The sequence below is a fragment of the Panthera uncia genome (genome assembly GCF_023721935.1).
Source record: "Panthera uncia isolate 11264 chromosome B3 unlocalized genomic scaffold, Puncia_PCG_1.0 HiC_scaffold_1, whole genome shotgun sequence".
Classification (NCBI taxonomy): domain Eukaryota; kingdom Metazoa; phylum Chordata; class Mammalia; order Carnivora; family Felidae; genus Panthera; species Panthera uncia.
Window position 1 is genome coordinate 51,877,391 of NW_026057582.1, and position 72,089 is coordinate 51,949,479.

Consider the following 72,089-nt stretch of genomic DNA (forward strand, 5'->3'; position numbering starts at 1 on the left):
ATATATTTGCAAATCACATATCAGATAAAGGGTTATTATCCAAAATCTATAAAGAACTTATCAAACTCAACACCCAAAAAACAAATAATCCAGTGAAGAAATGGGCAAAAGACATGAATAGACACTTCTCCAAAGAAGACATCCAGATGGCCAATTGACACATGAAAAAATGCTCAACATCAGTCATCATCAGGGAAATACAAATCAAAACCACAATGAGATAACACCTCATACCTGTCAGAATGGCTAACATGAACAACTCAGGCAACAACAGATGTTGGCGAGGATGCAGAAAAAGAGGCTCTCTTTTGCATTGTTGGTGGGAATGCAAGCTGGTGCAGACCCTCTGGAAAACAGTATGGAGGTTCGTCAAAAAACTAAAAATAGAACTACCCTATGACCCAGCAATTTCACTTCTAGGCATTTTGTGCTGTTTCAAAGGGACACATGCACCCCCATGTTTATAGCAGCACTACCAACAATAGCCAAAGTATGGAAAGAGCCCAAATGTCCATCAATGGATGAATGTATAAAGAAAATATGGTATATTTATACAATGGAGTATTACTCAGCAATCAAAAACAATGAAATCTTGTCATTTGCAACTACATGGATGGAACTGGAGGGTATTATGCTAAGTGAGATTAGTCAGAGAAAGACAAAAATCATATGACTTCACTCATATGAGGACTTTAAGAGACAAAACAGATGAACATAAGGGAAGGGAAACAAAAATAATATAAAAACAGGGAGGGGGACAAAACAGAAGAGACTCATAAATATGGAGAACAAACTGAGGGTTACTGGAGGGATTGTGGGAGGGGGGACGGGCTAAATGGGTAAGAGGCACTAAGGAATCTACTCCTGAAATTGTTGCACTATATGCTAACTAATTTGGATGTAAATTTAAAAAAATAAAAATAAAACATGTTAATAAAAATATCTTTATATTTCTATTTCTTAATTGTCTCCATTTGCATAAAATTGTCTACAAACAATTAAAGTTAATTAAGATAATTTATCACTTGGAAATAAAGCCATTTTATCAGCAGGTATCAGCTTGTTAAGCAAACAAAAAATAAGTTTTAGGGAAAACAGTCAATCCTTCTTACTAAGAAGGCACAAGAGGCAAAAAAAAAAAAAAAAAAAAAAAAAAAAGAAAGAGAGAGAAAGAAAGAAAGAAAGAAAGAAAGAAAGAAAAAAGATCCCTTCCTAATACTTCCTGTTTGGAGGAGGTGTTTTGTTTTCAGACTCATTAGACGTAATTAGCTAATCATGCTTCTTTAGCAGCTTATTTTGCAACACAACCCTATAGATTTGATAATTCACACTTTGGCAATCTTCTTGTATATGAAATATGATAAAATTCTCATAAAAACAGCAGGTACTTTAACTGCCAAAAGAATTCTGTAGCCAGAGTCCTTTGGAAATTAAATCTTTTTAGGTGTATGCAACAAAGCAATATTCATTATCAGCAGTTACACTGATTTTAGACAGATATTTATGCAGCTTTCTTATATAAATAGCAATTAAAAAGGATTTAAAATGCTGAGACTTTCTCTGAGTATAAAACAGGGTAGCAAAATGATACATGGAAGTTTTATGAGACTGAACTCACGACCTTCAGATTATAGATACATGGAAGTTTTAAAATCCATGAGAGAGGCAAGTGAAACCCTCTGAAGAGGATAGGAGTGAAACTTACTTGCATACTAAGTACACTCTAAAAATGTAATAAGTGTAAATATCATTATTATGAGTATTGATGTTAGAAGAAGAAAGAACATTTTAATTTTGGGGAAAAATATTTCCTGGTTGATGAAACAAATGATTCCAAAACTACATAAATTTAAAATTTCATGTAAAATCTACTTTATATAGGGGAGGAAAAATAATTTTCCCTGTACCCTTCTGAGTTTTTAGTTGAAATCCTTGTGATAAAAGATTAGTAAAAGAAAACAGTCTATTAATGATGGGCAGCATGAGACAAGCTGAGGGGTAAAGCACAAGCTAGCAGCCCCCACCCCCGCCCCAGGTGGAATATGTGTGATATTCCTTGAACACTCCTGGCTACCCAAGAACAAAGGAAAGCGTTTTAAGTACTTGCCATGGTAATGTGGGAAACTAAGGCAAATGAAAAATTAAATTCCCTTACTGCTACAGTCCATTGACAAGTCCTTGAAACAAGCAGAGTGACCTCCCTCTAGTAGCTTAACTGCCTCAATGATGACACTTTGCTAGAGGCAAAAGAGAACCTTAGCTTAACATTATCCCAACCTTGAGGATTCTGTAAGTCAACTTCCTTTATCTAAGCTGCCCTGAGATATATGCTGGCAATCATACTCTAAGCTTACGTACCCCTGATATACATCTGAAGGGTCTCATGACTGAGGTTTTATTAAACGGTACAAAATGGCATTTTCCTAGCAACAGCTAGCCCCACAAGGTCCTGGAAACTTGCTTCCAAAATTCCTTAGAGACTTACTCCATCCCTGACCCCCTCCCAACCTGAGGGTATATGATGAGCTACCCATCACAACCCCAGTGCAGTTCTTGTCCATGAGTCCTGACCCCATGCTTCAATAAAATCACCTTTTTGCACCAAAGACGTCTTCAAGAATTCTTTCTTGGTCGTCAGCTCCAGACTACCCCACCATCACCCCAAAACATCATCAATGAACATGTAAACTTCACGTATACATAGGAAATACCTAGGAGAAAGAAGTAACCTCCACTCCAAACATAGCTTAGAATTCAAGCTTAAATGTCTTAATAAGGAAAGGGGAGGGTGGTGTGTATAGGCCTCTTAGGGGAGAGTAAATAATTTGGGGGAAAGATGAAGGGGCCCTTAGCAGAAAAGATAGCAGATAGAATGGTTTGTAATCCACTTTGTCTGGGGGTGATGCCACCTTCTAATCTCCTTTCTATGAGAAGAGTGAATCTTCCCTGGTTAATGAAATTCCCAGGGAGAGGATTTCTGACAATGGAGTTACTTTCAGAGGATCAGTCTTTAGGCAGATAAGAAGAATTCAGAGAAAGCCCCACCCTGCATTTGCTGTTTTACAAGTGGCTGTAGCTCAAAAAAAATCAATATATCAAAGTAGCATGTTTTGGAGTGGCATGTCCTGAACTCACAGAGTCATATTTTGGAGTGGCATATTCCCTACCCTTCAAAAGCTTCTTACATTTTAAGGGGAGTAATAAAAGGACTATAAGAATGTGATAAGGCAAGACTGTATATTGTAATTTTTAGGGAATTCACTAAAAGCATGATAAAAGTATGTACTAACAAAACATTAGAGGGCAAAATGGAATGACAAATAAACAATATCTGATTAATTCCAAGGAAAGTTGATGGGGTTTTGGAGTGCTGGGGGTGTAGAGCCAAAGGCCAAGAAAATTCTTGAGACGTCTTTGGTGCAAAAAGGTGATTTTATTAAAGCACTGGGACAGGACCCATGGGCAGAAAGAGCTACACTGTGGTTGTGAAGAGTGACTGGGTATATACCAAGGGGGTAAAGTCAAAAGGGAGGCCTCCAGAAAAAATTCGATATTGCCAAAGAGGACTCATAATATGCCAGGGGTTTTGCTATTGTCAAATTAAGGTTTTTTTCCCTCTAGTAAGGCATTAACATTATGACAGTAGGGGTTTCCTGGAGAAATGGTATACTCTGTATTTGCCTCAAGTATTGGTCAGTGGGCTGCAGGTTATAGGGAAGTTTAATTTTACCTGCTATTTCTTCTTGCCTTTGTTTCCCACATCACTATGGAGGGAAAGGTGATATTAGGACTCCAGGAAACTGAGTCTACAGGTTTCTGGAGATTAGGCTATTGATATAAGATTGCCTTTTTCTTGTGATTTACTAAGATATTTGTAAACTGGTGGAGGCTCATGTCCTGCATGTCTGTGATCTCCATCAGTTAACTCTTTGTTTTCTTTCCTTTCCTTTGTTCTTGGGCAGCCAATAGTACATGAGGATATCCCACCTAAGGGGAGGGGTGTGTGCTAGCTTGTGTTTTGCCCTCAGTTTACCTTATGGTCCCTCATCAGTTACCATTTCTCTCATGAACATGGATCAAAACAAGTGAATCAAATCTAATGTATCTGCTTATCTATCATCTATCCATCTATCGATGATAATATGTCACAAACAAATAGAATTCATCTCAGAAATGCAAGACCAATTTAACTTTCAAAATATATCTGTAAATGTGGTTAATGAATACTATAAAACATTGGAAGAATAAAGGAGTGTAAGAAAAGCTATTTGACAAAAATTAACACCCATGCATGATAAAAATTCTCAGCAAACTAGGTACAGAAGGGAACTGATAAAGAGCATGAAACTTATAATAGCAAACAGTGCTCTCAATAGTGAAATATGGAATATTTTGTAGCTGAGGTGAGGAATGCGATAAGGATTTCCACTCTTAGCTTTTGTATTTAAATATGAAAAAGTAATTTTAAGTAACTTTAAGTCATGAAAAGTAAAATAATAGCTAAAAAAATCTATGAAAGAAAAGCAATGTGATTAAATATTAAAATATACTCGAGAGGGGTGCCTGGGTGGCTCAGTTGGTTAAGAGTCCTATCTTGATCTCCACTCAAGACATGATCTCAGGATGAGATAGAGCCCAGTATCAGGCTCCCACTGACAGAGCAGAGTCTGTTTGAGATTCTCTCTCTGCTCTCTCTATGCCCCTCTTGTGTTCTCTTTCTGTCTCTCAAAATAAATAAATAAACATTAAGAAAAAAAAAATATATATATATAGAGAGAGAGACACAGAGAGAGAGAGGGAGAGTGCATGCCTCAGAAATTAAGAGTGATACTGACATTATGTCAATGGACATAGTATGTATGCAGAAATTAAGATGAACAAGAGACTTTAATATTTGATAAAGTTCTCATCTTAAATCATCGGGAAAATGATGTACTACAAAGAAAATTTGTTTCAGAAAAACCTGATAAGCATTTGGAAAAAACCAAACAAACAAACAGAAAAACCAAACAAACAAGGTTTTATGGGTTTTATCGGGATCTAACAATATATACCAGGGAAAATTCCTGATGGTCCTATTATTTAAATCTGAACCATAAAATTACTAGGACATGAAATTACTAGGATAAAACAAAGTAAATTATTTTATGACCAGGTATGACAAAGATTTTCTAACTATGACACAAAATCCTGAAGCTATGTATGAAGAAAGACAACTGATAACTTTGATATAAAAATAAACTTCTGTTTAGCAAAAAGCACCATCATAAAATGAGCAGATTTAAGTTCGTGCAATACTACATCTTCCATATTGAAGCCTGCAGCTATTAGAAAGGCAAATAGCATGTAAGCTAACTTTAGGAGACCAATCTTGTCTCAAATATCAAAAAACTTTGCTACTCACTGTCTACATTGTCTTCATCAAGATAATTAATTTCCCTTTGCCAAGAACTGTGAAGAGTCTAAGATTTTACCACACTTGAAAGCCAACAAATTTGCCTATCACAAGTTTTACAGATTCTGGTAAACAGATGAAACGACTAGATCATAGACAAAGAACTTCATTATTAATGACACGGAAATCAGCATGGTTTCATGCTCACTTCAATTCCCCCTTGTCCCTCAAATCCCATGGAAGTGATATGGAGGCAGGCCCATGTAGATGCTAGGCACACAGTGAGTTTGCCATCTGAGAAACTTCAAGCTTAGGAGATTTTAAAGGAGTCTGTTAGCTAAAATGTTAAACACAGGAAGATACTATATTATACTGGTCGGGGGAAAATAATTCAGCCCTTTACCTTGGTTCAAGACACTAATAATATCTTCCTATGCAGTTTGCTATACAAACATCCTTTAAAAAATAATATGGAATATGAGCTGATACTATGTATACTATGAAGAAACTGTCTCCCAATATTCTTAGCCTTGGCTGTTTCAGTTGTATAAGGTGGATTGTCAAGCAAGTATCATTGGTTGCCAATTACCAGGAGTAGAAGTCAGAACATTTTTGCCCACCTCATCTTGGTATCTGAGTTGCCAAGGAAAACACAACAGGTCAAGCACTGGGTAGGGAACTATGTTTTACTCACACAGAGAAGAGACAGAAGGTCAGCTTCATTAGTGAGCGTTGGTCCCCCACAGCCAGCAAGTCCCATTTATCTATCTTAGTGTTGCTGCAGAACCAAGGATCCTGTCTCCTACCTGCAGGGGACAGATATAGCAGTGAGACTGGACAGATGCCACATGATACATTTCCTTAAACATAACAAAGGAACACACTGAGTCCGAAATAGGGAAAGATATTCCCACACAAGGTGACAAGCCTAGTACAAACTGTAAGGATTCTTCATCCCTTGGTAAGAAAGTATTTTGGGTCCAAGGCCCATTCATATATGGCCTTGGAGATTAAAAGACTGCCTTTCTCAACATGACTAATACACACATGTAATATGTGATAATACACATATGTGACATATGTGATATATGCAGTGACAATAATTATATAGGAAAATGTCTGAAAGGTATCTAGGGCAATGCTAGCACCTAAGTACTCATAACAGACACTATTATATTTTTGGTCATAATTATATAAACTATCTTCAAGAATCAGTCTATATTTTAAAACACACATGTTAATCTATGTTCTATGTTAATCTATGTTCACATACTTCCTACAACTAAAGATAGGTTTCTTTTTTATACTGAAATACAGAGATTAGTTTTTAGTTTCTATCAATATGTGTTTTGATCCACTATTGAAGGACTTTGAAACCTAACTCTGTATCTTCAATGGTCAAAATAAATATTTCCCACAATATCTCTAACTCCAAAATAAATAATCAGTGCTCTACATATATTATATAAATGGTAATAAAATTTATCTTTTTAAAGACCACTAGTCATATTTTGAGGGAATCCTTTTTTATTGTGTACAAAGCCAGCTTAAATTATCCAAATGTCATGTACTGGGGTTCAAAATCCTAAGAGCATGCTGAAAACAAATGGTATACGTGGGAAATTAGATCTATCAAACCTGAAACAGATCAGTGTGAAAAATACTGATTGGCTCAGAATAGAAGTCACGTTTCCCAGGAGCTTTTCCATTTTCAGTTTGGCATGATCTAGGATTATAAAATGCTAAAAGCACCAATGTTTAATTCATCTTGAAGATACCAGACACTATACAGATCGGCACAGTACACAGCCTTATAAAGGTAAATAACTTAATATTTACAGTCAAAATTTGCCATCCCTGATTGCAATTTTAAAAGTAAATGAACTCCCCATTATTTAATCCCTGAAACACAGCTTTAATTGTTAAAACGTAACCCCAAGAAAAGGTACACTGTTTAATTAGGTGTTCCTGTGAATGGTTGTATACTTGCATTTATAAAGGCATTAGCTCATCAGGGTAAACTGAATTAATGCTGTGCTCAAACTGCTAAAAGGCATGAGGAACAGTCATTTAAAAATTAATTTAAAACAATTTTTGAGCATGCCATGGGAAAACAAAAGTCATTAAGCAGTATTATTAATATTCACAGCAGCTGTTACACAATCATGCATCGTCTCCATGTTCAAACTTGCTTTCTAATATAGTATCTTAAAATACTCTATTAGTCTGTAGTTCATCATACACCAATGTGCTGCAAAAAGCTTTAATGTCAATTTCTTGTCAGTTTACCAGATTGTTCAGTATATGTTTGTTCAGTATATGTTTGGGATTAACTGTTTTTGAGTTACATTAGAGAAACCTATTAAAAAGCCTATTGTTACTCCTAAACATAATCCTGTAAACAAATTGAAATTACTTTTTCCCATGCATCTGACTCTTCCTTAGGCATGTCCAGATGGCCTTCAGACAGTGAATCATGTCTTCTGCTCTGTCTTCAGCTCGTCTATGCCTTTATTTATGCTGTCTACTATCCAAAGTACTTACATTTCTCTACATAAATTGAAGCATTTGTATTGAATCCCACAGTTGAAAACATATATCTAAGCAAATGAGTAGCCAAACTGTGCTAGCCCAGTCTGGTCAAGATCATTCTAGAATTTAAGAATCATATGCTCTTGGGTAACCCTAATGTAGGGTCTTTGAAAAGTCTTAAAAAGTGATAAGCTCTTGTAAGAATGACTAAGAACACACAACAAAAAGCATAAAGAACCAACAGCTGGATAAAAAAGGGAGGTTAAAAGCTAAGAGAATATTATGAATATTATGAAGAATTTAGGCTTACAAATTTCAAAAGTTAGGTGAAGTGGAAAGTAGCAAAAAGTGCTAACCAAATTGATATAAGAAATAGGAAATATTAAAAGACTATAACAATTTGAGATACTGAATCCAGAAATAGAATTCTTCCCACATGTAAAATTCATGACTAGATGGCCTTAACCGTGAAATTTTCTAAACATTATAGGAAGCGGTAATGTCCATCTTACACAAAGATTTCCAGAAAAGAAAATATGGGAGCACTTCCTAACTCATTTAAGAAGCCAACAGAATTCTGTTATGAAACCCTGGCAAGCATATTACAAGATTAGAAATTTTTTTATAAAGATGAGAATTATCAAGTTTGCTGAAGGTAATCTATGAATTAACATCATTCAAAGATAACTTTAAGGATACTTCAGACATTAACTGTACAGCCCTCAATACAGAATTGCAAAGTGAGTGAGCTTGCAAAGCAGACGACGACAATAAAGACTTGGCACTTATCAGTGCTTCCAACATACCAAGCATCTTCTATGTGCTTTACTCACTTAATTTCCTCAACAATTCTATATGGTAGGCACTATTTTAACCCGACTAAATTATTCTGCTTCCCTTTTGCTCCCTTTCCTCTCTCTTAACCCCCAGCTAAGTCAGCACTTGGACAAGGGTTTATAGATGCCTGATCCATAGCACTTTCTCTGAATCCTGCTGCCTTCCCAAAGCAGAATAAAAGGTAGTTTGTAAGTGGGGCAGGAAGTGAGATTTGCAAACAAAGGACAAAGATGGGAGTCTGTCAGAGAGAAAAAAAAAGGAGGCAACAGGAATAAATAATTCCTGAATTCTCCAACTCCAATGATGTTCTGGTATATCCAGTCGTTAGAAACGATGAAACCTTGACATTGGTCTAAGTTTGTTCCAATTAGAATGAGAAAGGTGAGGCAGGTATAAGCAGAGCCCTGAAGTGGCATTAGAAGATAATGCTGAATTGCTCTTTCTTCCAAAAAGTTCCATGACTCTGGTATGAAATTATCACTCTGCAGAAAGTGCTTTGTCCTGATTCTTGATGTGCAAATCTAGTTATACATTAAATAAATATGACACATGGAATGGGTTAGAATATAGCTTCTGCTATCTATGAAAATAAAGATACTTATGAAGTTTTGCAAAGTGCTTCAAGAGATCCCCAGAGAAAGACACTGTGGTAAATACAAATTATTAATAATGTTACTTTGGATTTTTATAGAGACTTTGCTCTAAACTGCTGGAAGACCTTTCACAATATTATTTACTTGTTGAAATGTCTCTAGTGTGTTTCCTCTGAAGGGCCTATTTCCTAATGTCTTGGGCATGAACTTAAATTACAATGCTCCAGATATTTCAAAAATGACACTCCCTTCCAAGTCATTTATTTGTTATAGCATTTCTACAAGATTAAGAAGGTACAAAAGTGGCCACAGTCAGACACAAAATTTGGTTAGCATCCCAAAGCTACATACTCCTAATCCAAAACATTTTTCATCTGTTTTTATTTGTTTGTTTCTTGTTGGATTTTGGTTTTGTTCTATAACATTTCCTCTATTTTGTTAAGAGAAACTGATTGGTATAAACCTAATATTACATATTTTAAATTATTATCATTATTAAACTGATAAACTATGCCAATTTAATTTTAATTTAACTCCAAGTATTAAACTGTATAAGAAAAACTCAAAATATAACTTAAGACTGATAAAGTATTGATTTCCTGCAAGCAGCTGAACTGCCTATGCTATAAATAGAAATTTTGAAAGTAATCTTTTTATCGTTATGCTGTGACTTTTCCCTGCTAAAAATACATATTATCCAGTCTTTTTACTAAAAATAAGCATTTTATTTTTTTTTTAATTTTTTTTAACGTTTATTTTTGAGACAGAGAGAGACAGAGCATGAACAGGGAGGGTCAGAGAGAGAGGGAGACACAGAATCTGAAACAAGATCCAGGCTCTGAGCTGTCAGCACAGAGCCCGATGCGGGGCTTGAACTTACTGACTGCGAGATCGTGACCTGAGCCGAAGTCGGCTGCTTAACCAACTGAGCCACCCAGGCGCCCCAAAATAAGCATTTTAAAAGTGATTTCAAATTAATTTTTAAATAAAAGTACCATTTATTTGAAAAATTTAAAAACAAATACATGGTATTTTGGAATATATTTCATATAAAAATTGGGGGATTACCTAAAAAATTATTTTCCCACAGATACTCTATGACTGGTTGAATACCATAGAAAAGTTACAAGAGGAATGAATATCATAGAAGAGTTATCAAAGAAATTCTCTTATAAGAAAATAAGAGTTATAAGAAAAAGGGTGGGAAGATACTGAATACATCAGATAGGGTTTTGGGGCAATTTTGCTGCTTAACAACCCCAAAAGTCTAAATTCCAGTGGCTTAAAATAGTAAACAATTATTTCTCACTTAAAGCACCATATGTAGCCTTTAGATCTACTGACCCCAACTGAGATGTTCTGATCTTGGCTCCAGGCTATGGCTTGTGTTCACGCTATTCCGTATGTCTTCTCATACTCCTTGGACCATAGCTGCTGCAGGCATCTTATGGCAGATGGTAAAAGTGTGAGAGGGCAAGCCTAAGCGTGGACACACAGTAAAGCCTCTAGACCTATCACACCCACTGAATAATCCATTGGCCAAAGCAAGCTGCATGGAGAAGCCCAGAGTCAATGGTGCAGGGAAAATATACCTGACCGTGTCTAGTGAAACTTTTATAGAACTGCAAAGTAGCATAGCAAAGAGTGTATGTGAAAAATTCTTTCACAGAGAGGGAGTGAAGAATTGGTAACAATAACCCAATATGCCATTTTTGGGAAATCACCATTGCCATATTACTTGAAGAATAATTTCTGTCTGCCTAATCATGTGCTCAGAAATGCAAATATTTTTAGTCTTATAATATAACCTGAAACAGATTTATTTCTGTGGGAGCCTAGGAAACAAAATTCTTGGATTAATTTCTCCTCATTTTCATAGTTCAAAAACAGAACAATTATCCAAGGAAAAACAAAAAAAATTATTTGTGTTAAAAGTGAAAGTGGACAGCAAGCATTTGGTCCTACATATTCAAAGAAGTGGTTTCTGGAGGCTCCTTCCCTGAAATATTTACTAATCTCTATATTTGTATCTCTCAATCTAACACAAAGTTTTTCATTAAAATACAGTAAAATAAAACTGAAAATGTAAGTGTCCTACTTATGTTTTTAATGAGGTCATAAGTATTGCACGAAAGGTTTTGTATCAGAATAATAAAATGAATTATTCTACCAAAGTAAACTCTAGATAGCTTTTTATTATATCAGTTACTATGTCAATAACCCTGAATGTATTTAATTTGTACAACTAAAGCGCTGAGATAAATGATGATATTTTCTTTGGTACATCACAAATGTTGATTTCTCTCCAATAGGGGATTGACTCCAAATACAAAGAATATATACTCTCTTCTATAACCCTGTAAGTTTCTTAACTTGATGGGAAATACTTAGGTAACAGGATCAGCTAATACCATTTCTGTTAACATTTTCTAACCGGGATATTACAGATGTAACAGCTTTACGTACAAAGGAGTTCATATATATAGATATCCCTTACATAATGCTCCAAACTCTTATTTTGATTACTTGTAATCCAGTATTTTTGCTTCATTCACCTCCCTGATATTTTAGAGGATTTCCAGGCATATTTGTATACACCCTGAAACGGCACTGATATACTTCAAGGACATGAGTGATCTCTAACACACATCTAAAGGATAGAAGCAACAATGATCAGCCTTGGTCATCACCGTATCTTGATATGCACTGGTGTCACACTGTCATTGCCTCTCACTACTCACAGTTCAGGAAATATTTCACAGAGGAAGGATTACCCCCTCTCTCTGTGAGACAGTCCATAAAGGTGGCCACAAAGGCTATCTTTGTGGCAGGCTTGTGCCTGATTTGTTAAATTTCCCAAAGCACTCATGTATCCAGAATGGTTGAGTTGAATTGGGTAAAAAGTAGCCATCACTGCACTGGTAACTAACAACTCCTTCCAAATCTTGAACCTATTTTTTTTCTATTGAGACCATATTTCCTTAGTGAGTTTCCTCTCCAGGTCTTTCCCCCCCCCCCCTACTATCTTACAAAAGTTGAAGACTACTCCATTGCATTATAGATATTTGCACACACCCAGATTGCATGAGGTTAGAGTAAAAAGTTCCTAAATTAATAGATGCAAATAGAAATGTGGAAAAGAGGCACCACCCAATTCCACCAATCAGAATGATTTAAATCCCAATTTAACTGGATATGTTTCAGTAAAGATGGGGTTTAACTAGAATATTCAACTATCTTTGCTACAGACAACCCAACTAAATGCCTTGTTGCACCCATATTGCACACATGTATGCAAATAAATGCTTCTTTTTTTAATTTTTATTTTTTCAAATAAATGCTTTTCAAAATTCATGAGTCCATGTTTACTCGTGTAAAAATATTTTAGTAGCTATAATCACAGTTTCACCCTAGACATTTTCTTATACCTCCTAACTTTCTCCCTAAAAATGTGACCCAAGAATGACAAGTTATTTCACATATGTTCAGAACAATCACAAGAACATTTTGACTTTTATTAAAGTGAATCTCACACCAGATAAATACTTTTGGCAACATGTGGTATACTTACTGAAAGAGTTTCATGTGGTCTAATAAATAAGTTGGATTTATTGAAGCCATGGATCCAAGTCACCATATATTCAATTGAGTTTATATACACCAAACTCTGTTTTGCTTAACACTCAATCATTTCTTGATTTCATTTAAATTTTCTTTACAGAAATAATAATAGACTTTATACTATTGAACTTCTTTTCCCCAACAGAACAAAGTTTTTATTTTATGTGCAGTATATTATTTTTTCTCTACATATTTAGTAGGTGCCTACTGTGTACCAGATGAAGGACAGGTGGGTGTGGGAAGCAGCCAAGCAAAGAAAATAGCATATGAATAAAGCCAAATAAGCATATAAGCGTGAGAACTTTGGGTTGTTTAATATAGCAGGAATTTAGAATGACAGGGAAGGATGAGCCACTTGAAAGGGTCAGAATATAGAATTTGTAAGAAGTTTGGGCTTTGTCCTGAGTACAATGGAAAATCACTGAAGCAGTATAAGCAGGTAAATACCATGACAAAATCTACATTTTAGAAAGATTACTGAAGTGCAGAGGCTAGATTGGAGGGAATGGATTTCAGGACACCAGCTAAGAGGTTATATAATCTAAACAAGTGATGTGATGTAGGACTGAAATTAGTGGTATTGGGAGGGAGAGAAGCAAAAAGAAAATGCAGGTGGAATCTATAGAATTAGGTGATTACTTGGATTATAGAATAAGAGGCAGAGAGAAGTCAGAGAAAACACCCAAGTTTGGGTCTGACGTGGTAAATTGTAGGGTGTGCAATCATTGGGATAATTACCACAAGGGGATTCGCATGTTATGTAAGGAGGAAGATGACTGTGGTGGGTATATGTGAGTTTAAGATGACTATGTATTTCCAAGCAGAAATACCCAATAGGTATATAGAGTATAATCTATAATAAGAGAACTGGGCTAGAAATATCAATGTTGGAGTCATTAGCATCTAGAATACTGGAAGCCTTATGAGTAAGAAAAATAATCCAGAAAGGGTGTTCAAGAGAAGAGAACTGAGTTCTAGGATAGAATCCCAAAAGGTGCCAATAATTAAGAAACAAAGGAGTACAGGATGCAACAGTGGGCACTGATAAGTTGAGGCCAGAGAGGCAGGCAGAACACCAGACACAACACCAATATGTTGGCCCCCCAAAAGCAAGAGCCCATTTCTAGGTTATTGCTGGCAAATGTTAGGAGGTCAAGTATAATGAAGAATTTTCTATGTTTAATAACACGGAATTGGTAGCTTAACCTTCTAAAAGAAATAATAATAAAGTTGTGAGATAGCAACTAGGTTGTAATGCTTTAGGAGTGAGTGGGAAGGGGGAGCTGAGCCAGGAGACAAGTTCCACAGTCATATTAAAGGAAAGGAGGACAGCATGGAGAGTCTAGGTCAGAGGATAGAGAACAAGTAGTAAGTATACAATACAAAAACTATATGGCTTTGTTCTAATAGTAGGGTGATTTTTATCTCAGTCATCTGCCTTACTGATACATGCTTTAGAAGATTTACAAATAGCTGCATGCAAAGAAATTAAACATCTCTCTCAGGAATAATGGAAAGTCCTGAAATTCTTTGACATTGTTACTAACTCCAATAGTTCTGTGTCTGTGACATCTGAAAATATGGTAAAACCCCAAATAGTAATTTCCAAGGCCTTAGACTTTAGTAGTTAGTAGAGTTAGTGCTTGAGTAAAGTCGACTGTTCATAAAACCTTATTTATAGTATTATAAACCTCATTTACCTAAACTCCAGTATCAGATTATGGAATATGACTTATTTTCAAGGAGATGTTTTACCTGATGTTAGTAACAATCAGAAGCATTTTCTAATTTTTTAAGAAGTTCCTTCAGAAGAAACCCCTCCTATTACATATATCTGTAATGTAAGTTTTAAAAATTCACTTTCTAAAATAGGGCTTCATTTATTAATTCAACTGTTAAACATATTTATCCATTTATTCACTGTATCTTTTTAAAAAGCCACCATGTACTATATGACAGAGTTGAGTTCACACTACAGCTGGTATTATAATGGGGAGAGTTGATGAGTAAATTAGAATAGTTCTTCTCCTTTTAAAGCTCAGAATCTAGGGATGATGACTAATATGGAACAAGTACATTCAAGAAAGAGAAATATTCAAAGGTTTTATTAAAGTGTATAACAGTATCTGGCCTACTGTGAAGATTTATGGAAGAGTATGGTTGGCTAGAGGATATAACCTTATAAGCTTGTTTGAAAATTTAAAACTAATTGTAAAAAAACACCTTACCTTCACATGAATAATTATTAGTATGAATCAGTGTAATCAAACCCTTAGAATATTATTTTTCAAATGAAAGAAGCCTACTATAGTTATCTGCAATTACTAGAAAGAAGATAATGTAATTTATATAATATTAAAAGATTTTAAAAAATGGGATGCTTTAGAAATAAGATGTTGCAGTTAATTAGATTTTCTGGTTAATTGAGCACTAAGAGCTTTTACTGCAATGTCACATTTGAATTGAAAATTTTAGTGTAATCATGTATTTTAATTGGCTACAAAACTATAATCTGAAAGATCCCTACTCATACTTGCTGTGGGAGGCATACATTAGAACCCTTTTCCATACAACTGAAAGAAAAGTCAACACAAATGTTGTAAATACAGGTGTACTTTATATTTCATTTTAGACTCACTCATCAACTATTTTTTAAGTAGAATCACCTGCTGTACTGTTAAGTAGAATGCCCCTGCTCTACTGTTCAATGTTGGCAGTGATTTAAACATGGGGGAAATTTTACAACAGACCTAACCCTTCTTGTAAATCATCCCAGAGGACACATATTTCAGTCTGTCGTTTCACAAGAAGGTAATACTAAAAGTGAGCTTGGTACAACATACAATTCAAAACAAACTTGTTCCAGATGATTTCAACATGCATTACATATTCATTAGTTGATGACTGAGGTGGGGGGAGGGTGGAAAATAACACCAGCTGATTCATCTGACTAAATGATGATTGTTTTCCTTTCAGTCAAGAGCAAGTCAGCTGTTTTTCTCCACTAATGCAGGATGCGTGTGTTTCTACAGGAGCCCTTCTCTGTTAATGGACACAGGAACGACAGATTCATTGGTTAGACACATTGGTGGAAATAACATGGTTAATGTTTTACATGTTGTTCTTAAGTGGTCCTTACTAAGTTTTAGTGATGTTAACATTTTTATTTTATTTTTTTTAATGTTTATTTATTTTTGAGACAGAGAGAGACAGAACATGAATGGGGGAGGAGCAGAGAGAGAGGGAGACACAGAATCCGAAGCAGGCTCCAGGCTCTGAGCTGTCAGCACAGAGCCCGACGCGGGGTTCCAACTCATGGACCATGAGATCGTGACCTGAGCCGAAGTCGGACGCTTAACCGACTGAGCCACCCAGGCGCCCCGATGTTAACATTTTTAAAAGTGGCATTAACACTCTTTCCTTCCCTCCTTCCTTCCTTTACTTTTTTTTCTTAAAAAATCTCGGCCCCATATAAACAGATATTATTGAATTAATATATTTGTATACTTTTCCAAAACTTTTTGAGGTGACAATAAAATGCATATGAAATAACTTAGTGAAATAAAGATAGAATATCATAGTGAGGGAAGATATACTTAAGCAGGGTCACTTTGAATAAATTTGTATTTTTGCCTACTACTTCCTGGAAGACTAGGGAAAAAAGGAGAAAATAAATTACATAGCCCTATTATGAAAAAGTAAGACTTATACCTCATCTCAGGAGAGAGAAAATTCTCCCTGGCAAGAATTACAAAACAAAATTCTCACATGGAAACTGAAGGGATATGATGCATATAAGAAGAGATACTGTGCATGAAATAATTAACAGCTATATAGGTAAAACAAAACTACAATTTTATTATTATAGTCCTTTAAGAATGAAATAAATTTATCATTTACTTAAATTCTTATCTTTGGTCTGGTTTCTAGGCTACTTTGCAAAGAGTTAACGTACTTGCTTGGGTGTAAACACTCTAATATTGGTTCCTTGTTTATATAGTAGTTTTATATTCATTCACACACCAAAAAATCTGTTTCTTTTCTCTACATGACAAAAATTCAAATGAGCTTCATTTCCCAACAGAGGTCTAGAAATTACATTTAAAAAGCAATCTTAAAAAAAATTTAAAATAAAAATAAAAAGGATGCTTATTAGATTTCCCTAACAAAAAACAAACTGCCGTTATATTTCAAGTGCAATTATATATCGAGTCTGCCCCAGGACATTTGAATCATGCTATACTTTAAAGACAGTTAAGTGCCTGGGAATGCTACTGCGGTACAATATAAAATAATGAAAGCAAGATAAAACACATACATGAGAAAATGACTAGTAATTTTCTGGCAATTTAAAAAGTACTATTTTTTTCCTTGCTTATATGGGAAGGAATATATTTATAATATTACTTATAACCCACCACCTTCCCCTCAAATATGTGAGATTTAATATAAGATTTAGAGTGAAGGATGGGAAAAATAAAACAAAAATTAAATTCTAACTTCTAGGAATGATGTATTTCTGCTTATCAATAATGTATTTGGCACTCTGGTATATATAACTAAAATCTAACCTGACATATGGACCCCATATTAAAGAGTATATATGAGTGAAAATTCTAATAGGATTTGAACAACAGAGAGGGAGAACAGTGCTCAGGTTTTTTCTTAATACAGGTTAGGTTTAAGACTATCTAAGTAAAGCAGTGTATTTGAGAGACTGGGCTCTGGATCCAGACTTCCTGACTTATCTGGGGCCCTGTCACTGACTAGGTGATTACATTGGAAAAGTTATTTGACCACTCTTGCCTCTAGTTTTCTTATCTATAAAATAAAGGCAACAACAGTATATAACTTATGCATTGTTGTAAGGAATAAATTACTGCAGGTAAAGCATTTAGAATAGTGCCTGGAATATAGTAAGTGTGAAAAGGTTATTTTATGATTATTCATAATATTTTATATGGGAAGTTACAGATTTACCTTTTATATAAAGGCTATGAGGAAATAATAACAAAATTTCAGATCAGTAGTTATTTATTAGAATGAAAATGCCCAGGTGATAACGTGGATGGAACTGGAGAGTGTGATGCTAAGTGAAATAAGCCATACAGAGAAAGACAGATACCATATGGTTTCACTCTTATGTGGATCCTGAGAAACGTAACAGAAACCCATGGGGGAGGGGAAGGAAAAAAAAAAAAAAGAGGTTAGAGTGGGAGAGAGCCAAAGCATAAGAGACTGTTAAAAACTGAGAACAAACAGGGTTGATGGGGGTGGGAGGGAGGGCAGGGTGGGTGATGGGTATTGAGGAGGGCACCTTTTGGGATGAGCACTGGGTGTTGTATGGAAACCAATTTGACAGTAAATTTCATATATTAAAAAATAAAAATAAATAAATAAATAAATAAATAAATAAAAAGAAATATGGGTTTTTTTTTTTTTTGGCTTTTTAAGTTTTAGTTCTAATTCCAATTAAATGTACAGTGTTATATTGTTTCAGGTGTACAAGTTAGTGATTCATCACTTCCATACATCGCCCAGTGCCCATCACAGGTGCACCCCTAATCCCCATCATCTGTTTAACCCATTCCCTCACCCCCGTTTCCTATGAGAATCATCATTTGGTTCTCTATAATTGTCTCTTTCTTAATTTTTCTGTCTCTCTCTTTTCTTTACCCTTTGCTCATTTGTTCTTAAATTCCTCATGTGAGTAAAATCAGATGGTATTTGTCTTTATCTGACTGATTTTGTTTAGCATTATAGTCTCTAGCTTCACCATGTCTCTGCAAATGCCAAGATAGTCTTTTCCTGGCTGAATAATATTCCATTATATATTTATATCACACTATATATATATATATCACATCTTCATTATCCATTCACCAATTGATGGACACTTGACCTGCTTCCATATCTTGGCTATTGTAAAGAATGCTGCTATAAACAAAGGGGTTTATGGAGCCCTTTGAGTTAGTGTTTTTGTATTCTTTGGTAAATGCCCAGCAGTGCATTTGCTGGATTATAGGGCGGTTCTATTTCTTAACTTCTTGAAGGACCTCCATACTGTTTTCCACAGTGGCTGCACCCATTTGCATTCCCACCAACAGTGCACCAGTGTTCCTTTTTCTCCACATACTCACCAATACCTTTTGTTTCTTGTATTGTTGATTTTAGCCACTCTGACAAGTTTGAGGTGATATCTCATTGTAGTTTTGATTTGTATTTCTCTGATGGTGAGTGATGGTGAGTATCTTTTCATATGTCTGTTAGCCATCTGTATGTCTTCTTTGGAGAAATATCTGTTCATTCTTCTGTCCATTTTTAAATTGGATTATTTGTTGTTGGGGTGTTGACTTTTATAAATTCTTTTTATATTTTGGATACTGATGTTTTAATCAGGTATGTCATTAGCAAATAACTTCTCCCATTCAGTATGTTGCCTTTTAGTTTTGTAGATTGTTTCCTTCAGTGTGCAAAAGCTTTTTATTTTGATGGAGTCACAATAGTTTATTTTTGCTATTGTTCTCTTGCCTCTGGAGACAAATCTAGAAAGAAGTTGCTAAAGCTGATGTCATTGAGGTTACTACCTGTGTTCTCCTCTAGGATTTTTATAGTTTCAGTCTCAAATTTAGGCCTTTCATCTATTTTGAATTTATTTCTGTGTATGGTGTAAGAAAGTAGTCCAGTTTTATTCTTTTGTGTGTTGCCATCCAATTTTCCCAACACCATTTGTTGAAGAGATCGTCTTTTTCACACTGTTTATTCTTTCCTGCTTTTTTGAAGGTTAATTGACAGTATGTTGTGGGTTCATTTCTGGGTTTTCCATTCAGTTCCATCTATCTATGTGTCCATTTTTGTGCTAGTACCATATTGCTTTGATCACTACAGGTTTGTAATAAAACCTGAAGTCCAGAATTGTGATGCTTCCAGCTTTACTTTTCTTTTTCAAAGTTGCTTTGGCTATTTGGGTTGTGGTTGCACACAAATTTAGGATTGTTTGTTCTAGCTCTGTGAAAAATGCTGTTGGTATTTTGATAGGGATTGCATTAAATGTGTAGATTGCTTTGGGTAGCATAGACATTTTAACGATATTTGTTCTTCCAATCCGTGAGCATGGAATGTCCTTCCATTTCTTTGTGTCATCTTTCATTTCTTCCATCAGTGTTTTATAGTTTTCAGAGTACAGGTCTTTAGTCTTTATTAGTTAGGTTTATTCCTAGGTATCTTATCGTTTTTGTGCAATTGTAAATGGGGTTGATTACTTAATTTTTATTTGTGCTTTTTCATTATTGGTGTATAGAAATGCAACAGAATTTTGTACGTCGATTTTGTATCTTGTGACTTTACTGAATTTGTGTATCAGTAATAGCAATTTTTTGGTGGAGTCTTTCAGGTTGTCTATAGAGTATCATGTCATCTGAAAATAGTGAAATTTTAACTTCTTCCTTGATGATTTGGATGCTTTTTATTTCTTTTTGTTGTCTGATTTCTGTGGCTAGGACTTCCAATACTATTTTAAGTAACAGTGGTTACAGCGGCCATCCCTGTCTTGTTCCTGACCATAGAGGAAAGCTCTCAGTTTTTCCCCATTGAGGTTGATATTGGCTGTGGGTTTTTTATATAATGCCTTATGTTGAGGGCTTTAAACCTACTTTGTTTAGGGTTTTTGTCAAAAAAAATGCTTTCTGTGTGCATCTATTGAAATGATCATATGGTTCTTATCCTTTCTCTTATTAATGTGGTGTCCCATTGATTAATTTGTGAACATTGAATCACTCTTGTAGACCAGTGGCATTTATTTCACTTCATCATGGAGAATGATTTTTTTAAATGTACTGTTAGACTGAACTTTTTAGCATTTTGTTGAGAATTTTTGTGTCTATGTTCATCAGAGATATTGGCCTATTGTTCTCGTTTTTAGTGATGTTCTTATTTGGTTTTTATATAAGAGTAATTCTGTCCTCATAGAATGAATTTGGAATTTGTCCTTCCATTTATATTATTTTGGAATAGTTTGAGAATAGGTATTTTTTAAATGTTTGGTAGAATTTGCCTGTGAAGGCATCTGTCCTGGACTTTGGTTTGTTGGGAATTTTTTTATTACTGATTCAATTTCTTTGCTGGTTATCAGTCTTTCAAATTTTCTATTTTTTCTTGTTTCAGTTTTAGTAGTTTATATGTTGCTAGGAATTATTCATTTATTCCAGGTTGTCCAATTTGTTGGCATACGGTTTTTCATAATATTCTCTTATGTATTCCTGTGGTGTTGGTTCTCTTTTCTCATTTGTGACTTTGAGTCCTCTCTCTCTCTCTCTCTCTCTCTCTCAATAAGTCTGGCTACAGGTATATCAATTTTATTTATTTTTTTCAAAGAACCAGGTTCATTGATCTGTTCTGTTTTTTAGGCTTCTATATCATTTATTTCTGCTCTAATATTTATTATTTCCTTCATTCTGCTGGTTTTAGGTTTTGTTTGTTGTATTTTTCTAGCTTCTTTGGGCATAAGAATAGGTTGTTTGATATTTTTCTTGCTTCTTGAGGAAGACCTGTATTACTATGTTACTATATTACTGTATTACTCTTAGGACCACTTTTGCTGCATCCCAAAGGTTTTTGACCATTGTATTTTCATTTTCGTGTGTTTGCATGTTTTTTTTTTTAAATTTCTTCTTTGATTTTCTGGTAGAACCATTCATTGTTTAGTAGTATGTTGTTTAACCTCCATGTACTGTGGTGTTTCCAAATTTTTTCTTGTGGTTGATTTCAAGTTTCACAGTGCTGTGGTCAGAAAACATGCATGGTATTCTCTCAATCTTTTTGCACTTGTTAAGGCCTGATTTATGACCTAGTATGCGATCTGTTCTGGAGAATGTCCGATGTGCACTTGAAAGAATGTGTATTCTCTGTTTTAGGATGGAATGTTCTGAATGTATCTGTTAAGTCCATCTGGTCCAGTGTGTCATTCAAATCCATTATTTTCTTGTTGATTTTCCGTTTACATTATCTGTCCATTGATGTAAGTGGGGTGTTAAAATCCCCTACTATTATTGTGTTATCAATGAGTTCCTTTGTTATTAATTGTTTTATATGTTTGGGTGCTTTCAAGTTGGGGGCATAAATATTTACATTTGTTACATCTTCTTGTTGGGTAGATCCTTTTATTATGATATAGTGCCCTTCTTTATCTCTAGTAACAGTATTTGATTTTAAGTCTAGTTTGTTCAGGGCATCTGGGTGACTCAGTCTGCTGAGGATTCACCTCTTGACTTCAGCCCAGGTTATGATACCAGGGTTGTGGGATCAAGCCTGGAATCAGGCTCCATATGGAGCCTGCTTAAGATTCTGTCTCTGCCTCTGCCCCTTCTCCCCTCATGCTCACTCTCTCTATTAAATACATACATACATACATACATACATACATACATACAGTCTAGTTTGTCTGATATAGGTACTGCTACTCCAGCTTTCTTTTGACATCCACTTGAATAATAAATGTTTCTGCATCCCCTCACTGTCTATCTGCAGGTTTCTTTAGGTCTAAAATGAGTCTCTTATAGGCAGCATATGCATGGATCTTGTATTTTTCTTTTAATACATTCTGACATGCTGTGTCTTATGATTGCAGCATTTAGTCTATTTAAATTCAGAGTAATTACTTATAGATACATATTTAGTGTCATTTTATTACTTGTTTTATCATTGTTTCTGGACATTTTCTCTGTTTCTTTCTTTGTCACTTCTGGTCTTTTTTACCTCTCAAAGAGTACCCTTTAAAATTTATTGCAAGGCTGGTTTAGTGGTCACAAACTTCTTTAGTTTTTGTTTGCCTGGGGAACTCTTTACCTCTCCTTCTATTCTAAATGATAACCTTGCTGGATAGATTATTCTTGGCTGCATATTTTTCCCATTCGGCACTCTGAATATATCATGACTTCTGGCTTGCCAAGTTTCTGTTGAGAAATCTGTAACTAGCCTTATGGGTTTTCCCTTATACGTTAAGGACTTCTTTTGTCTTGTTGCCTTTAAGATGTTTTTCATTATTACCATATTTTGCAAATTTAATTATAATATGTGTTGTTGGTCTACTGTTGTTGATTTTGATGGGAATTCTCTGTGCCTCCTGGTTTTGGATGTCTGTTTTTTTCTCCCTGTTAGAGAAGTTTTCAGCTATGATTTCCTCAAATAAGTTTTCTTCCCCCTTTTGTCTCTCTTCTTCTGGGAATACTATAATACAAATATTATGTGTGATCAAGTTACCGAGTTCCCTGTCTATTCTCATGTTCCATAATTCTTTTCCTCTTTTGTTGAGCTTTCTTATTTTCCATTATTTTTCTTCTATATCACTTATTTCTTCCTCTGCTTTTTCCAGCCTTATGTTCAATGCATCAAGCCTGTTTCCAATCTCAGTTATTGCATTTTTCATTTCTGATTGATTTTTAATTCTTTTATATCTGTAGTAAGGATATTCCTCAAGTCTTACATTCTTTACTCAAGACTACAGAGTGTCCTTATAATTGTTGCTTTAAATTCTCCATCAGCCATGGTACTTATATCTGATTCACTTAGATCTCTGGCGTGACCTTATCTTGTGCTTTCACTTGGGATGAATTTCTCCATCTTGGCATTTTTGTCTAAGTCTCTGCCTTCTTTTGTGTGTTAGAAAAGTCCATTATGTTTCCTGCTCCTGAGACTAATGGCTTTATGAAAAAGAGGTCATATAGTGTCCAGAGCCTGGTTCTTCAGAAAGTGTCTCTGGTGTGTGCTACATGCACTTTGCTGTTGTGTTTTGGCTGCTCTATCCTTTGGGCAAGACATCTGTAGAGGCTGTCTCTCTCTCTCTTTTTTTTTTCAATGTTTTTTTATTTATTGAGAGAGAGAGGAAGAGAGTGGGAGGGGAGGGGCAGGGAGAGAGGGAGACACAGAGTCCAAATCAGGCTCCACACTCTGAGCTGTCAGCACAGAGCCTGATGTGGGGCTCAAACGCATGAACCATGAGGTCACGACCTGAGCCCAAGTCTGATGCTTAACCATCTGAGCCACCCAGGTGCCTATATAGAGGCTCTTCTTGCTGGCAGTGGGCAGTGTTTGGTCCTTGGCCAGAATTTGGTGAGTTTTAACTAAATGTGCTCTGGTCTGCTTATTAAATGAGACCCAAAATTACTTCCACTAGAAGTGAAGCCCTGCAGATATCTTTAGTTGGGAGATGTGGTGTGGGTAGGGGTTTCTGCTGGTCTTCTGGGAAAGAGGCCTGCCATGCTGGGACTGAGGCAAGCCTGACCAAGAAGGGCAGTAATGAGGCAGGGGCTGGAACTTTCTGTAAGCAGGTTAGGTATCTAGTGCTGTGCTTCTTCCAGCAGATGGGTCTCTGTTTATGCTGAGGGGTACGAGGAGAATGGTGCCAGCTGGCTCTTTGTCCCCAGAGAGCTGTCTTATGTGAACACTGCCTCTTAAGTGATGCACTCCAAGTGGAGTGAATAATCTCCCCCTATATGACCCAGGCATTCTTCAGATCACTGTTTCCACACCATCTGCCCCTGGGTTGTTTGCCTGACTTCTCTCCAGGAGTAGTACAGTGCTCTCAGGACTCTGTCCCAGTCAAGATTGCGAACATTTAAAACTCATCTTTAAGCCTGCAAGAACTCACAAAAATCATCCCGTCTTATTCTCACTGTCAGTGACTTTGATGAAATGTTCTTGTGCATTCCCATGTATGCTCTTCTCTCTCTCACTTTTTTCTGTGACCATGGCTTCTCCCCTCCACAGCACCTATGATCAGTTTCTCCCCTAAACAATGTCTCCACACTTCCTTTCTTCTTCAATGTGGCTTCTTCTCTCCCTTTAGTTGTGGAATTTGTTCTATAAGTTTTCATGTTGATTTCTGGGATATTTAGATTGATTTCACAGATATCCATCTGTGTTCCAGGGACAAAAGCAGCCTATGGTCCTCCTACTCTGCCACCATCTTAGCTCCCCACTGACCCAATTAATTCTTATTTTCCCTGTTACTGAGGCTTATTTTCCCTGTTAATAAGGCCAGTTTGTGGCCGTCCCACACTTAAAATCTGAGTAATAAATAATTATTTTCCTATAGACAATAAGTCTAACAGTAAATTAAGATGGAGAAAATATTGCTTTTGTAAGGTACAAGTTTCCTATACATGTCAGCTATTCTTCAAAGTAGAAGAGTTTATATATATATATATATATATATATATATATATATATGGTCAATTATAGAAAAAAACAGATAGCAGCATTGTGCTATAGAAATATAAGCCACAAGTGCAAAGTACACAGTTTTAAATCTTACATTTAAAAATTTTCTAGTAGCCACATTAAAATAAAGTAAAAAAGGAACAGGTGACATTAACTAATTAGTTAATTTCAAAAACAATATATTTCATCTATCCAAAATATTATTTCAAAATGAAATCAACATAAAACTGTTGATATATTTACATTCTTTTGTTTATACTGAGTCTTCAAAATCCAGAGTGTATGTTATACTGAAAGCATATCACAATTTGTACTAGTCACATTTCAAAGTTCAATAGCCACATGTGGCTAGTGGTACTGCACTGGACAGTGTAAATTCTGAGTGTCTTCATTTCCCACCAACTGTATGTGAATCCTTTGTCTTTTTAAAAAGATCTAAGTGCCATCAGTATATCCTGTTAAATAAAAAAACGTTAATGAAGATTCAAATATTCATCGTCTCTCTGACCTCGCGGATCTTACATTATAATAAAAGAAGATATAAGATGTAAGACATAAGATGTCAAAAATGATGAATAACATAGAAATTTTTTGAAATGATGTGATATGGCATATGTATTGAAAAAATCAATATATCTCTCATGCCTCTATTTGTACCATTTTCCTCTCTATCCACATTTCCACATGAAATCATTTTTCCCTATTATATAAATTAGTGATAATGGGCATTTAATTTCTTAGTTCTAAAGAAGTTAAGTAAAATTGAATATATTCCTCATTTTAGCAATTGCAAGAAACTAGAAATTGCAAAATATTTTTTTGCATGACAAAAACATAGATCGCAAAATAAAAATCAATGCTAGCAATCATCCAGGGAAGATTATAAAGAAAAATAAAATAAAGAAAAAACTCATTAGAAATAATTTATTCCTCCCAAAATTATTATGGCATCATTATCCTTTATTTCCTATTTCTCTAATTAGATAGTAGAAAATAGTAATCCATTGTTAACAATATTAGATTCTACAGAAAAGTTCAGAGTAAGTAATTCCTCCTCCTACCACCTCTTTATACCCTTTTTTGCTATTGCACATAGGAATTCTATTCTCTCTTTTTGTATATAAATACTCTTAGCAACAAGTAAAAAAAAAGTCTGAATGGATTTATACTGTGCCAACTCTGAGATTTAATGTTTTTCTGTGGGAGGTATAAGTGAATGCCTATGTTTTATTCAATACTTATTTAGTTGAGGACTACAAAGAAGGAACAGATATGTTTTCATCTCATACAAGCAGGGAGACCACTTGGGGACACAACTTGGAGTTCGAATGTCAAACACTCTAACTGCACTGTTTTCTTGTACTAGAAGTGCAAAAAATCAGTTTGACCTGTCCTGCTGTCATTGATACTGAATAAATGATGCTTGGGGTATGTGCTATTAGAGATACACTGAGTCTCCCAGATTACCTAAGCAGTAGGCATGAATTGGGAAAGGTGGCCAGATCCTGTGGCCACATCTCTATGGGTGTGAAGTGGAGTTTTCCAAAGTAGTGAGGGGTAGAAATTCAAACAATAGAGTTTTTTTTTTTTTTTTAATTTTTTTTTTCAACGTTTTTTATTTTTGGGACAGAGAGAGACAGAGCATGAACGGGGGAGGGGCAGAGAGAGAGGGAGACACAGAATCGGAAACAGGCTCCAGGCTCCGAGCCATCAGCCCAGAGCCTGACGCGGGGCTCGAACTCACGGACGGCGAGATCGTGACCTGGCTGAAGTCGGACGCTTAACCGACTGCGCCACCCAGGCGCCCCTCAAACAATAGAGTTTTGAGGAAGAAGTTCCTTTTTGAGAGGAAGGAAGGCCTACCTGTAAGAGCATTCAGGCTAACAACTAGGTTTAGTCCACAAGAGAATTCCTATGCATGGGGTTTAACCTTCTTATGCTACTCCTAGAATAAGAAGATAGTCATATTTAGCAAACAGTGTTAAATGTGAAAATCATTATGTATTTAAGTTTCTTTAACACTTCAGTAAAATCAGTGATGGTGGTGAGAGAGCAAAAGAATTGGTTAAGAGAGAAATGGGGTCTGTTTCATGTTATTTTCTCACCAATAACCATTGTAGAAGTGGTACCTCACACTGAGAGAACTACAAGCAGTCGGAGTTCAGGCAACCAGTATGGAGGAAGAGCTAGGCTTCCATGAATTTAGGAACAACATGAAGGAACATGAGCCATTGGGATGGAACTTCCAGGTGCTGAGCCGGAAAGGGATATGAAACAACCTCTTTTTTTCTTATCTATCCAGAAGAGGAGGGTAGTTTTATTAGGCAGAGATGATGTAGCATGGAGAAGGGAGGCTTGAGGAAGCTGCACTGAATTTTTACAATTGGTATCTCTGAGTAGGACAAGGTAGTGATTAAGATGTTGGGCTCTTAAGTCAGTTAGATGTATTTTTGAATCTCATATCTGTCACCAAATAGCTGTGTGAACTGAAACAAGTATGCTCTCTTGATTTTCTATCAATAAAATGGACATAATATTAATAGTAGTGTTGTGAGAAATAAATGACATAATGCATGTAAAGTTTCTAGTAAAATGTCTATTGCAGAGTCAAATGTTTAATAGTATGCAATGTTATAACTGATATTTTAATTTTAGACCCATATTTTCATGTTTATATATACTGAATGGTTATTACTTTAATAATCATAAATCATTTAGTATATCACTCTAAATAAAGATATTTCTATGTTGTGGAAAGAAAAATAACACTGGCCATTAAAGGAATGTTATAAAATTTCTATGTAAAGGATTATTTTAGTCAACTTTTTTGATATTCAGTAACTCTCCTGTCAAGTTGCAAATCACTTTCAAAATAGAATTCCTTATTTTCTAATTGTTCAATAATCATTCATCCTGAGAAAACCTGAGACATATACTAGGAAGTCATCTTTAGAGAGGGTATGTTGACATATGTAAATAAAAGTTAAACCAACAAGTAACATAGATAAATCTAGGAAACACGAGGACTGCCAAAGACTGAATAAACAAGAGACAGACTAGAAGCTTCAGACAGATTGGAGAATAAAAGAAAGCACAGTATGTTGGAAACCAAGGGGAGGGAATTGCAAAAGAGAAAAAGATGACCTGTGCCAAGTGCTACAGAGAGAACAAGGAGAACTGACAGAATTATTAAATCAAATTTGGCAGAATGCCAAATTGAAAGAATTTTTAATAAATAACCAACAGTTTCCATAAATATCAATTTTAGGCTATTCAACCCAAGAACTTTCCAGAAAGTAGGGACAGTGAAAGAGTACAAAGTCTAAGTAGAATGAATAAGGAAAAGAATACTTTTGGTATAGAGGAAAGCCGATCAGTTCGGAAGCAGAGAGAAATTTGCAGATACATTATTGGCATTAAGATTTTTAAGGACTCTAAGTGTTTATGATTCCTAAAGGGGTATACAGCCATTGAACTCTACAAAGCTGCCCCAACATCCCAAAGTAATAAATCTTGGAAACAATCTAGATTAAAAAAAAAAGGAGCAAACATATGTTTGTCACCCTCTGTTTAGGTGAGCCTATCTGCATGGGGATGTGCATAAAAGCTTCCAATTCACAAACCAAAGCCATCTGGATTGTTTATCTAGATTTACTACCCCTGACAAGGCTGCGCATACTTACAGGTACCTTCAGTTTCCCTCCTAATCTCCCCATTCTGGAAAGGAGAGTGTCTTTTACTGACAACCATAGAGCTTTCTCTTCATCAAACTAGCACCTGAGGGGAACTAACTATACACTTTGTTTCTCCTCTGGGCTGGATCTTTCACCTTTAGTTTCTGAAAAGGGTTGAGAGAATCTCTCATAAGTTCAGCTCTAATACTAATATGTTAAGCTTTTCAGAGAAATAGCTTTGAAGTCTCCATCATTGTTACCTTACATGTTTATAACACTTTAATATCTGCTTTAGAAAGTGGAAACTGAGAGATACTGAGAGACTTTCCCAAGGAAACTGGCTAGTATATGGCAAATCTCCTAGCGAACATATGCTTTCTAATTATTCACTCAGGTTTTTTTTTTTTTAATGAAACAAATTGCCTCTTAATTTTTGAAAAGACTAAATTCTTAGTACAAAATGAAAAATTATGGGACTTTTAATAGATAATTGAGCCTTCCTATTATCTTGGAATATAATTCTAGTAGGCATCCTGTTTTCACTTATATGTAAAAATGTTTCTTTTTAATTAACAGAACAGATTCTATTACTAGATTAATTATATTCTATTAGATAAATAGAATAGAACAGCCTACATCTAATAGATTATAAATTAACAGAGCAATTAGGAAGGATTTTATATGATGTACTATTTTTATTATTGAGGAATGTTTCTATCTGTCTAAATAGTTATGAGTTAGTCAAAATGGGTGTGCCCTTCCTTTCCATAGCAAAGTATGCATTGCATAACTTTCACTCTATACTGAATGATATGACTTGAAAAAGGCCACTCTTTCTCTGTATTCATATCAGAACTTGAGTTCAAACTGCAAAGCTGTCTACCCAGCCTAGAAATTGATATGGTTGAATAAGAGAAGTTGAATTAGACTTTGATGAAAAACATTTTTTATACTTTTTTTGATTTCAATTTCAGAATAGAGTCAAGTTCTGTAATTTTTTACTTTTAAAACAAAATTTATAAGAAAACATAATATTTGATATAAAGGCTTTATGAAGTTATATTAAAGAAGCCCTTGGACAAAATATGATTAACATATTGCATTGTAATTGTACAGTCTACTTTTAAAATAATTTCCATAAGACTTCAAAAACTATATCTTACGTCTACCCTAAATCCAGGATTATCTGAAATATCAGCAAGGAATTTTTCATCTGTTCACTCCTTGCACTCTCTTCAGTACTCAGCAATGGACAGTTCTTTCCTCTTCTTAAAATTCCCACATTTCTGGTATCATGACTGCTTCCCCTTCTGATTGTTTTCGAAATTTTCTAGGGGCCCTCAGTTTCCTTCAGTGGCTAGTCTTCTTTCTCCAGGATCCTGATTTTCTGCCAGTCTCTACTCTTCTCCCTTGACACCTTCTTTCTTAAAGACACCAAAAAATTTCATGCTGGTAACTGTCATCTGGACTTCATGAAAGTAAATTCAAGGCGTCCACTGTTTTAATTCCTCAAAGATATACACATGAAAAGAAGGAAACCTCTCTACCTAAAGCATAGTTTGGCATATGGCCAAAGTTTTACAGACTATTTCACCACTGTAAAGAATTAACACACCTATACATCAATGCTAACCAAATAATCAACATTAGAAACTATTAAATAAGGTCTCCTAAATGCATTACTGTATATTTTTCCATGTCACTGCTTTCACCAAGCTATGTATAAGATCAAGAATTTTTGAATGGAGCTATTAACAATTCTTCATCTTGGAATAGCTCCATTCAGAGGGCCCTCCTATCATATCTTCTGCACATTGTTTTAAAAATACAACTCTACAACCTCTCCTTCACTTAAACCAAATGGATAAAGCCCTTATCAGTTAAGAAAAAGCCCAACTCATTTATATGACTTATGAATATCTTTTTGCATGGTCTATTTCCTCTTTATAGTCCCAATCTCATATACTTTCACTTTCTCCTTCACACACCATTTTCTAACTAAAGAGGGATTCTATTCATCTTTCTTGTCTTTAGATCTTAACACAAACTTTTTTTTAAGAAAAATCACACTATTTTCCCCCAAACCCATCATATGGTTGACTCCCTATCACACTTCATATTCATAGTAAAAGTTACTTTCGTGTGCTTGGGTGGCTCAGTCAGTAGAGTATCCAACTCTTGATTTTGGCTCAGGTCATGATCTCCCAGTTTGTGAGGTTGAGCCCCATGTCCTCTAGCTCTGCAAGGACAGCGTGGAGCCTGCTTGAGATTCTCTCTCCCTCTCTCTCTGCCTTTCTGCCACTTAAGCTGTCTCTCTCTTTCTCTATCTCTTTCTCTCAAAACAAATAAATAAACATTTTTTAAAGTTACTTTCTTAGAGCATGTTCTGTAATATTGAAGCAAAAATTACATGCTCTCATCTATATATATTATTCTCTTATACTACTTAATACAACTGCAATTAGGTAATTGTCTATTTTTATTTAAAGTCAGTCTTCTATACTAGACTTCAGCTTTATCCATCCTCTTTTCTGTCACTCAAACATGCCAAGCACACTCCTGTCTCAGGCCTATTGTATTTTCTCTTCCATCTATCTGGAAGTTTCTTCTTTAAGATGTCCATACTCTTCTGTTCTCTGCTTCAGTACCATATCAGCAGAGAGGCTTTCCCTGGCCAAGCTATATAAGATTGCTTTCCACCCCCAACTTCTTCCATCATTCATTATTTCCTTTTTTCTGCTTTGATTTTCTTCATAGTAGTTATGACCATCTAAAATATTTTATTAATATATATATTAAATCTTCTTGACTGTCTTTCTTCCATGGATAAAACAGAAGCTTCATAAAAGTTGGGGCTGTTTTTTTCATTGCTATATTCCTGGTACCTATAACAATGTTTGGTATGTTGTACACATTCAATAAATACTGTAGCTATTGAGTGTGTGGCTAGATTAATAATACTTTTTATTTCACATTTCTGTTTTGATTGCTTTTGCGAAACCAACACATTAGAAGCTGAACAAAAAGATGAACTAAATGTGAACTTAAATTCACATTCTATATTCACACTGAGTTTCATTTATCACTACATTCAAAATGTTATTCAGAATTGTACTATTTATTTTCATCATTATTTTACAAATCTATGATCCACTTTTAAAAAATGAATTCCTTTTTATAAGCTGGAGATTTAATGGATCACATCAGTTACAACTATAAAAACCCAAAAAACAGTGTCATGCACATTAATGGAAAGCATGTTGCCTTGTAGCTAAGATAAATTACAAATGAAGTGTCTATAACCTGTGTGCAGGTTTTAAATGGAGCAATCATTTAGAAGGGAATGATACTTCATGAAATCATAACTTCACAGTTCAGATTTGATGGGGTTAAACAATAATACTTTCAACTTTTTTTTCTAAAGTGACCAAAGTACCCAGCCCGTTTGCTGGACAACCAGAGATAACCAGTGACTTTACAGATTTCAATAGATCTTTTATAAAATAAAAACTTCTAATCTAGCTCATATCAACAATCCATGTATCACCATTATCTCAGGTTATTTATTTTTTGAAGCTACCACTTCAAGTAGTAGCTAATAATTATTGCAGAGCATTCTCTTCAGTATGTATCCATTAAGCTTTAGATGGACAAGCCTCTCTAAAGATTATTTTGTTATAAAATTAGTGAAAAGCAGGGAAATGTTGGTAATAAAGCTTTAAAACAGAGGCCAATTTTGAACATTTCTTCTGCACCACCGATTATTTCATAGGATATGTCAATAAAATATAGAAAACAGTTTTCATCCAATACAAAGCTATAATTTCTAAGTGCATCTATATTAAGTTATTCATAAATACACTCATCAATTCAAAACAATAATTGAATGACTACTATGTGCCAAGCACTAGGGATCCCAAAATAAATAAAATTGTCCTTGTGTACAAAGATCTCAGCATAAAACATTACTCTTTAAATATTTCTTTCTCTGCTGAGACACATGATTGATGACATTTACATATAGTATATTTCCCCATGGCTGTACACATAATGGAAACTGAGGATTGTGGATAACCTTGGACCACAGCTTTAATTCTTTCCTTCTATGCAACTTAAGAATTCATATGGGAATGCAAGTGACAAAATGTTATTATAGGGATAACCTTGAATCTACTCTGACTTACCTATTTACAAATAACAACATCATAATTATCATCTGTTGCAATCTTCTTCACAATATAGAAAAGTAGAAGAGCTGATCTAATATAATCTAAATGGGAGGTAGCAGACAAAAAGCTCTGTTACATTTTTTTTCCCAGAAGGTTCTTTTGACAGACATCTAAACAGCAAGAAAATCTGATCTCCATGTCTCATTCAAACGTTGATGAGTCCTCCCATTTGCCAATGTTTCATATGTTTAGCATGAATTATCAATATAGCCTTTTGAATTCCACAGAAGACTTCATATAAGTGATTAATCATACTAGTGCTGTTTGTAGTCCTTTCTTTAAAAAAGTTACTAATTATAACTGTAATGTACCAGTTAGAAATAAATTATCCTAATAAAGAGTCTACAATTATTATTTATAAGTAAGCATAGGCTAATACAATGCCTGTTTTAAAGAAAAATACAATGAATTTTAATAATCTACCTAATAAGTATTCTAATATGATTCAAATGGAACATATTTAAAAGTAGCAGCCCACATGCCAAAGTAGTAAAGGAGAATAACATCGCTTAATGGTTTGATGGATGTGTGGAGTATCTATTTGAATGTTTAAATGGAAGTATTTTGTAAATGGAATGCATTAGTGCTTAAGCACTAATATTATCTGAATAAATCCAAGTTTATAACAGGAATACAAACCTGAGGTATTCTCTTTGCATATGTATAATCCAAATAATTTTGTGCAGACAAGGTGACATGATACAACTTTCTTCCTGAAATATGCTACTGGCTAAATGAAGTAAGAAATATGCTAATATCAACCTTTTTGCCAACTCAAAGCATTTGTAATAACTGTGTACCTTCAAACAAAAAAAAAAGAAAGGCATCAAAGAAAGTTTAAATTTGGTACTTTAAAATTTTATTTGTATAAATCAGAGTAGAAATAAATTCCTCCCTTTCTTCCTCTAGCCCACTTACATTGTAATTGAGCATATTTGCTGTTTGTTGTCAATAGACATATACTGAAAAATTATTATATCCAGAATGCTCTGCTCTCATATCCACAATCAGTACACTCTTTCATAAGATAATTGTTTAATAATTTTACTTGACTTTCGCTTCTAACTTCAACAGAGTAGTTAATACTAGACTTCTTCTCCCATGAAAAAAAATCATTAAAGTGGAAAAAAATGTATTTAATGACTGTTTTCAAGCACTGAAAGCTAAGCAGCTTAGAAAGGACAGTGAGAGAAGTAAAACACAAAAACACAATGGCCTAGGCTTCCCTTCCACTTTAAAAAACAAGAAAAAGCAAGGAAAGGAAGTCTAAATTAAGTATAAGAAGAACAATAAATTAAGAATAAATTAAGAACAATAAATTAAATATAACACAAGAACAGAAATTAATGTAATAAAAATGGACAGTATCAACAAAGCATAAAGTTGGCTTTTTGAATAGAGTAGTAAGCACATAAGGAAGAAAATGAAAATTACCTTTATGAAGAATTAAAGATGGGAGATTACTACAGATTCTATGTACAATAAAATTAATAAGGAAATATAGTAAATTATGCCAATAAATTCAACAGCTATCACAAAAGACAAATTCTTCAAAAATATAGTTGATGAAAAAGTTCTATATTTTTAAAGCAGTGGTTCTCAAAGTGTGGTTCCTGGACCAATAGCATTGGCACCACCCGAGAACATGTTAGAAATGTAAACTCTCAGGTCCCACCCCAGATCTACCAAATCAAAAAGTCTGGGAGTGAGATTTACCAATCTGTGTTTTAACAAATTCTAAAGGCGACTCCTATGTATGATAAAGTTATTTGCGATAACATGGATATATCTAGGGGACATTATGGTAAGTAAAATAAGTCAGTTATAGAAAGATAAATATTGTGTTTCAACCTATATGAGGTATCTAAGATAATCAAGAAGCACAGAGTAGAATAAAGTTGCCATGGGCTGAGGGAAGGGGGAAATAGGGAATGTTGCTCAGTAGATATAAAGTTTCAGCTTTGTAGGCTGAATAAACTCTAGATATCTGCTGTACCACATAGTAGTTAACAATATGGTATTGTGCATTTCAAACATGTTAAGAGAATAAATCTCAAATTGAGTATTTTTACCACCTCCCAAAAATAAATAAAAAATAAGCAGCAGAGCACAAAGAAATTTTGGAGGTAAGGAATAGGTTCAGTACTTTGATTGTGATAATGGTATCATGTGAAAATTTTTGTATGTCTCAACTATACCTCAGTAAAAGTGTTTGTTTTTTTTTAATGTGGAAAACCACTGCATTAGATAAATTGAATTTAATTACACAATCTTCCAAAAAAAAAACTGGCCCATATGTTTTACTGATAAACTCTACCAAACATTTAAGAAAGAAACACCATTTTTACATCAATTCCTTCAGGTAATAGAAGAGTAGGAAACCTTCCAAATTTGCTTAGTAAGTCCAATATAACCTTAATACTAAAACCTAACAGGGGCCCCTGGGTGGCTCAGTAGGTTAAGTGTCAACTTCAGCTAAGGTCATGATCTCATGGTTTGTGGGTTTGAGCCCCACATTGGGCTCTGTGCTGACAGCTCAGAGCCTGGAGCCTGTTCCAGATTCTATATCTCCCTCACTCTCTGCTCCTCCCCTACTTGTACTCTGTCTCTCCCTCCTGCAAAAGTAAACAAACATTTTAAAAAATACTAAAAGCTAACAAAGTAATAAAAAGTAAAATTGTACAGAACAATATCTCTAATAAATACAAATATAATTGCAAAAATCCTCTTCAAATTATTACAAATAAAATCTAAAAAACGTGTATTAGTTTCCAATTGCTGTTATAACAAATTACTAAAAACTCAGAGCTTAACACAACATAAATTTAATATCTTACAATTCTGGGGGCCAGAAGACTTTCAGCAAGATTGCACTGCTTTTGGAGGTTCTAGAGGAGAATCCATTTCCTGTCTTTACCAGCTTCTAGAGACTGCCTGTATTCCTTGGATTATTGCCCCATATCACTCATGTTTCTGCTTCCTTGGTCATGTCCTTATCTCTCAGTCTAATCCTCCTGCCTCCCTCTTAGAAGGACCCTTATAATTACATTGAACCAACTCAGATAATCCAAAATAATCTCCCTCAAAATCCTTATTTTAATCACATCTGCAAAGTGTCTTTTGCCATGTAAGGTAACATATTCACAGGTTTCAAGGATTAGGATGTGTACATCTTTAGGGTATTAGTCTGGCTGGAACAATATATAAAAGATTAAAAATCATGACAAGTGGAGTTTATCTCAGGATTAAAATGATTCAATATATGAAAATCAATTAGCCCATTTTATCAGCAGGAGAAAGAGAAAAATATATATGGCCATCTCAATGCATGCCCAAATATAATTTGGTAAGTCAAAATCCATTCACAATTTAAAAAAACAAAAACTACAAACCAACTTTTCCAGCACACTAGGAAGAGGGGAGGGAAAAGATTTCTCCATCTAATAAAGGGATATATGAAGAACCTAAAGTTAACATCATACTTAGTGGTGAAATACTGAATGCTTTCCTCCTAAGTTGGTAATGTGGCAAGGATGTGCATACTAAAATTCTTTTACTTAATATTGTACTGGATATTTGACCCAGTGTAATAAGAAATAAATGTCATATATTTATAATATACATATAATATACATTTATATATTATCAATAAATTATATATTATATATAATATATATACTTGTATATTATAAATAAGTAAATATTCCTAAAAATATTTGGAATGCCAAGGACCTGGAATTTCCAAATGACTCCAAAAAGAACTATTTTGAATACAACCTTATTTAAAAACTCACTATAAAGTTTCATTAAAAGATTAAGGGGTACCTGGGTGGCTCAGTTGTTTAAGCCTCTGACTTTTGCTTTCAGTTCAGTCATGATATCATGGTTCATGAATTCAAGCCCCACATCGGGCTCTGTGCTGACAGCGTGGAACCTGCTTGGAATTCTCTCTCGCCCTCTTTCTTTGCTTCTGTCTTCCTCTCTCTCAAATAAAATAACCTTAAAAAAAGAGATTATAGTATTGGTGTAAGGATAGACAGGAAGAACAATGGAAGAGAATAGTGAGATTAGAAATAGATCCATTGAGATAGCTGATTTTCAACAAAGGCATCAAAGCAATTCAATGGGGAAAAGAACATTTTCAACAAATAGTGCTAGAACATCTATAGATTTATATGAGGAAATAAAGAAGAAGGAAGGAAGGAAGGAAGCAAGCAAAAACAAAAGCAGAAAGAAAGAAAGAAAGAAAGAAAGAAAGAAAGAGGAACTTCATCCCTAGCCTACAACTTTGAAAAAATTTAATTTTATAAGAATTATAACATTATTATAAAAATAATTATATAATTATAATTATATAATATAAATATAATATACAAATACAATTATAAAATTATTGTAAAATAAACATAAAAACTAAAATTATAAAACTTCTCAAAGAAAACAATGAATATTTTTGCTACCATGACATAGACAAAGAAACAGGAAAAATACAATTTAAAAAACCTTAATATGTACAACTTTATCAACTTCTTAAAAATCAACAAAACAAAAAATATATTTATGGAAATAAATAGTTAAGACACAGACTTGGAGAAAATATTCTCGGCTAGAGACAACCTAAAACAATAATAGAACATCTAAAACTACAATAAAAGGATAGAAAGTTGTCGTGCTGTGTTTTGTTTTGTTTTTTATGGGCAAAAGAATTGAACAATTCAGAAAAGAAGATAATCAAAGGCCAATAAGCACATAAAATAGTTCTGAACATCAGCAGTCATTATGAAAATGCAAATTAAAACCACAAAGTGATACCAGCACACACACATTAGAATGGCTAAAATTTAAAAGTCTGACAATACCAAATGTTGACAATAATATGAAACAATGGAAACTCATAATTTACTGGTAGGCATGTATAACGATACAATCATTTAGAAAAAATATTTTTCAGTTTCTTATGCTATCCATCATATATACTCTTTGACCTAGCAATTCTAATCCTAAGTATTTATCTCCCCCAAATTAAAACATAAGTCTGCAGAAAGGGTATGCACAAGAATGTAGTTGTTCTCAGCTCCAAACTACAAAAGTAAGCCAAATCTACAGGAGGAGAAAGAAATTTTGAGATAGTCATACAATGATACAATGGAATTCTACTCAGACAGAGAGAAAAAAACTAATAATTCCATACGTAGTATACGCATCACTCTCCAAGATCTAGGCTAAGTGAAAGAAATCAGATACAAAAGAGTAGATTCTGTAGGAATCCATTTACATGAAATTATAAAATAGATAAAACTGATATATGATGAAAAAAATCAGAAAAGTGGTTGCTTCTCAATAAGTAGGAGCTAACTGGGAAGCAGCACAAAGGATTTACTCTGGTGACAGAATTGTATTAAATTTTCACGGGGGTTACTTACACAAGTTTGTGCCTTTGCCAATGCAATGAATTCTGTAGCTATGGTTTATTCATTCCTCTGCATGTACCCCAAAATATTCATGGAGATAATAAACTCTGCGCAGCAAGTTTGCTTTTTGCAGTTTTGTAGGTTAACTATCTTTAAAGTAATTGTTATACATTCTAGGATTGAACAAATAAGTTAAAACATTGAGGATAATGTGAGCCAAGCCTGCCATTTCTTGAGAAAGGAGCTGAATATATGAAAATTAGGCAGATTGTAATTTATCCTATGTGGATGAAATGAAGTAGAAAATAACAGTATGTATGTATCCATACATGTATATGTATGTATGTGTGTATTAATTGATTGATCGATTGATAAAGAGAAAGACAAATTACATGTGTTCATGCACACATACCCACACACAGACATAGTTATGTTTACTGAGTGGACTTAAAAGCACTGGCACCAGTAACAACAAATATGCATAATTTCAGAGATACTGATTTATTTTACCAATAGAACCTAGAGGAAATGACACACCAGTTAGTGGCAGTTATCATACCTAATGTCCAGATCTTGGTTTCAAAAAACCATTTTTCACTAAAAGGAAGTAGGTCTCTTTTGGCAAAATAGCTAATTTTAAAGGTAGTATAAAGAAAGTGGAAGATGATTGTGGAGCATATCTTGAGCCTAAAAGCAGTAGAAGCTATCAAAAAGACAGGAAGCATCATGAAGTGGTTCCCATTGCCAAACCTGGAACAAATTAAGCAAAATAAATAATTATGGCCATTAATTGCTATCCTTAGAATAAAATAAGATTCCATAGTACTATGGAGAAAAAAATACACACACACACACACACACACACACACACACACACACACACACACGTATACATTCTCACGTGCAGAAAGGAAATTTCTTCCTTAGAATAGAATGCCACCTAATAAACAAAGAAGGAATTGTGGAGTTAGAAAAATCATTAATGGATACTATAAATAGTGGATAAAAGTTAGATGAGATGAGTTGATTTGTAGAGTCTCAAAATATCTGCTCACCATTTAAATTAAAAAGATTAACCACATGAACAAAGCCAACAACATTATTATTGTAACAAATTGACACCATATGCTTACTGACAGGACACATTGAGAGGGGCAGAATATCACTTTTGTGGAATTCTTGCCAAAAACTCATAATCTGAATCTAATCATATAGAAACTCAGATAAATCCAAATTGAAGGAAATTCTGACTAATATTCTTCAAAATGTGAGTCAAGAAAGACAAAGATGGGCTGAGAAAGAAGCCCATTAAAGGATATTTAAAAGGCAGAACAACTAAATGCAATGTTTGATCCTGGGTTGGATCCTGAGCAAGAGAGGTAAGGAAATTGATATGACAGAAATTTAATATGTAATGTAGATTAGATGATACTATGCCAATACAAAACCTCTTATTTGAAATGTATTCTGTGGCTAAGTAAGGGAAAAGCCTTAGGAAATACATACTGAAGTATTCAGCGGTAAAGCGGCACTGTATCTCCAATTTATTTGCAAGTGGTTTAGGAAAAGCATAACTATATTAAGAGCTGCATTTGCGTGCGTGTGTGTGTGTGTGTGTGTGTGTGTGTGTGTGTGTGTGTAGAGAGAGAAAAAGAAGAATGATAAAGCAATTAAAAGTGGAGCAAAATATAAACATACGTTGAATCTGATAAGAGCACTTAGACTTTTTACTGTTCTTACAATTTCAATCTAGGCTTGAAATTATGTAAAAATAAATTACAAAGAAAAAATCTTATTTTGTGTAAGAGCTGTGCCTAAGAATAAAATTATATGTGATATTAAAAAATTGGTAGCCTAAATAGTCATTTTCATAGATAACTGAAGGAATTTCTGAACACTGAGATAGTACAGTAGACACTAATTGATGAAAAGTGCTCAAGAAAGTAGATTTGTAAAAAGACAATGCCAGGCCCACAGGAATAAATTTAAGTTTTAGTCTATCTGATACAGAAATACATATACAAGTAATAATTTCTACTACTTAGGCTTTGATAAATATTTATTTTAAAAGTGAAATTTCTGAGCAAGATGAACCATTTTACTCAACTAAATTCTGCTAGCACCAGTTAGGACTTAACATTTCTGTTATTTTTATTCACAATGATTATGAATATAGACCTTGATCAAAGAAACTACTATTTATCCCAGAAATGAATTAACTTTTATCTAAATGGGCAGTATATAGATCCATCTCTAAGCAATGTACAATTTAGAGTGAACAATAAAATTATATTTTGCCTCCATTTTACACAGAAGCCCAATTTTATTAGGATTTCAATTGCCTTTACACATCATTACCCTGCTGGCTAAGCCACTAGCCCATGAATTTCAAAGCAATGCATGGGATTTCACCATGGAACTCCTACCGACAAAATTCTTGCTTTGTTCAGTGAAACTATAGGGTTCACAGAATTTGGAAATAGAAATGTCTCATTAGGTCATCCTGCCCATTACTTTGAAAGATTATTATTCATTAGATGGTCTTTATTCCCAAATGGTTTACCCAGTCAGGCTTTTAACAACTCTACCATTACAACTTTCTCTGCTGACTTTGAAAGACCATTTATAATGCCCTATGGATTTCTTTATAGCCTACATGTATATTTTCTACAAAGAACTTTAAGGGTAAAGTATCAAATTTTCATGTGTTACCACCTAAACTGAATTTTTCCATTGATTTTTCAATATATTTTCTTCTTTCTATGAGTCTCACAAACTTTTACTTCAAATTTAGACCACAAGCAAAAGACACATAATGCTACTGGTGAGATTTTTATTAATACCTGTGATTTGCCTGTTCAAGGAATATATGCCATAGAGATAAATGGTTGTAAATGTTTGAACCATTAAGAAGAGTTCTATTAATCACTATAAAAAACCAACACCATAACAGTATTATTCCCTAAAGTAAAATTTCACAAAAAAAATCCATTTTAACTTAATATGTAATAAGTTCAGATAAATAAGCCACAAAATGAAGTTTAATTTTTCCCAAAAGTATAATTTATTTCAAAGGTAATAGGACCAATTATTATTTATATCACTTATATTTTAGCATTACTTATAAACCAGCACTGTGGAAACTATCTTTCTTCTTATTTGGATCTTGTTTTCAGAAATTGGTTTCACACTTGGTTTTGAGATCAGGGTTTATGATCACCACCAAAGCATTCTAAGATAGGACAAATGATTCAATGAAATATAGGACATCCTACTCCTTAAAGTATATAGAAATTTAATCTCTGTATTTCTATTCCATTTTCATATTAACAATATAAATAGAGTACTGTAATTATGTTTGGAAAATATTAGTGCTTTCTGTGAACATTTAAAATTAATCTAATTATCCTGACTATCATTTTTAATCACCATGATATATTTATTTTGAAGTGTTTAATAATTCCATTAACTTATATTTAAAAAGATTTTTTTATTTAATCCACAAAGGATATCTCAATAAATTCCAAAAATCTAAAATACGAAACACATACTCTGACCAGAGTGCAAATGAAATAATACTCAAGAGAAAAAAAAAAAAAAAAAATGAAACAGTTAAAACCCTATCATGTGTGAAATGAAGTGAGAACAAAAACATTTCCCTGACTTTTAGATGAGAAAAAAGTTAAAAACACAGTTATGAACTTCTGATAAAAGTTTCCATAAAATTTATAATTTTAATTGATAAGTTATAATCATGGTTATAAAGAAGAAGGAGAACTCTATTAACAAGAAAATATTACAAATACCCAAAAATAGAAACAAATGAAAGGTACCACTATATTGTTCAACTGCACCCTCAAGAATTCTACCAAAGAATATAAGGCCAAAATCAAGAAAAATAAGTTTTAGGAAAGCCAAGACACTGAAATAGAACCAGCAAATAAAATTTTTAGAACTTATACCTAAGGAAGGAGACCTAGACTAATTATAATAGTAATATAAAATAAGTGCATTTAATATGTGCACAAAGATAAAGAAGACAGTATAATTTGAAGTAGTGTTAAAAAGCAAAACAAGTTATGAATAATATGTTAGAAAGCTATTATACATATATATATATATATATCTGAAATACAAATCTCCTTAGATCTTTAAATGTCAGAATGGAAACAGTAAAAGAGTTAGTGTCTTTAGAGTTCAACCTGAAAAATTACCCTCAAATATCACATATCACATTTATACCATAAAATTAAAGTTTAATAATGAGAAAAACATAAAAAATTTTAATATCTATCTAATGAGATTTTTAAAAAAAGGAGTTCTGTAATTTTGGCAACCTCAAGAAATTCATTGACCTTTATCAAAAATAGAGCCTGAAGTGACTTCCCTGGGAGGGAACTAGGGGAATAAACACTCCTCTCCTTCCCTACATCTGCAGTTCTTACTTGGCCAAATCAATATGAGGACAGAGACCATGTGAAAATTCTATTGATATAGTCACATAAGTCAGTTTCCTGGGTCAGAGAGCACCATGAAGAAGGAAGATTCAGGGGAGGCAAAGAAATTTTCACACAATGACTTTTATCCTATTCTAATTGGGTTGTCTTTTCCTTGTTGATTTCCAGGATATAAATTTTTTATCTTATCCTAGTTTATGACTTAGATTTTTAAATTTTTATTATTTTTATTTTTTAATATTTTTTTAAAATAGGCTCCTTGCCCAACATGGGGCTTGAACTCACAACCCTGAGATCAAGAGTCACATGCTCTACCAACAGAGCCAGTCAGGCACCTCAGGAACTCCTTTTTAGTATTTCTCTTTTTACTACTTTGCTATTTGTCTTTTTCAAAACAATTTGAAAATTAAAAACATTTTCCCCTTTTCATTAAGGTGCAACATTCCCTCAATTAATATTTTCCCTTTGTCTTCATATTATTTGTTATTTTCAACAAATAAGAGGTAAAGTTTTTATATAATTAAATATATTATTATTTTCTTTTATAGTTTTATAGGTTTTGTGACATGTTATTTTTGCTATTACAAATAGTGCTTTTATTATATTTTAACTGATTATTATTTACTATTAGGCATATATTTTAAAATAGTAATTGTATACCCGTTTCCCTGATTATTTTTTATCATTTCTTATAGTTTTTTCGATAGGTTCTCCTGGGGTATAAAGGTATAAATCATACATTTAGAAATAATTAAGGGGCACCTGAGTGGTTAAGTCATTCAAGTGTCCAACTCTTGATTTCAGCTCAGGTCATGATCTCATGGTGTCAGGTGTCATGGTGTCAGGCTTTGCTCTGACAACATGGAGGCTGCTTGGAAATCTCTTTCTCCTTCTCTTTCTCTCTGCCCTTCCCCTGCTCATGCTCTCTCTCAAAATAAATTGACATTAAAGAAAATAGAAATAATTAAAATTTTGGTTTTTTTCCAGTAATTATATCCTAAATTTTTCTACAAACTAATTGCATGGCATAGTAATTTTGGAATAATGTTAAGTGATTATGGAAATAACAGTCATCCTTTTAAATCCTTATTGTAATGGGAATTCTTCTTTTAACCCTTGTGAACAATTTTTTAATTCAATATACATTTCAATATTTAGTGTGTATCCATCAGTTTCTTTTTACAAAAAAACTTTTAACAAAAATAGATTCAATTTTTTTCTCAAATGCTTCATTAACATTTGTAGAGATAATTATTTTTCACCTATTAATATCGTAAAGCACCCAGATACATTTCTATATGTTGCATCATTCCTGCATTCCATGAAGAGATTCTAAAATAAACATTGTTTACAAAAGTGAAAAACTGAAATCCAATAAATGTTTTATAATAGAGTAATGATATAGGTATTAAAATTATTCCTTTTTTCTAGTTAGCTTTTTTTAAAAAAATCAAGGGGTGCCTAAGCGGTTCAGTTGGTTAAGGGTCCAACTTCGGCTCAGGTCATGATCTCATGGTTCATGAGTTTGAGCCCAGTGTCGGGCTCTGTGCTGACAGCTCAGAGTCTGAAGCCTGTTTCAGATTCTGTGTCACCCTCTCTCTCTCCTTCCCTCTCTCAAAATTAAATATTTAAAAAATCAAAATACAGAGTTACACAGGTAATGAAAATTATTTATTTAAACTACTGATATAATAGTTACTGTCAATCACAAAATGCTTTACAAATATCAGTTCATTAAATCCTCACGATATTATGATGCAGCAGAGAGCTTAAGTAACTCAAGGTAATACAGACAATAGGTGGCAGAGAAGGGATTCAAATCCAGGAACATACCTTAATATCATAAAAGCCATATATGAGAGGTTTACAGCTAATATTGTCCTCAAAGGGAAAAACTGAGAGCTTTCACCCTGAGATAGGAACACGACAGGATGTCCACTCTCATTGCTGCTGTTTAATATAGTGTTGGAAGTCCTAGCCTCAGCAATCAAACAACAAAATGAAATCAAAGGCATCAAAACTGGCAAAGAAGTCAAACTTTCACTCTTCACAGATGACATGATACTTTACATGGAAAACCTGAAAGACTCCACCAAAAGCTCCTAGAGCTGATACAGGAATTCAGCAAAGTCGCAGGATACAAAATTAATGTACAGAAATCAGTTGCATTCTTATACACTAATAATGAAGCAACAGAAAGACAGATAAAGAAACTGATCCCATTCACAATTGCACCAAGAAGCATAACATACCTAGGAATAAACCTAACCAAAGATGTAAAAGATCTGTATGCTGAAAACTACGGAAAGCTTATGAAGAAAATTGAAGAAGATACAAAGAAATGGAAAAACATTCCATGCTCATGGATTGGAAGAATAAATATTGGTAAAATGTCAATACTATCTACACATTCAATGCAATCCCAATCAAAATTGCACCAGCATTCTTCTCGAAGCTAGAACAAGCAATCCTAAAATTTGTATGGAACCACAAAAGACCCCAAATAGCCAAAGTAATCTTGAAGGTGAAGACCAAAGCGGGAGGCATCACAATCCCAGACTTTAGCCTCTACTATAAAGCTGTAATCATCAAAATGGTATGGTGTTGGCAGAAAAACAGACACATAGACCAATAGAATAGAATAGGGACTCCAGAACTGGACCCACAAAAGTATGGCCAACTAATCTTTGACAAAGCAGGAAACAGTATCCAATGGAAAAAAGACAGTCTCTTTAGCAAATGGTGCTGGGAAAACTGGACAGCAACATGTAGAAGAATGAAACTAGACCGCTTTCTTATACCATAAACAAAAATAAACTCAAAATGGTTGAAAGACCTAAATGTGACACAGGAAACCATCAAAACCCAGAGAAGGCAACAACCACTTTGACCTTAGCTGCAACAACTTCTTACTCAAAATGTCTCTAAAGGCAAGGGAAATAACAGCAAAAGTGAACTACTGGGACCTCATCAAGACAAAAAGCTCCTGCACTGCAAAGGAAACAATCAACAAAACTAAAAGGCAACCAAAGGAATGGGAGAAGATATTTACAAAAGACATATAGGACAAAGGGTTAGTATCCAAAATCTATATTTAGCAAACTCAACACATGAAAAACAAATAATGCAGTGAAGAAATGGGCAGAAGACATGAATAGACACTTTTCCAAAGAAGACATCAAGATGGCCAACAGGCACATGAAAAGATGTTCAACGTCACTCATAATCAGGGAAATAGAAATCAAAACCACATTTAGATACCACTTCACACCAGTCAGAGTGACTCTGGAAATCAACAACTTAGGAAACAACAGATTTTGGTGAGGATGTGGGGATGGGAACCCTCTTGCACTGTTGGTGGCAAGGCAAACCGGTGCAGCCACTCTGGAAGAGTGTGAAGGTTTCTCAAAAAATAAAAATAGAAATACCCTATAACCCAGCAATAGCACTACTAGGAATTTATCCAAAGGATGCTGGAGTGCTGATTCTTAGGGGCACATGTACCCCAATGTTTATAGCAGTGCTATCAACAATAGCCAAATTATGCTTCTCTTCTTCAGCTCCATTAGTCAGAAAGACCATTCTTCTCTTTTACCATAAAACATACTCAGTTTTATATTCTGAACTAATCTCAATTTCATCAGCTATCTATGAGATAAACTTACCAAACTTAAATTTTCAGTCCAATATCTTTCTCTAACCTAATAGAATAATTTTATGTTTATTCCTGAATTCTAAAATTAATTCACAATAATCAGATTTATAGAGGTTAATTTGATGTCAATATAGGCAATTTGAAAAGTAAATATTAAAGAATGAGATCAAAATATTCTTTTTTTATTGAAATATATTTGACATATAACATTATCGTAAATTTAAGGTTTACAGTATGCTTGATATATTTACATATTGTAATATGATTGCTTTGCAGCAATAGTCAGCATCTCTATCATGTCACATAATTATCATTACTTTTTTGTGGTGAAAATAAGTAAGATCTAGTCTCTTAGCAAGTTTGACGATTATAATGCAATATTGTGATTATTTTAACTATACTGTGCATTAGATCTCTAGGATTCATTTATCTTCTAGTTGAAAGTTTGTATCCTTAAACATCTTCCCAATTCCTCCTTCTTCCCTGGTAACCACCATTTTACTCCATGTTTTTATAATGTTGGCTTTTTTAGAGTCCACATATAAATGATAACATATAGTATTTGCCCTTCTCTGTTTGACTTATCTTACTTAGCATAGCATACTCAAGGTCTAGCATGTTGTCACAAATGGAAGGATTTCCTTTCTTCTCCTGACTAAATAATATTTCATTGTGTGTGTAGATAGATACATCAATTGATCGATCGATAGATAATAGACAGACACCACATCTTTATCCATTCATCCACTGATGTGTACTTAGGTTGTTTCCATGTCTTGGATACTGTGAATAGTGTTGCAACAAACATGGGAACATGGGAGTGATCTCTTTGATATCTCTTTGATATCTTGTTTTCATTTTCTTTAATTATACGCACAGAAGTGGAATTGCTGGATCATATGGTAGATCTATTTTTATTTTTATTTTTTGAGGAAACTCCATACTGTTTTCCAGTTTCTAAGCCAATTAACATTCTCACCAAAAGTGTACAAAGGTCCCTTTTTGTCTACTTTTGTCAACACTTATAATCACTTGACCTCTTGATGGTAGCCATTTTAACAGGTTATAAATAATATTTCATTGTGATTTTGATTTGCATATTCTTGACAATTAATGATGCTATGTATCTTTTCATATACCTTTTGGCCATTTGAATTTGTCTTCAAAATCTACAATTCCACCACCTAGATAAATATTAAATTACAATGTGTTTCCTTCTCGTTTTCCTCACTTTACAAATTTATAAGATTGTCCTCAATTTGGGTACCAGTATATAATCAGTTTGACTTCCTACTTGTTCAACATAACATTATACTACTTTCAATTTCCCATTTTCATATAACTGTAGCAATTATTAAATATTGAATTATATAGATATACCAGAATTTACTTTAAAACTCTCCTACTGTTGGACATCTGGATAATAATCACTTTTTTCTTATTATAAATCAATATTACAGAATCATTCTTTCTAGATTCTACTTTTGCATATACTATTCTCTGCCCTGTTTCCTTATTTTCCTACCCGAAAATCTCCTACTCACCCTTGAATACACAGCTCAACTATCAGTTTTGAACATTATAAACTACTTTTGTAAATGCAATTATTCTCCTTCAGTCATCTATATAAATTTGTTCATGACTTTGCTATGACATTTATCATTTTGTGTTACCACTTATCTCTCTGAATGCCAAATTCTGTGAGACTACATGATCAGTGTTAGTAGAAATTCTGCCTTACTTATTGATGTTTTCTCAATACCTACTACAGCATCTAATACACAATGGGACATCAAAAAATTGTTCAATTATTAAATGAAGAAATGAATAATTGAATAAATAAATGATTGAACAAAAAACATGAATTTTGGTAAACCTATTTTCATTTTGGAAAATATTTATGTACAAATAGTTTATATTAAAAAATGAATACAAAGATGGCACCGGATCATGTTGACAAAAGCTATGTGGGCCCTGAAAGATGTTAGAATTTTTTTGTAGGTAATTAAAAACCAATGAAGTGGTAAGCAGTTTAGTGCCATGAGTATCATGAGTTTATCTTTACCATCACTTTTGTATTCACTACCTATCCACTTCTCATAAAGATCTTTTTAAATCTTATTTACATATTCATAGGACATGGACCACTACATACATAATGATATATAAATAGTATGTATTTAATATTGTACATATATATATAGCAATACAAAACTAGGTAAGTTCAAATTCCATCACAGAGGAAGGATCTAGTAACTCAACATGATTTCATGATAATTGATAATAGCAATGGCACCTGGAATTACCATTTACTGGATGTGTTCACTAAAGAGACAATGATTATTACCCTAAAATATCCATATAAACAACTTATTACATATAATATTAATCCAAATTATAAAGGTAAAATATAGATTTAGAAGGAATAAGTAAAATACACAGAGCTTTACAATTAAAAAGTGGTGTAACTAGAATTCAAACTGGAATCAAATTTATCATTTCTAATAGCAAAAATACTGCACTAACCTATGTTTTATATATTTCTTATTATAATGGCATGTTTTCTCTTAGAAGTAAAGTAGTTAGGGGTGACTGGGTGGCTCAATCGGTTGGGCGGCTGACTTCAGCTCAGGTCATTATCTCACAGTTCGGGAGTTTGAGCCCTGTGTCAGGCTCTATGCTGACAGCTCAGAGCCTGGAGCCTGATTAAGATTCTGTGACACCCCCCCCAAGCCTCCCCGCCCCCCCCATCTCTCAAAAATAAACTTCAAAAAACTTTTTGAAAGAAGTAAATTAGTTATAGTCCTTTCAACAAATAATTTCAAGATTATGAAAGTAATTTCTGAGAAAATAATATAACTTTTCTGAGGTTGCAAATGAAGTAAGTTTATTAAAAGAGTTAAAATTGTCTTCTTTAAATGTCAAGTCACCTCTTAATAGCTATTAATTCATTAATTCTTTCATCTTGAAAAAGTAAAAGGGTAATGCTATCCTCAATTATTGTTAGAAACTAGCCCTAATGAGAGGTTAAAATAGGAGTAGTTCACGGAGCAATTCCTTTTTCTGTCCTGACTCTGCACTGTCTTCAAGGTGGATTCAATTCTGCTACATGAAAGAGATGGAAATTATTCCCTGATGCCCTACTCATGGATAAGAAAAAAATAAAGGTCTTAAGCATAGTGGGTACTTTCCCTCAAGTAATTTTCCTGGAAATTTTGGAATTTTCCCTATATCACTGCAATAAGATAATTTAATTATGTGGCACTTTTATAATAAAGATTATTTTTACAAAACTTCTTACAAAGAGACTATTGCAATTGTGAATTCATAAAAATATTACAATTTTTGACTGCAAAGAAATCCAGGAACTAGAGACATAAAATGCATGGTTGCTAAGAAAAACTCTATATAGAGGGTCTACTGATTGTGTACTATATTTATTATAATTTTCCAAATAGGATAAGGTCTTTTTGAATAACACTTCAGAAAATGTTTTTATGCCAAAGCTCACTGTATTAGATTTTCTGTGTGCATGGCTACATCACAAAATTACTGATGAGTTTTTATGTAATTCATTTACAAAACATAATTATTTCAAGAGCTGATAGTCAAGTTATTCATCAAATCATTGATGTGCTGGTCCTTTGTGAATTGTCAGAATATACCCTTTTCTCCCCTTGTATGAGTTTTTAAGTAAAGTCTGTACTCAAGTTTTATATTACTGAATGCACTAGCAAATAGGTGCAACCTGCTGAATCTGTAGGCATTTTATGTGAGAATTTGCCAAACATTCCCCACTGAAATCCTTTTCTTAAATGTGATGGGGGCTTTGGGAAAATCATTTTAAAATCAAAGTTGTTTCCCTGTGTTCCAAAGTGAATGACTTTTTAATTCCCTAATGCAAAATAGCCTTTTGTTCTGAATAACGCCTTTCTAAGGCAGTGCTTGTAATTATGCTCAAGCATCAGTGGAAAAGAAGAAAATAAAATCAGACAATGAGAATAAAATGTCAGAGCATTAAGCTGTCAACATATTTATGTTCCCAAGATTATTCAGTTTAGGACATTACATTTAAAGACCAAGGTAAAGTTCAGTGAGAGCTGTTAAGTCTTTAAATTTCTGTCAAAGCCTTTAGGAAATTAAATAGAAAATGTATTGTTTTGGCTTAGAATCACTTTGTAAAATGAAAGCTTTCAATGCTTTCAAGTTTAGACCTTCCCAAGAACAAACTGTTCCCTTGAAATTCCATCATCTTTCCTTTTTCTGACCCTTATGTCACCTGCTTCTCCTAATTATTTCAATTCTAATAAAATTCAGCAAATTGATAACGGAGCAACATATTTATATCACAGGATCACTCACTCAGGAAAAGTTAACAGATGAGGACAAAAGGGATTATATTATAGTTTGTTAATGTATTTTCTTAATCATCATTTAATAAAGACACTGAACTTTAGAAGCACTTCTATTCCTTAAAAAAAATCACTATCCAGTATGTATTAAAATGGATATATATTTTCTACATGACAAAGAAAAAACAATCTAGCCCAATCTTATTGTTTTGAATTATCTTCCATGAGTTTATACATAAATGTTGGAGCTGTGTATATCTTGTACACACACAAGCACACACACATACCTTAAAATATATTTACAAGATAATATTTTTCAAGGTGAATTCTACTATCCCCCTGAAACAATAACATTTGAGAAATTTTTTCCTAGAGAAGTAAGAGAGTAGAGAATTCACTGTAGGAAAACTGAGGACAACAGAGAGATTCCCGTCTCTAATTCCATTACCTTTTAGCGTGGTTTGGGGCAAGTAAATTGATAGCAGTATGCCACTGGTCCACCCAATCAATGTACAAGAAGGAGCTTGTACTAATCAGAGGTAACAAATAGGTTTTTCTTCATCAAACAATTCTGAATTTATGGAAGTGGGTACATGAAGTACATGTTGAAAATTAACCAGAGGTTATGGTACTTTAAAGCTCAGAAGGTAAGAATGTGAAGCATTATTAGAAACAACTACCTTAATCATGGGATGGGTCAGTGGCGACATCTATGCCTGAATTTAACCATCCCTAGGCTACATGGCAGCCAAATTTCTCTTAGATATGTCTACAAATGCAGGAGCTCTGTAGATGCGGTTTAAGGACAGCAGTAAGGAAAGAGATAAGGTGAATGTATTAGGGCTCCAGTCATAAAACACACACACACACACACACACACACACACACACACACACACAGAAGGTTTCAATCAGTAAAACTTTTTTGAAAAAAATTTTCTTTTCTTTCAGGCTACTTTATATATGTGTTTTTACATAAAGTTCTCAGTTCAAAGTTATTCTACTGTACACATAACACACTAATACTTTGAATCATTGCATCAGGATAGGAATGAATTATTTTTATGAAAACGTAGCATATTCTCATAAGTGGATGCTATGGAAAACAAATGTATGTGAATGAAAAGATTTAAGCTCTCCCAGCTTCCAAAGCCTGAGGTAATTAGAGAGAAATTCTGAAGCAAAAGATGTCAATTCATCTCTCACTGCATGAATGGGCTATAAAGTCCAACCACTCTTCTTCCCATAATCCTCTTAAAATTAGAGATTATCTTTCTGCTGACAACACTGGAGGACCTGGATTTCACTTTATTATGCATTTTGGCAGATTACTTAATATGTGGTTCCAGGAGTGGAATTAATTAGTAATCCTCAAGGAAAAAAATGAATCTTGAAGCTAAGAGCTGAGACTACAAGTTTGAACCATTTTCTGCAGAGGGAGATTCTTCAAATGTTGAAAGTGTGAAGTTGTTTAAAAAAATCAAAAGTTTCCCTTACACAAATATGTCAATAAATGGACAGATGAAGTGTAGTATATTCAACCTCATTCTGTCACAAGAAATAAATCTGAAATACACTAAACAAGTTATGTTGATAAATATTACAAAAGATAACTACTGGTACATAAAACAAGAGTACTAATCTACTTTCTGAGGGAATTAAGAAGTTTTTATTTTCTATTTATTTTTCAGAGAGACAGAGAGAGAAAGAGAGAGCACACACACACTTGGGGGAAGGGCAGAGAGAGAGAAAGAGAGACAGACAGACAGACAAAGACAGAATCTGAAGCAGGCTCCAGGCTCCAAGCTTTCATCAAAGAGCCTGATGCTGGACTTAAACTCATGAACTGCAAAATCATGACCTGAGCCAAACTCAGATGTTTAACAAACTGAGCCACCCAGGTGCCCTAAGATATTCTTGAGAAAAAAAGATCTTAAGTATGAAGAGTTGACCAGGTAAAAAAAAGATAGAGAAGAATATACTCAGATGAGGAAGTGATGGTGATAAGGCATAGCTTCTTCATAAGATAAATGGAAGAAATACAGGAATTAACTAGAGGTAGTGGAGAAGGGAAGAGGATTACAAGAAATGATACCGGTGACAGAGATCTTCTTATGGAGAAATTTGGAATGCTGTTATGGGATTTCAACTAAAGCAACAGACAGATTTTAAGCAAGAAAGGAAGGGACATGACCAGATTTGCATTTTGTACATATCATCCTGGCTTCAACATAGATGAAGTCAAAGTAGGCACTAGAAAACCCATTAGAAGTTTACTGCAGTAGTCCAGGCAGGAGATGATAATAGACTTGGTTAGGGAATGTTAATGGGTTTATAGATACATCTGGAATTGCAAATTTATTTTAAAAGCTGATATTAAAATTACCTATAGCCCCCACAGAAGAAAAGGCTTTTTCTTATTAAACTTTGTGTCTCAACATCTGAGTGTAAATTTAATGTGTTTGTTCTTCTAAATCTAAAATAAGTCCACAGGGCAATATAATAATAAAATTTTTCACTATAATAAATAACTAAATATTTTAAAACATGAGATTTAGTTTGAAACAGTAAGTTATATGTATACATACATACCCTTTTGCTTTCTGTATCACTATTAGAAATGATATAAATTTAGTCATATTTTATCCTTATAGTGCTGAAAAGAAGGGAATTGTGGGGGGAAATAGGTTATTATTCTGAGTGTCCTTTCCAGTTAATTTCAATTTTAAATTTTTTCCACAAAGAAATATAATATCTGTCATGATGAGAAAGAAAAATTACATTAACACTCCCTAAAATAATTGTTGTATTGTAATAAAATTAAACCAATGAGTATATATGCCTATATGATATTATACATAGTGATGGATTAATTAAAATTCTTGTAATTATATAATATAAATGACTGCACTGAAAAAATTTTTCAAAAAATACACATGGGAGCAATTTTAGCAGCTGTGTTTCTAAACCACCAGCAGCAACTGGAAGCAATGGCACAATATTTGACTATACCTATGTGCAACATAAAATCACAATGAGGAAAAGCTAAAAATAAAAAGTTGATTTGAATATCATGCTGCCTTAAAGTCATTATCAAAAGTATAGCATCTTGACAGGTAATATTCCACTACACCCTCATTCTTGAGACCATGTCTGGCAACCACTTTTAAGAGGTATAGTGATATAACTGGATATATTATCTTTACTAACTTGAGTTACGAAGCAAGGTCAGCATAAATCCATGACATCATAGAAATGTATCTTTCTTCCCAGCTCCAGATCCCTTCCTGTGATAAGACGCCTTCTTTCTATCCCAAGCCAAATATAAATGAGGATGCTTATCATGTCTACAGTGGTCAGTCCTACATATGTTCTTTCATAAAAAGGGAGGAGAATACCTTGTTTTTCTTAGAAGGGCCTTTGTAAGGGCCATAAAATGTATGGCTTCTCCTGTGGCTTTCAAAGTGAAAACTACTTAATTTTGCTCAAGAAATGGCTGCCAATTTCTCCTGTAAAAAATACAAATAATAATACCAAAAACAATAGCCAGAGGAGGACAGGGACTCACCTATTTTGTTCATCTTTTTAATTCTAAAACTTATTTTATTTGAAGGTTCACAATAAGTGTTCAACAAATATTTCGTGACCAACTAATTAGTATGATGTATATATGCTACATGTAATAATATACTCCAAGTAAAATGTGCACTTACTATTTCATCTTTAAATTTTTAGCTAAGAGTAAGAAAAATGCAATTTTATTAATATGTTACCATTTTGAAGTTGAAGGGTTTGGTTATAAGTATACTTACAACAGTGTAATATTGTAGATAGACAAGATTTGAGATCCCTTTTTAAGGTGGTGATTTCTAAATGACAGTGAAACATGGAAAACTGGAGAAGGGGTGAAAGATCATTCCCAAAGATGCTTATCAGGATGTCATCTGCATGTAGATGATAAAAAGCTGGCATTTACTTGGCAATGCAGACCAAGAGCCCTAGAAAAAGGCATGCCTCCTTGTAACCTGAATAATATTATGCCCCAGTACCTTAGATTGTTACTGTATTTGACAAAAGGGACTTTAAAGAGATAATTAAGATTAAATGAGGTCATCAGGGTTGAGCCCTAATCCACTAAGATTGGTGTCCTTATAAGAAGAGACACCAGCGATGCACATACACAGAGGAAAAGCAACGTGAAGACACAGGGAGAAGATGGTCTCCAAAACTGTGAGAAAATAAATTTCTGTTGTTTAACTCACCTAGCATGCAATATTGTTATGGAAGCCCTAACAGATTAATATACCCCATTAAGCTGAATTTATGTGCACCACTCTCTTTTCAAGTAGACCATGAATCATAAAATAGTCATTCTATTTTTTACTTTGTATTTCTACTGTCTAGTACAGTGCCTATAATACTAAGTCTCTAGTAAAATTTTGATGAATGAATCAATAAACTCTCAAAATCCTAACTGTATATATTCCCTCTAATCATTGTCTTTATCCTCTATTCATCTTTTTCCAAGAGTTTAACTAAATTTTTCTCTAGGCCTTTCCTCTATTTGGAGTTGCAGTTAAATATTTCTACCTGCCTTCTTTTCATTTCCACTTGGCCATCATGACTTCACTTCAAATTGAACTTATCCATAACTAATTTAATATCTCTGCCTTCACAAAACAGCTTCTCTTAATTATTGTCTCCTTATACTTACATTTGGAATCTTAATTTCATTTCACATATCTTTCTACTGCATCCCACTGATGGTGGTATTGCCCCAAAATGTCTCTCCAGACTGTAGACTTTGTCTTCCTTGGTACTTCTCTCAAATCAGCTCCTATGTGTATGTGTACCATTGCAATTGCCATCTACCTAAGCTTTTTTCCTTCTGTTCCTCTTTTTCTCAAATCTTAAGATATCAATTTTATCACTTACATATTTAGCTGCATAAAATATCAAGGCCTATCAGTGGATCTTAACGAATACCTACAAGGGTACCTGGTGGTTCAGTTGGTTAAACATCCACCTCTTGATTTCAGCTTGGGTCATGATCTCATGGTTCATGAGTTCCAGTCCCACATGGGGCTCTGCATTGGCAGTGCAGAACCTGCTTGGGATTCTCTCTCTCCCTCTTTCTTTGCAACACCACCATTCATGCTGTCTCTCTCTCAAAATAAGTAAATAAATAAATATGAAAAAAAACCCTATGGTTAGATCTTAAAGAAAAGGGAACTAGGAAGGCGGTAACACTAGAATTTGTGGAGAGTAATAAAAAGATAAGCTCATAAATACAGGAATATGAATTGAACAGGAAGGAACATATATTTGGTATATAAAAAATGACAAAACATGATAATTTCAAGGTATTTGCCACACTTAAGAATCATGATTACAAATAAGCAAGACACAGACTTGGTCTGCAGTTTTAACTACCTCTTTGAGGATTATCTTCTATCCCCTCTTCCCAACACCAATCTTTCTCCTGTCTGTTCACCTTTTGTTTTTCATACAATCACAGGACAAGGCATAGTAACTGCATTAAACAAAGAGTGCACATCTCAGGAAATGTGGAGATTTGTTGTTGCGATTGGCTAGAAAAGATGTTTGAGGGATTATCTCTGAATTCCACTTATTGGTGGAACAGTTGACTTTGTAATAAAATAAAAGTTTATAATAAGAGCAATGATTCTCAAACGCTATAAAATGCTATTCTGACTGAGGCTATCAGTTCCAGATTCACAGAAAACTATTTTGCTACATTTTCTTTTCCTTGTCAATGTATTGACAATCTGACAATCTAAGAAATCTCTTAATAATACTGCATTGTATATTTGAAAGTTAAGAGAAGTGTCTATTCATGTTTTCTGCCCATTTCTTCACTGGATTATTTGTTTTTTGGGTGTGGAGTTTGGTGAGCTCTTTATAGATTTTGGATACTAGCCCTTTGTCTGATATGTCATTTGCAAATATCTTTTCCCATTCTGTTGGTTGCCTTTTAGTTTTGTTGATTGTTTCCTTTGCAGTGCAGAAGCCTTTTATCTTCATGAGGTCCCAATAGTTCATTTTTGCTTTTAATTCCCTTGCCTTTGGGGATGTGTCAAGTAAGAAATTGCTACGGTTGACGTCAGAGAGGTCTTTTCCTGGTTTCTCCTCCAGGGTTTTGATGGTTTCCTGTCTCACATTCAGGTCCTTTATCCATTTTGAGTTTGTTTTTGTGAATGGTGTAAGAAAGTGGTCTAGTTTCATTCTGCATGTTGCTGTCCAGTTCTCCCAGCACCATTTGTTAAAGAGACCGTCTTTTTTCCATTGGATATTCTTTCCTGCTTTGTCAAAGATTAGTTGGCCATACTTTTGTGGGTCCAATTCTGGGATCTCTATTCTATTCCATTGGTCTATGTGTCTGTTTTTGTGAATAGGCGATTGATTTTAAGTATTCCTGGAGTCACACAGGCTTTTATTTTTAACTGCCACTCATTTTCTATCTTTCTTATGCTGATTTAGCTGATATGGATTTGTGTGTGTGTGTGTGTGTGTGTGTGTGTGTGTGAGAGAGAGAGAGAGAGAGAGAGAGAGAGAGAGAGAATGAATGTATGAAAGGCAGAGTGAAGTGTTTTGTTTTTCTTTTGAAACAGTTTAATTACCAATTACAAAAATGCTATACTTTGGGGAAACATTGAATCTTGAGTTAAATCTATTATTTTTTAATTAATTCAATTTAATTTAATTTGAGAGAGAGAGCATGAGCTTGGAAGAGGGGCAGAGAGAGAGAATCTTAGCAGACTCCACACTCAGTGCAAAGCCCAACATGGGGTTCAATCCCATGACCCTGAGGTCATCACCTGAGCCAAAATCAAGAGTCAGAGACTCAACTGACTGAGCCACCCAGGTGCCCCTAAAATCTATTATTTTAATACTTTTTATCTTCAATAACACATCAAAAACAGGCTACATGAGTTCACCTGTTATTATTGCCATGGCTTCCTCTCCAGTCATTGTTCTTCCAACTTTGATATTTTAACAACAAAGTAACTAATCTGTCATATTGTTTCCTATTCATTAAAGTTTATATGAAATCTCCTTCAATGTATGCACATGAGGGGGATTGAAGTGGTGGCTGAAGATTGCAACCTAGAGTTCTTTCTGTTTTATTTTTTGTAACGACATTTTTATTATTCCTGAACTTACCTTTCTAGAAACAGAAAATAATTAGTGGCCTGTACTCTAGTTGGATACACATATTTTACTGACAAGTTAGGTCATCTGGATGTTCACTTGAACATCAGGTAATTACATCTATCCAGGGATTGTACATTGAAGATGAACTACCAGACAGGTTAGGCATTCAGTTCGAGATATTTTTAGTTGTAAAGATATTATGGAAATAATTTTTCATACTGATTCTCTTTACCCTTAGAAATAATTCACCAAATATTTCTGGTGTTACATGAAGAATTATTTTCTTATCCTCCAATTAGACCATTAAAATTTTCAGTAACAGTTCCCACGTCAGAATATTTTGTTTGCTTAGCCAATTAGTCTGCAAATTTGAAATCATTTTGTTGACTCTTTTTTATCAGCCACGATTTACTTTTTTATTCATATCTGCTGCATGTCAGCACATATATTAGGCACCTATGCTTAAATAAACATTGTCAACACTCTGAGAAGAAGAATATATAAGTTAGCTTTAATAATATACCCTAACATGCTATTTAATGTGACTATAGATTCCATTTTTTATCAGCTACTCCACAGCCTGAATTACTAAACCATTTGCAGTGTAGACAGCATGAGGCCAGGTTTCACAGAGATTTCTTGAATAACATGGGCATCATGACACATTTATTAATAACTATGTACCCTGAAATAAGCAATGCCATTTTAGACTATGTTCTCTATAGTGTGAACAAGTAAAAGGACTTTTTAAAAGCCATGTAGTACACACAGCATGCTCACTGCAGCAAGAATGGATTCATAAAGTGAACAAAATTTAGACAAGTATGAAAAACATCTCCTACTTTGCAATCCCTGCTTTTCTATTCTTTAAACTTCCTCAGGGAAGATTGAAAAATATTTTTTCAAGATTGACATACCCCACATTTTTCCCCCTCTTTTCTCTGACAGTGAAATTTTCACCAAGAGTGAGAAAAGCATTTCTAATAAGTAATTGTTATTAGGGATAGCCCAATCTGTCGAAAAATAAATTGTAAAGTGCATATTATTTTTAAATGACTGAAGAATTTAAGTCTTTTTTAAATCAAAGTAACATATTCAGTCACTAAAATTATATGTAGTCCTGGTATTTCCAAATGAAATTACAGGTGATGGAAGCTCCTTTCTCTGGCTTAAAAGTAAGTTTACAAAATCCAACCATCATGACAAAAACACGTTTTATCAATCCTTAATAGTCTGTCCCCTAACCTCATGTCCTTCTCAAATGCAAAATACATTTAACCCTCTCAAGCAAGTTTCCTAGGTTCCCAAAAGTATCATCTCATTGCAGCATCAGGTCAAAGTGCATAATCTCGTCATCTCATCTATTCAAAGTCCAAAATCTAAATCAGGTCCAGGTACAGATTGGCTTCTTCATTTAATCCATTAAGGGTTGTTCCTGAGAAACAATTCTCCTCCATTGTTGACATATGAAACTAGAAACAAGTTTTCTTACACTCCTAACACACAGTGAGGGAACAAGGAGTAACAGTTATAGATATTCCAGTTCAAAAACAGGGTAAATTAATGTGAAAAGGACATAATGGGTACAAACTTCTGGTGTAAGATAAATTCCAAGGATGATGAACAATATATAGAAAAGTTGTTAAGAGTGTAAATCCTAAGAGTTCTCATCATACAGAGATGTTTGTTTGTTTGTTTGTTTGTTTTTCCTGATAAAAAAATTTGTAGTGGTTCCCAGCTCCACCTCCTGAGCTCCTGGTTCTGCCCTTTGAGTCATCTTTTTTTTCTTTCATGAAAGAGAGCATATATTTGCTTCTCTCCAAAAATAAATTGTAAACTCCATACTGTTTTGAGTAATGGGAGAATTTTTTAAATCTTCTTAAATCAAAGATTTTCTCAATCCCTTTAATATCTGCTTAATATTCCACTGTATGAATGAATCATTTTTTATTTATCCAGTCCATAGCAATGATTATTTTGATTGCTGACTTTTCTTAATTATAAACAATGTGTAATTAGCATCCATGTGTGTATATGTGTGTGTGATTATGCAAATATTTGTAGGATAAATTCTTTGAAATGAAATTGCTGTGATAAATGTTATGTCCACTTGACATTTTAATGCATATTGCAAACTTATCCTCAAAATAATTGAAACCATTTACATTCCCACCTAGAGTAATAGGATTTGTGTTCTATAAACTGCAATTGTTTTCAAAAATCAATCTATTCTTTTCCAATATTATATAAAAATTAATATGCACTATAGTCTGCATTTTAAACTACTAGTGAAGTTCAGCAATGCTATTTGTATTAATTTCTTTGTAGACATATATGCATGTCTTTGTAGACATACTTTTCATGTCTTTTGTTTACCTACCTATATTCTTTTTCATGTTGATTTATATGAGTTTTTATTGATCTAGCAATGTCATATGTGTCATAAATATCTCCAAGTTTTATTTCATTATTAACATTTTATACAAGTAAATATTTATTAGTATAAATATGTACAGTTTACTGGAAGTATTAGAAGGCCCTGGAGAGTCTTCAATGACCCCTACTCTTCATAATATATTTTTCTTCACAGGGGAAACATTGATCAAATTTTTATGAAACAGGAAGCATTAAATCCCAGTAGAGAATATTGACTCTTCCTGATTCTAACATTGATAGTTATTATAATAAATTAATTTGAGCCATTCAATCTTAGTAATTCTTTGCATGCTTATCTCAAAGGTCTGCAATTGAATTTGGCAAGAAACTGGGTCTTCAACAAAGAAGGACGATTGCAGAGCCTTGACAGAAAGTCCTGATTGTATATTCTTAACTATTGTACATTGAATAGAATCTTGCATACTTAGGATTCCAGTGTAAACTGACATCACTACCTTAAGTGGGCCATAGTGAGACAGCAACACAAAATGAATCAGAATTCCCAGAACTCTTTGTAGTCCAAAGGCAGATGGTGTTACGAAAGGACAGTGCTAAACCAAGATCTTAACAGGACAAGAAATAATTAAAAAAGACTGAATTCACAGCTGATAATTAACTGTGGTTGCTTTAGAACAATGTCTTTAAAAAAAAAAAAGTGTCCGGGGCGCCTGGGTGGCTCAGTCGGTTAAGCGTCCGACTTCAGCTCAGGTCACGATCTCGCGGTCCGTGAGTTCGAGCCCCGCGTCGGGCTCTGGGCTGATGGTTCAGAGCCTGGAGCCTGCTTCTGATTCTGTGTCTCCCTCTCTCTCTGCCCCTCCCCCGTTCGTGCTCTGTCTCTGTCTCAAAAATAAATAAAACGTTAAAAAAAAAATTTTTTTAAAAATAAAAAATTAAAAAAAAAAAAGTGACCATCTCTTGATAAGCATCAATGGAAGTACTTTTCTTCTTCTTCTTCACGTATGTCTAAGTCTTACCTTAGACATGTGTTTTTGTTTTGTTTTTAAGATGATTTGGCAGTTTAAATACACTTATTTGAAAAATTGACAAACTAGTTGACTATAAAGTAGTTGAGTTATAACCTCATCAGAAAAGTGAAGAACATTCAAAAATAAAAAGGATCTTAAACCCCCACATAATGAAAAAATTTGAAGCAATAATTGGTATAATACATTTGTCACTGAACAGATATATTTGAGTTTCTACTATGTACAGGTTAATTACCAAGCTGAAAGTACACAGATAAAAGTAAAACATAAAATGTCCATACCTTCATTGAACTTACATTCTAATGATGGGAGACAGACAATGTTTAAGTCAAGAGACAAACAATTAAGAAAAATTTTTGATTTAAAAAGTATTTAGAAGGAAATACACAAGGTTATGGGGTAGAAAGAACCTTGAGAAACAGAATAGGTCAAGTGAAGTCTATTTGGTGAGCTAAGACCTGAACATGAGAAAAATTCAGTATGCAAAGATGACAAGAAACAACAAATTAAATTTTAGACAAACTATAAGTCAACTCTTTAAAACAAATAAAATACACACACAAAAATAGGGCACCTGGGTAGCTCAGTCATTTGAGTGTCTAGCTCTTGATTTCAGTCAGGTCACGATCTCACAGTTTTGATATCAAGACCCACATTGGGCTCTGCACTGAGCGTGGAACCTGCTTAAGATTCTCTCTCTCTCTCTCTCTCTCTCTCTCTCTCTCTCTCTCTCTCTCCATCTCTGCTCCTCCTCTGCTCACACTCTCTCTCTCAAAAAATAAGATAATAAAAAAATAAATGAAATAAAATATAAAAAGCTATAAAAGTATAAATATTTATTATTCATATTCTAAGGATTAAAAGCAAAGTAAGACACACATGAATGAAAAATTTGATAGATTTGACTAAAGAAAAGCAACAACCTGAAGGAAGTATTTCCTGTGACTATGACTGAAAAAATATTTATTAGTTTTAATATATAAGTATATATATTTTAAATCAATTTAACAAGAAATAATAAATTTCTTAATAATTTTATATTATTTATCATTAAAATAATAAGAAAAAAAGAAAAAAATTCACAAAAGGAAAATATAAAGCATTAACATGACTAAAATATTCAAACTCTATTTATTAGTAAATCATCTGAGAAGTAAAGCAATTATATATAACTAAAGAGATAAAAATAAGATGTAGCATTTTGTGAGCATGTATAAAAATCTCCTATTGGTGGGAAGACAAGTTACTTTCTGCCTTTTGAAATGTTATTAAAAATATTCAAAATATTTACAGCCCAAATTGTATTACTAGAAATTAATTCTAACTTATTCTAAGGAAATATATGATGTTATGAAGATTTATGGAAAGGAATGTCTCCTTCAATATATTTTATTTAAATTAAATTTGTAAATAATCCACCAAAAAGAACAGGTTAAAATCCTGGTAAAAATACAATACTGAAAACTGTGCCACTCTTAAAATATTTGCTTATACCATAGGTTTTGAACACTGTAGTTGTGCAGTATATTCTGAAATCAGGAAACATGATTGCCTACAGCTTTGTTCTTTCTCAAGATTGTTTTGGCTATTCACAGTCTTTTGTGATTCCATATGAATTTTAGAATTTCTTTTTTTTTTCCTATTACTATAAGAAACTGTCATTGAAATTTTGAAAAGAATTGCATTCAATCTGTAGATTTCTTTAGGTGGAATGGAAATTTTAACAACGGAATAGAATTAGAGAGAGCCTGGAAATAAATCCATGCATGTACCATCAACTGATCTTCAACAGGATGCTGAGAAAACATACTGGGGAAAGAACAGTCTTTTCCACAAATGGTACTGGAAAGATTAAATTGAATATCCACAAGTAAAAGAATGAAATTGGAACTTTATTTTATACCATATGCAAAAATGAACTCAAAATGGAAATTTGAGACCTGAATGCCTGTAAGGCATTAGGACTTGAAACTAAAATTCCTACAACAAAATATAGGAGAAAAGCTTTGTGATGTTAGTCTTGGGAATGCTTTTATTGGTATGACACTAAAAACACAGGCAACATAAGCAAAAATAGACAAGTGTACTATGTCAAACTTAAAAGCTTCCTCACAACAAAGAAAATAATCAACAGAGTGAAAAGGCAACAAATAGAAGAAAATATTTGCAAACTGTATATGCAATAAGAGTTAATATCCAGAAATATGTATAAAAACTTCCACAATGCAATAGCAAAACACTAATAAGCCAATCAAAAAATAGGCTAAAGACTTGCATAGAAATTAATTCTCCAAAGAAGACATACAAACGGCCAACAGCTAAATTATGATTAGGTCACTCATGGGAATGCAAATCAAAACCAAAATCACCTCACACCTGTAGGGATAGCTATAAACAAAACAAAACAAAACAAATCAAATCAAATGTTAGCAAAGATGTAGAGAAATTGGAACCTGGTGTGAATACAAATGGTACATCCATTACAGAAAACAGTATGGAGGTTCCTCAAAAAATTAAAAACAGAACTATCGTATGACCCAGCAATCTCACCTCTGGGTGTTTAACCAAAAGAATTGAAATCAGGTCCTTAAAGAAATATCAGCATTTTCATGTTCAGTGTAGCACTATTCACAATAGTCAAGATGTAGAAACAACTTAAATGTCCATCCACAGATGAATAGGCAAAGAAGTGTGGTATACACATACAATAGAATATTATTCAACCTTTAAAAAAGAAGAAAATTCTACAATATGTGATAACATGGATAAACCTTGAGACATTATGCTAAGTGAAATAAGCCAGTCACAGAAAGACAAATATTGCGTGATTCCACTTCTATGAGGCATCTAAAATGATCAAATTCATAAAATCAAAGAGTGGAATAGTGTTTGCCAGGGGGTGGGGGCAGGAAGAAATGGGAAATTACTAACCAACAGGCATAGAGTTTCAGTTAAGCAAGATGAATCAGTTCTAGAGAATTGCTGTACAACATTGTACTATAGTCAAGATTTACAAACATATCCCATTACACTGTTTGAAGGCACTGCAGAACACATAAGGCAATGAAGAATTATTAGGATATCCTATTAAAGGAAAACCTAGAAGATCTTCTTCTGGAAGAAAGAAAATGTTCAGAGGTGGACACAAGAGGAAATGTAAAATAAAAATAAATAAATGAAAAATAATTATATATGGGGAAAAGTGAAAATGCAGCTGTATAAAAGAGTACTAACTAGCCCATCATTGCATTGTCCAAGAAAGCAATAAAAGTACAAGTAACCTACATCTTGTTGAGTCAAGAATGTATTTGTAATCTTTATAATAATTACCAAACATATAACCATTAAATTTATAACTATGAGCTAACAGGAGAAAAATAGTAAAATAGTAAACAATCAAAAATGAAGGCAAGAAAAGACAGGCAAAATGATAGAATGTGTTAATAAAATAGCAATTAATAAAATGGTAGATTTAAAATCAAACACAGGCAGAACTGAAATAGGTGATTAAAAGGGAACTAGAAGAGTTCAGGCAACAACCAAGTAGTTTGCATCCTGACTAACCCTACTATAGAAAACAATTATAAAATCTTAAATACACAAAACTATTTAAAGAATTTGGAAAACTACGAAAAGCAGACAAAAATTTTAAAAAATATCAACACATGAAAAAAAGGCACTAGAGCAATTGACATTTCCAAGTTTCTGGCTTTTTGCCTGCATACACCCCCCAGTTTGAATATGACTAAAAATGGAATAAACCTAGTATTAATGGCTCTGTCTGTTCACCATTTAATGGTCTACTCAGAAAATCCTGGTCTACTCAGAAAATCCCAGAGAATTTACAAAAATGCTATTAAACTAATAACAACTTTAATATCCAGCTCAAATATATACAAAATATACAAAAATCAACTTTAGTTCTTTACATCAGCAAGGAATAATTATAAATTTAAAGTTAAAAATTCATGCTTTTTACCAAAATATCCAAAAAACATCTAGTATTTAGGGATATATTTAACAAAATATACAGAAGATAGGTTTCAATGGGAACTATAAAACATTTTTAAAAAAATTATCAGGAGGGGCGCCTGGGTGGCGCAGTCGGTTAAGCGTTCGACTTCAGCCAGGTCACGATCTCGCGGTCCGTGAGTTCGAGCCCCGCGTCAGGCTCTGGGCTGATGGCTCGGAGCCTGGAGCCTGTTTCCGATTCTGTGTCTCCCTCTCTCTCTGCCCCTCCCCCGTTCATGCTCTGTCTCTCTCTGTCCCAAAAATAAATTAAAAAAAAAAAAAATTAAAAAAAAAAATTATCAGGAAACTTTTAAAATAAATATATTATGTTTAGGAATGAGGATACTAAATATTGATAAAAGTTTTACTTTGTCAAAATTTATCTACAGATACATGTGATGGTTAATTTTGTGTGTCAATTTGACTGGCCACAAGGTATCCAGATATTTGCTGACATTATTCTGGGTGTGTCTGTGAGAGTATTTCTGAATGATATTAACATTTCAATTGTAGACTATATAAAGCAGATTACTCTCCTCAAAGTGGGCAGGTCTCATCTAATCCTTTGAAGGCCTAAATAGAACAAAAGGCTAAACACTAGAGAAATTTGCTCTCTGTGTCTGATGGTCTTCAAAGTGGGCACTGGTCTTCTGCATTGTGACTTGGACCAGAACTAACACCATCAGCTCTCCTGGAAATGTGGCTTGCTGACCATAGATCTTGGGACATTTCAGTCTCCATAATCATCTGAGGCAATTCCTTATATATTTACATCTATAGCAATTGGTTCTATTGGTTCTGTTTCTCTGGAGAACCCTGACTATTGTATTGTACAGTACAGTAAAACCCAAATAAAAATTCAAGGTTTATTTTAAAAATTGATAAATTTATTCTAAAATTTACAGGAAATAGAAAGATTTTGAAAAGTGAATAAGTTGGAAGACTCATATATTAAATATCAATTAAAAAATTGGTAAATTCTACTTCATAAATATTAAGTCTTTCTGGTCTTCTAAAGTTAGTATAAAGAAAATGAAAAAGTGACAAGTAGTAAAAAAAACATTTGCTATATATGTATTATATATATGATATATATCTGTATATCTGATATAGACAGATGATAAAAAAACTCAGATAATATCTGGAATATATAAAGAATAGAAGTCAATTTTAAGAAGGCACTTTTTTTTAATGGGCAAAGATTTGAACATATACTTTCAATATGAAGATACATAGAAAGCCAATAAGTACATACAAAGATGCTCATTAGCTTTTAAGGAAATAAAACTGCAAGATACTACTAATACGCACATATAAGAATGGCTTAAATAGATTGACAATACCAAGTATTATTGGTCATGATACAAGACAATTAGAAATCTCACCCTGTCATTAGCACTGTAAAATGCTATCATTATTTTGAAAAAGTGTCTAGCAACTTCTAAAACACTCAAATTTACACTTTTACCTCAGGAATTCCCAAAATGAAAACATGTCTACAGCCTTTATATAAATGAGTATAGCAGATCTTTTTGTTTTTGTTTTTGTTTTGCAACCTAAGCATTAAAAACAACCCAATGTTGATTAGCCAGTGAATAAAATTTGTGGTATATCCATAAAATGGAATGCTATTCGGCAATCAAAAGAAAAAAAAAACTACTTTGATAAATTTCTATTGCTACTGTAACAAATAATCATAAACTTAACACAAATTTATTTTCTTACAGTTCTGTAGGTTAGACTCTGGGTTGGCTTGGATGGTTTCTCTACTCTAGGTATAACAAGGCTAAAATCAAGGTGTTGATTGTCTGAGCTCTCGTTAACAAACTCTAGGAAGACTCTGCTTCTAAGCAAACTAGGGTCATTGGAAAGATCCATTCCTTGCTATTATAAGACTTGGGTACCCATTTCCATGCTAGCTGTTGAGGGTTGGATTGTTCCCCATCCCCTAAAAGATGCCTTGATGTCCTAACCTACAATTCCTCAAAATATGACCTTATTTGGAAATAGGGTCTTAACAAAATAGCAAAATGAAAAATGGGCCATTAGGATGAGTCATAATCCAATATGATTGGTACCCTTAATAGAAAAAGGGGAAGTTTGGACACAGAGGCAGACATACGCAGAGGGAAGATGATGTGAAGGCACACAGGGAGAATACAGCCATGTGACTGGAATGATGCATTCAGCAGTCAGGGAACACCAAGAATTGCTGGCAAACACCCGAAGCTGTAAGAGGCAAAGAAGTATTCTCCCCTTCAGTCATCAGAAAGAGCGTTGCCCTACTGACACCTTGATTTGGACTTTTAGCCTATAGAGTTTTTTTGACTTTCAGGAAAATTTTTAAATTAAAGTTATGAAAGTGTTATTTTTATGTTATACATATGTCTTCTAATAAGCCTATTGCTTTTTTTTCTTATAATTGAAATTCAAGGTAACTGGTCTCACTAAAGTTGCCTGAGTCAACATATTAATTTCAATCAGCCATTCCTAGGCATATACCTTGAAGATATTAATGGATGGATATAATCAGATCAATCCAAAAGCTTACTTTCTGGTCCATTTGAAGAATATTTAATACTTAATTTTCTTCCTTCAAAGTTCATAATGTTGCAATACAGATCAAATGAGTCCAATTTTGTGCTAAATTTTTTTCTCTTAAGAATTTGAAGGTAATGAGTTATAACATAAAGCAGTTTTAGCTAAATTGATAAAAAGATGATTTTATTGGTTTTTCACTAGATTTCTAGTTATGCTTTTTATATCAACCCACATGTTCCTTTTACTTTACTAGAGTTTCCAATATAGACATTTATTCATATAATTTAATTTTCCAAAATTTCTCCAACTCAGATACACTATACTACTTAAAATAAATTGTGGAGACTTGAGGAGGTATAAAATATTATTTTTTAATCACACCTTGTTTAAACAAATTGAAAAAAATAGCTATTATCCAGTAAAGTCTAGCTGGGTTAGTGGCTGAAACATATCACTTAGGAGAAAGGACTTTTGGCCTCAGTTTATATAATCATAAAAAGCAGTTAATTTTCCACTTTTGTGTATCTGAAGTGAATGCATTATTTCTTCAGGTAGGAAAGAAAGCACTTGAGAAAAATATTTTATACGTAAGCCAAAATGTATTTTCATTCTGATATTTGGTCACCTGCACAGACTCAACTTGTCAATATTTCAACTTAATTTTTCACTGTGAAGATTCAATTTACACTGTTAGATCTTCCATATACTGAGTGTTTCCCTATGCCACACACTACTCAAAATGTTTTACATACAATGCTGATTTAGTCTGCATTAAATCCATTCAAGATGCATATTATTTTTACCATTTCATCCTTAGACTAAGCCTCAGAGATATTAAGCATCTTGTCCAGGTTACACCATAACCGGGATTCAAGTAGAGGTTTTCTATCTCCAAAGCACTTAACATTATATCACATTGCTACCTAAAATTTCAGAAAATATCTAATGCTTTGGATTTATTTTATTTACAATTGCTTTCAACTCATTTGTTCAATAGTTAATTTACCGAGAAAGTAAAAAGTATTTTTTTTTATACACCACTGGAGCATTCATGTTGTATCATGCCAAATGTGTTTTTGACCTACTTTCTGAGATGGAAATCAAAAGATATTTTGATTTAGTATTAATTCATGTTAGGGTGATATTTTTCAAATATTTTTAATTTTTCTCTAATAAGCAGTTATAAGGGGTGCCTGGGTGGCTCAGTCGGTTAAGTGTCTGACTTCGGCTCAGATCATGATATCACGGTTCATGAGTTCAAGCCCTGTGTCGGGCTCTGTGCTGACAGCTCAGAGCCTGGAGACTGGTTCGAACTCTGTGTCTCCCTGTCTGTCTGCCCCTCCCCTGCTCATACTGTTTCTCTCAAAAATAAATAAAACATTTAAAAAAACAATAACCAGTTATAAGAGTTTGCAATTATTTTATGATTATTTCAACATTTTATAAACATCTATGAGATTCATGCCTTATGCATCAGAAACTGCTTTCTATACTATTTGAGTTTCTATGAAATTTGCTATACGCTTAGCCCTGTGTTTGCCTATACATTATGTGTCAGAAAGAACCACTCAAAGTTCTTATATTTTTACCTATCTCATCCATCTCTCATGGTGAATGAACTGAAAGCTGAGTTGATGGTTCATAAAATTCCCTGAAGTAAATTCATTTCAGGTTGCTCTCCCATTTCATTTTTGCACATGACATGTTTTACAGAGGCCATCGAAGTCATGTTTTCATTTGGTGTGAATTAAAAGCAGATAAAATATGAAATCCAGCAGTATAAAAATCTAAACAACTTGTTGATGTGCCATTTAATGAAGATATTTATAAATTTCATATTTCACTCAGAGCAATCATATGCCACGTTTTGAGATTTGCTTGTTTGTGGATGAAGGAAAGTCTGAAAAAATATTCTATTAACCTTCGTGTAAGAAGTAGTGTGGTATATGGAAAACTACGGACTTTAGGTAAGTAAGGGTTTCAACACCATCTTGAATACTTAACCTCCTCAAATGCCAATCCTTTTAGCTATAAAAACATAATAACATGATTTTGCAAGGTTGTTGTGAGGCCTTAATAAGGTAACATAGGTAAAGTGCATGGCAAGTAACTGGCATATGATGGAAACAGACTCTGACAAAGAGCTCCAGCAATCATGAATTTATAGAATCTAACAACGCATATAATAAAAATCTCTTGCATTTTTTCAAATATATTTTACATGTATTATCATCACAACAGTATACTGATGAAATAGAGCACTTTCACATTTTACAAAAAGAATAATGAGGAATAGAAAGTTTACCTAAATTGAGAGCAACATAATAACATAACAGTTATTAAAGTTTCATCTTTTTAGAACATTTTCAACACCCAGATAGAAACCCCATGCTCATTATCAGTCACTCTTCATTTCTCTCCAATCCTCCCCCATCTCTAAGCAAATTTTTATCTACTTTCTATCTCTGGAGCTGCCTATACTAGATATTTCACATAAATGCAGTCATGTTTTTTTGTGTGTGATTAGCTTTTCTCACTTAGCATAATGATTTCATGTTGTAGCATGTATCAGTGTTCCACTCCCTTTTAATTTACAACTAATATTCCATTATATGAATATACCATATTTGTTTATACATTTATCAGTTGATGAAGATTTGGGTTGTTCCCACTTTTTGGCAATTATGAACACTACTGTATAATAAAGATTATGACTCCATTTTTTGAGGTTTAATTGCTGACTTTTAGGATTTACTCTTCCTTTTTCCCCTTCTGCTCCACAACTGGGAAAGCTGATAACAAATCACAGATGTCCCTTCCTTTGGCACCAATGGAAAGATCAAACCCTTGATAGAAACCCTCATCCCAGCTCCATCCCTTAACCACCATGAAAACCACCAGCCACTCACCTTCCCCTGCTTTTTCAAGCCATTTTAGATCTGCTTGGGAGACTCCCTTTTCTCCCCCGCCCAAAGGCTCATATGTTAGTAATCAACCCTTACATACCCTTTTGGTGTTTTGTATGTGTAGCATAATCAGTCTCAAAAATTTTTTAAGTTTATTGACTTATTTTTGAGAGAGAGAGAGAAAGAGGGAGGGAGAATCCCAAGCAGCTCCATGCTGTCAGCACAGAGCCCAATGCAGGGCTCAGTCCCATGAACTGAGAGATCATGACCTGAGCCAGAATCAAGAGTCAGACACTTAAATGACTGTGCCACCCAGGGGCCCCAGTCGACAATTTGAACCAAATTTTGGGTGGGAGTTCACCTGCTTCTGCAGGATGGTTACAAAATACATTGCCATGATCATTTGTGTGCAAATTTTTGAGTGTAGATATGTTTTCAATTATCTGGAGTATATACCTGGGAATAGAATTGTTGGGTTATATAGTGACTCTGTAAATTTTTTTTTTAGGACCTGGCAAATCTTTCTAAAGTGGCTTCAGTGTTTTACATTCCCACCAGCGGTGTATGAGAGTTCTAATTACTCTATATCCCTGACAACACATTGCCTCTTTTACTGCAGCCATCCTAGTGTGTGTAACATGGTATCCCATTGTGGTTTGGATTTGTATTTCTCTAATGCCTAACATTGCCAGTATCTTTTCATTGGCTTATTGGGAAATTGTATACCTTCTTTGAATGAATACCTATTCCAGTTCTTTTCCCATTTTTATATCAGGGTGTCTTTATGTTGTTGAGTTATAAGACTTCTTTATGTATTCTGGATACAAGTCCTTTATCAAATTACATAATCTGGAAATATTTTTCCATCCTGCAGATTTTGGTTTTTTTGTTTGTTTGTTTGTTTGTTTGTTTATTTATTTATTTATTTAGAGAGAAAGTTCAAGCAGGGGAGAGGGGCAGAGGAGAGAGAGAGAATTTCAAGCAGCCTCCATGCTCAGTGTGGAGCCTGACATAGGGCTCAATCCCAAGACTTTGGGATCATGACCTGAGCTAAAATCAAGA